We start from the raw sequence: 55263 nt of genomic DNA, 5'->3' as shown, positions 1-55263 counted from the left end.
CCTTCCCCAACTCTTCTTCCACACCTCTCCTTCCCATCCAGTCTCCTCACCACACGCCTCTCCCTTCACCTCCACCTCTATCTTTCTCACATTCCACTATTCTCCACCCCTCTTCACCCCTCCTCTCCTTCCCACCTCCCCTCTCCTCTTCATAGAAACATAGAAATTAGGTGCAGGAGTAGAGGCCATTCGGCCCTTCGAGCCTGCACCGCCATTCATAGAAACATAGAAACCTAGACAATAGGTGCAGGAGTAGAGGCCATTCGGCCTCTTATTCAATATGATCATGGCTGATCATCCAACTCAGTATCCCGTACCTGCCTTCTCTCCATACCCTCTGATCCCCTTAGCCCAAGGGCCAACATCTAACTCCCTCTTAAATATAGCCAATGAACTGTTTGCCCATCGACTACCCTCTGTGGCAGAGAGTTCCAGAGATTCACCACTCTCTGTGGTGAAAAAAGTTCTCCTCATCTCGGTTCGGTTTTAAGGATTTCCCCCTTATCCTTAAGCTTGTGTGAGCCCTTGTCCTGGACTTCCCCAACATCGGGAACAATCTTCCTGCATCTAGCCTGTCCAACCCCTTAAGAATTTTGTAAGTTTCTATAAGATCCCCTCCCAATCTTCTAAATTCTAGAGAGTATTAAACCAAGTCTATCCAGTCTTTCTTCATAAGACAGTCCTGACATCCCAGGAATCAGTCTGGTGAACCTTCTCTGTACCAAAGATCTTAGAGCTCCGCTATAAGATCTTTGCTCTGTACTCCCTCTATGGCAATAATTTCCTTCCTCAGATTTGGAGACCAAAACTGTACGCAAAACTGTTTCTATAAGATCCCCCTCAATCTTCTAAATTCTAGAGAGTATAAACCAAGTGGCTCACCCCCCCCCTCCTTCCCCACATCCCCCCTCCTCTTCACTCCACCCCTCACCCACTCTTCACCCCTCCCCTCTCTCCTCCCCACCCCCCCTCTCCCCTTCACCCCCCCCCCTCCTCCCCCACCATCCCACCAGACACATCGCCTGTGGTTTTAACCCGGCTGTTACCAGGAAGCCGAACCACCCTCTCACCAACTGGGTGAATCTGCGGGAACTCATTGCCACAGACGGCGGTAAGTCAACGGATATTTTTCAGGCGGAGAGATAGATAGAGATTCTTGATGGGTGCGGGCATCAGGGACACGGGTTCAAGGTGAAGGGGAGAAGATTCGATGGGAATTTGAGGGGTAACTTTTCCACACAGATAGGGTGGTGGGTGTATGGAACGAGCTGCCGGAACGGAGGAGGTAGTCGAGGCTGGGACTAGCCCAACGTTCAGATTCAGATTCAGATTCAGATTCAATTTTAATTGTCATTGTCAGTGTACAGTACACAGAGACAACGAAATGCATTGGAGACAACGAAATGCATTTAACGTTTAAGGAACAGTTAGACAGGTACATGGATAGGACAGGTTTGGAGGGATGTGGGCCAAACGCGGGCAGGTGGGACTAGTGTAGATGGGACATGTTGGCCGGTATGGGCAAGTTGGGCCTGTTTCCATGCTGTATCACTCTATGACTAATGTAGATGGGGCATGTTGGCTAGGATGGGCAAGTCGGGCTGAAGGGCCTGTTTCCATGATGTATCTACATGGGCCAAACGCAGGCAGGTGGGACTAGTGTAGATGGGGCATGTTGGCTAGTATGGGCAAGTCGGGCTGAAGGGCCTGTTTCCACACTGTATCATTCTATGACTAGTGTAGATGGGGACATGTTGGCCAGTATGGGCAAGTTGGGCTGAAGGGCCTGTTTCTACACTGTATCACTCTATGACTAGTGTAGATGGGGCATGTTGGTCGGGGTGGGCAAGTTGGGCTGAAGGGCCTGTTTCTACACTGTATCACTCTATGACTAGTGTAGATGGGGCATGTTGGCTAGGGTGGGCAAGTCGGGCTGAAGGGCCTGTTTCCATGCTGTATCACTCTATGACTAGTGTAGATGGGACATGTTGGCTAGGGTGGGCAAGTCGGGCCGAAGGGCCTGTTTCCACACTGTATCACTCTATGACTCAAGGGCAGGTGGCAATAGAGGAGACTAAGTAATTCACAGTGCAGGCCATCTCACTGATTAGCTGAGCTGAACGCAGGAACGTAGAGGCCAGCAGGGCTGCGAGAACAGATGGTGCGTGCTTCACCTCCAGGGATCTTTCCAATCTCTGCAAGAACTGGGCAAAATTAAATCCGGCCCCCGCTCTGGAGAAAGCGCTGATATTTACAGTGCAGTGCCTCTTGTCAGGTGTTAATCACCGCGCATCAATCACCTTTCCCCAGCGCCCGTTTCATTACGGACTGTCACCCTTAAATCACCGGGGCCGTTAAAAGTGGCAGAGAAGATTTACGAGGATGTTGCCGGGGACTGGAGCTGCAGGGAGAGGTTTCGGGCGGGCTGGGACTCTATTCCCTGGAGCGCAGGAGGATGAGGGGCGATCTTACGGAGGTGTATAAGTCCATGAGAGGAATAGATCCGACAATTCTTTCCCCTCCCAGAGAAGGAGAATTAAGAACCAGCTGACGTAGGTTTATGGTGAGAGAGAGAGAGAGAGAAAAGATTTATAGACAATAGACAATAGGTGCATTCGGCCCTTCAAGCCAGCACCGCCATTCAATGTGATCATGGCTGATCATCCCCAATCAGTACCCCGTTCCTGCCTTCTCCCCATATCCCCTGACTCTCTCTCGCTATCTTTAAGAGCCCTATCTAGCTCTCTCTTGAAATAATTCTCTCCAGAGAACCGGCCTCCACCGCCCTCTGAGGCAGAGAATTCCACAGACTCACAACTCTCTGTGAGAAAAAGTGTTTCCTCGTCACCGTTCTAAATGGCTTGCCCCTTATTCTTAAAGTGTGTGTGTGTGTGTGTGTGTGTGTGTGTGTGTGTGTGTGTGTGTGTGTGTGTGTGTGTGTGTGGCCCCTGGTTCTGGACACCCCCAACATCGGGAACATGTTTCCTGCCTCTAGCGTGTCCAAACCCTTAATAATCTTATATGCTTCAATAAGATCCCCCTCTCATCCTTCTAAACTCCAGAGTGTACAAGCCCAGCCGCTCCATTTAAATGGAATGTCTCACTCTCTGGGACTATCAGCCATGATCACATTGAATGGAGGTGCTGGCTCGAAGGGCCGAATGGCCTCCTCCTGCACCTACTGATGCGTGTGACAATAAATGGAACTTGAAGGGCAACATTTTCTGACCATGATAAGAGAAGCCATTATGTTTAGCTTAGAGATACAGCGCGGACACAGGCCCTTTGGCCCACCGAGTCCGTGCCGACCAGCGATCCCCGCACACTGACACTATCCCGCACACACACACACAGACACACACACAGACACACACACACACTAGGGGACAATTTACAATTTTATGGAAGCCATTTAACCTACAAAACCTGCACGTCTTTGGAGCGTGGGAGGAAACCGGAGCACCCCGGGAAAATCCACGCAGGTGATGGGGAGAGAACGTGCAAACTCCGTACAGACAGCACCCGTAGTCGGGATGGAGCCGGGGTCTCTGGCGCTGTGAGGCAGCGACTCTACCGCTGCGCCACCGAGCTGCATTTTTAGCATCGATCACTCACCCCCGGGAAGTTTGATTAAAAAAATCGAACCATGAGCAGTGGGGATTGTTTCATTTAAGTGTGTGTAGGATGCCTGCGGTCGCAGACAGGCAGACACGCTCAGCGCGGACTCGGGGGCCCGTTTCCGCGCTGTATCTCTAAACATAGAAATTAGGTGCAGGAGTAGAGGCCATTCGGCCCTTCGAGCCTGCACCGCCATTCGATATGATCACGGCTGATCATTCAACTCAGTATCCTGTACCTGCCTTCTCTCCATACCCCCTGATCCCTTTAGCCACAAGGACCAGATCTAACCCCCTCTTAAATATAGCCAATGAACTGGCTTCTGTGGCAGAGAATTCCACAGATTCACCACTCTCTGTGTAAAAAATGTTTTTCTCATCTCGGTCCTAAAAGACTTCCCCCTTATCCTTAAACTGTGTGGCCCCTTGTTCTGGACTTCCCCAACATCGGGGAAACGCCTTTCTCACCAGGGACTAACTCTACAGAACCTTTTTCCTTCTATTATTTATTATGTAAAAGAATATGTGTGTTATGATTGTGTTTATAATTTGTTTGGTTGTTTTGTTGTTTGTCTTTTGCACAAAAGTCCGCGAGCATTGCCACTTTCATTTCACTGCACATCTCGTATGTGTATGTGACAAATAAACTTGACTTGACTTGACATCGGGAACAATCTTCCTGCATCTGGCCTGTCCAACCCCTTAAGAATTTTGTACGTTTCTATAAGATCCCCCCTCAATCAAAAATAATAAAATCCTCCAAATTCTAGCGAGTACAAGCCGAGTCGATCCAGTCTTTCTTCATATGAAAGTCCTGACATCCCAGGAATCAGTCTGGGGAACCTTCTCTGTACTGCCCCTAAAGTTAACTAAGCTCCAAGGACGTATCGGTTTGTAGGTTAATTGGCTTCTGCAAAATGGTAAATGATCTCTAGGACAGTGCTAGTGTACGGGACGATCGCTGGTCGGCGCGGACTCGGTGGGCCGAAGGGCCTGTTTCTGTGCAGTATCTCTATAGTGTTATGGAAATCCAAATCTGAGGAAGGACATTATTGCCATAGAGGGAGTGCAGAGAAGGTTCACCAGACTGAGTCCTGGGATGTCAGGACTGTCTTATGAAGAAAGACTGGATAGACTTGGTTTATACTCTCTAGAATTTAGGAGATTGAGAGGGGATCTTATAGAAACTTACAAAATTCTTAAGGGGTTGGACAGTCTAGATGCAGGAAGATTGTTCCCGATGTTGGGGAAGTCCAGGACAAGGGGTCACAGCTTAAGGATAAGGGGGAAATCCTTTAAAACCGAGATGAGAAGAACTTTTTTCACACAGAGAGTGGTGAATCTCTGGAACTCTCTGCCACAGAGGGTAGTTGAGGCCACACAGTTCATTGTCTATATTTAAGAGGGAGTTAGATGTGGCCCTTGTGGCTAAGGGGATCAGGGGGTATGGAGAGAAGGCAGGTACGGGATACTGAGTTGGATGATCAGCCATGATCATATTGAATGGCGGTGCAGGCTCGAAGGGCCGAATGGCCTCTATTCCTGCACCTAATTTCTATGTTTCTATGTTTCTATGGAAGGAACTGCAGATGCTGGAAAATCGAAGGTACAGAAAATTGCTGGGGAAACTCAGCGGGAGCAGCAGCTGAGTTTCTCCAGCTTTTTTGTGTACCTGCAGTATCTCTATAATCTAATGTAGGATGGTGTATGGGGAGATTGCTGGTCGGAGCGGACTTGGTGGGGTGAAGGGCCTGTTTCCGCGCTGTATCTCTAAAGTGTGTAGGATAGTGCTTAGTGTACGGGGAGATCGCTTGGTGGGCGGGGACTTTGCCGGCCTGTTTCCACGCTGCATCTCGAAAGTGTGAGCTCTTGGGAGCACGGTGGAGGAGGCACGCCCTCTGCAGAAGGTGGTGATGATGTTATCTTGGCCTGCCTGCCTGTGTTATCATCCTCTCTCCCTTAACAGACATAGAAAGATAGAATTTGTTTAAGAGGGAACTGCAGATGCTGGAGAATCGAAGGTTACACAAAAAAAAAGCTGGAGAAACTCAGCGGGTGCAGCAGCATCTATGGAGCGAAGGAAATAGGCAACGTTTCGGGTCTGAAGAAGGGTTTCGGCCCGAAACGTTGCCTATTTCCTTCGCTCCATAGATGCTGCTGCACCCGCTGAGTTTCTCCAGCTTTTTTGTGTAACCATAGAAACATAGAAAACAGGTGCAGCAGGAGTAGAGGCCATTCGGCCCTTCGAGCCTGCACCGCCATTCGATACGATCATGGCTGATCATTCAACTCGGTATCCTGTAACTGCCTTCTCTCCATACCCCCTGATCCCTTTAGCCACATCTAACTCCCTCTTAAATATAGCCAATGAACTAGCTTCTGTGGCAGAGAATTCCACAGATTCACCACTCTCCGTGCAAAAAATGATTTTTTCATCTCGGTCCTAAAAGATTTCCCCCCTTATCCTTAAACTGTGACCCCTTGTTCTGGACTTCCCCAACATCGGGAACAATCTTCCTGCATCGAGCCTGTCCAACCCCTTTAAGAATTTTGTACGTTTCTATAAGATCCCCCCTCAATCTTCAAGGATCAAGTTCCTCCAGCACTTTGTGTCTTATCTTCGGTTTAAACCAGCATCTGCGGTTCCTTCCTGCGTAGCTCTATTCCAATCACGTCCCATCCAGGCGCTGAGGACCGTGATGTGTATATTACATCCTCTCACCCACACAGGAAATTATCCCCGGCCCGGCCTGGCCTTGGTGTGTGGTAGAAGCCAGCTTGTTGTCTCTGATTTATATCTTGTCTGACTTTTGTCTGTACTTGCCATAGAGGGAGTACAGAGAAGGTTCACCAGACTGATTCCTGGGATGTCAGGACTTTCATATGAAGAAAGACTGGATAGACTCGGCTTGTACTCGCTAGAATTCAGAAGTTTGAGGGGGGGGTCTTATAGAAACTTACAAAATACTTAAGGGCTTGGACAGGCTAGATGCAGGAAGATTGTTCCCGATGTTGGGGAAGTCCAGAACAAGGGGTCACAGTTTAAGGATAAGGGGGGAAATCTTTTAGGACCGAGATGAGAAAATCATTTTTTGCACGGAGAGTGGTGAATCTGTGGAATTCTCTGCCACAGAAGCTAGTTCATTGGCTATATTTAACAGGGAGTTAGATGTGGTCCTTGTGGCTAAAGGGATCAGCGGGTATGGAGAACAAGGGGCCACACACAGTTTAAGGATAAGGAGGAAGTCTTTTAGGACCGAGATGAGAAAAACATTTTTTTTTCCACACACAGAGAGTGGTGAATTCCTCCTCATCTCAATATACAATAGACAATAGGTGCAGGAGTAGAGGCCATTCCGCCCTTGGAGCCAGCACCGCCATTCAATGTGATCGTGGCTGATCATCCCCAATCAGTACCCCGTTCCTGCATTCTCCCCATACCTCCTATCTTAAAGAGCCCTATCTAGCTCTCTCTAGAAAGTATCCAGAGAACCGTCCTCCACTGCCCCCTGAGGGAGGGAATTCTAAAGGAATGTTGGGCGAGTCCATTTTCAGAATTTGGATTTATAAACACAAACTGTTCCCCCGCAACGTTACTGAAATGGCCGACGTTCCGCTACTTACACTGCGAGTCAGGTTGACGGTCGGGTTACTGAAATGGCCGACGTTCCGCTCCGTTGCGTACTACACGTCAGCCCATTGCATTTAGCAGGAGTGGTCTATCTTGCTCCGCTATAGGATCTTTGCTCTCCACATCCTCGGGGGAAGTGTAGACGGACAGGGAGGGTGGGAGGTGCGGGGGGGGGGGGGAGTGACTTACTCAGGATGTTGAGGACAGAGTCCTTGCGAAACATCACCAGGTTCCCCATCATGATGTGACACACAAGCTCCTGCAGCTGAAACACAAACGCAAAATGTTTTGGACTGCGGACGCTGGTTTACAAAAAAAGACACAGACACAGCCCTAACGCCAACCCACACAGTGTACGGCACGGAAACAGGCTCTTCGGCCCACCGCATCCGCGATGCCCCACACACACACACACACGGTACAGTTTCACATCCTACCCATAACCCCTGACTCCGCTATCTTTAAGAGCCCTATCTGGCTCTCTCTCGAATGCATTTCGTTGTCTCTGTACTGTACACTGACAATGAAAATTGAATCTGAATCTGAATCTGAAAGTATCCAGAGAACCGGCCTCTACAGACTCACAACTCTGTGACTCCATACCCCCTGACCCCTTTAGCCACAAGGGCCACATCTAACTCCCTCTTAAATATAGCCAATGAACTGTGTGGCCTCAACTACCTTCTGTGGCAGAGAATTCCACAGATTCACCACTCTCTGTGTGTGAAAAAAAAAATGTTTTCCTCATCTCGGTCCTAAAAGATTTCCCCCTTATCCTTAAACTGTGTGTGGCCCCTTGTTCTGGACTTCCCCAACATCAGGAACAATCTTCCTGCATCTAGCCTGTCCAACCCCTTAAGAATTTTGTAAGTTTCTATAAGATCCCCCCTCAATCTTCTAAATTCTAGCGAGTACAAGCCGAGTCTATCCAGTCTTTCTTCCTGTGAAAGTCCTGCCATCCCAGGAATCAGTCTGGTGAACCTTCTCTGTACTCCCTCTATGGCAAGAATGTCTTTCCTCGGGTTAGGAGACCAAAACTGTACGCAATACTCCAGGTGTGGTCTCACCAAGACCCTGTATAACTGCAGTAGAACCTCCCTGCTCCTATACTCAAATCCTTTTGCTGTGAATGCTAACATACCATTCGCTTTCTTCACTGCCTGCTGCACCTGCATGCCTACTTTCAATGACTGGTGTACCATGACACCCAGGTCTCGTTGCATCTCCCCTGTGGTCTCACCAAGACCCTGTACAACTGCAGTAGAACCTCCCTGCTCCTATACTCAAATCCTTTTGCTATGAAGAATGTCTTTCCTCAGATTAGGAGACCAAAACTGTACGCAATACTCCAGGTGGGGTCTCACCAAGACCCTGTATAACTGCAGTAGAACCTCCCTGCTCCTACACTCAAATCCTTTTGCTATGAAGAATGTCTTTCCTCAGATTAGGAGACCAAAACTGTACGCAATACTCCAGGTGTGGTCTCACCAAGACCCTGTATAACTGCAGTAGAACCTCCCTGCTCTTATACGCAAATCCTTTTGCTATGAACACATAGACACACTGCACTTTTATCTCCTGTTCTGTATTGTGGTTACATATTCTGTTGTGCTGCAGCAAAGCAAGAATTGAATTGTCCTATCTGGGACACATGACAATAAAACTCTCGACTCTCTTGAGCTGAATGGCTGTGATCTCAACGCCGCACCGAGCCCACCCTGTCGCTCCGAGACCCCTGACGGCCGGCCACTGACCTGGGCAGAGTCGATGACGGCCACGATCATGTTGAGCAACTCGCTGCTCCGCAGAGTCTCGTCGGGGAACTGAAACAGGAGGGGAAGATACACACAGTGAACATCGGCAGCCATCTTCCCCCACCCCCTCCCCCCACTCCCACCGACAGAATGGCCAGAAGCCATAGGAACAGAGTTAGGCCATTCGGCCCATCGAGTCTACTCTGCCGTTCAATCATGGCTGATCTATTAGACAATAGACAATAGGTGCAGGAGGAGGCCATTTGGCCCTTTGAGCCTGCACTGCCATTCAATGTAATCATCCCCAATCAGTACCCTGTTCCTGCCTTCTCACCTGACTCCACTATCTTTAAGAGCCCTATCTAGCTCTCTCTTGAAAGCATCCAGAGAACCGGCCTCCACCGCCCTCTGCGGCAGAGAATTCCACAGACTCACAACTCTCTGTGAGGAAAAGTGTTTCCTCGTCTCCGTTCTAAATGGCTTACCCCTAATTCTTAAACTGTGTGTGGCCCCTGGTTCTGGACTCCCCCAACATCAGGAACATGTTTCCTGCCTATTCTATCTATTGAGGGAGCGCAGCGTAGGTTTACAAGGTTAATTCCCGGGATGGCGGGACTGTCATATGCTGTGAGAATGGAGCGGCTGGGCTTGTACACTCTGGAGTTTAGAAGGATGAGAGGGCATCTTATTGAAACATATAAGGTTGTTAAGTGTTTGGACACGCTAGAGGCAGGAAACATGTTCCCGATGTTGGGGAAGTCCAGAACCAGGGGCCACACACACACAGTTTAAGAATAAGGGGTAGGGCCATTTAGAACGGAGACGAGGAAACACTTTTTCTCACAGAGAGTTGCGAGTCTGTGGAATTCTCTGCCTCAGAGGGCGGTGGAGGCCGGTTCTCTGGATGCTTTCAACAGAGAGCTAGATAGGGCTCTTAAAAATAGCGGAGTCAGGAACGGGGTACTGATTGGGGATGATCAGTCATGATCACATTGAATGGCGGTGCAGGGAAGGAGGGAAGGGGAGGAGGGGGTGGGCTGAGGAGGAGGGGGGGGGGGAGGGGGGAGGGTGAGGAGGGGGGGGGGTGAGGAGGAGGGGGGGGTGAGGAGGAGGGGGGGGGGGGGTGAGGAGGGCTTGTGGAGGGGGTGAGGAGGGAGGGGGAGGGGGAGGAGGAGGGGGTGGGGGTGAGGAGGGAGAAGGTGACAGGAGGGGGGAGAGGGAGAGGGAGGAGGGGTTGGGGGTGAGGAGGAGGGAGGGAGGGGTGAGGGTGTGAGGAGGGAGCGGGAGTGAGGAAGGGAGGGGGGAGGGTGAGGAGGAGGGAGGGGTGAGGAGGGGAGGGAGGGTGAGGATGGGGAGAGGGGATGAGGAGGAGGGGAGAGGTGAGGAGGGGAGGAGGGGGGTGGTGGGAGGGATGGGGTGGAGGGAGGAGGGAGGAGGAGGGAGGGGGAGGGAGGGAGGAGGAGGAGGGAGGGAGGTGGTTGAGGAGGGGAGAGGAGGGGGGGTGAGGAGGAGTGAGAGAGGGGTGAGGAGGGAGAGGAGGGAGGGAGAGGAGGGAGGGAGAGGAGAGATGGGAGGAGGGGTGAGGAGGGAGGGGAGAGGGGCAACTCCGCCAGTTACACCTGCTGCTTGCATCTCTCTCGGGCTTTATCCTTGGCTGATCCGGGCCAGTCCACAACACGGACCCGACACCATTTTCCGCCCAGAGTTTCTGAAATTGATTAAACGCAGGCAAACCTTGCAGCCAATTTGAGCAAAGGCCCAACGGACTGTGTGGTGACGTGAAGCTAGTGGATTGTAAACATGTGTGACGGTGTGTGTTTGTTGTGTGTGTGTGTGGTGTGTGTGTGTGTGTGTGTGTGTTGTGTGTGTGTGTGTGTGTGTGAGACGTAATACACAAGGGGTGAACTGATAGCCCTTTAAGAGACAGTTACTCATGTACTGTAATCAGTAGCCCACCCCCCCCCCCCAGGAGCACAGAGGGAACAGAGCTGAGAGGACCCCTCTCTGTGCTCACCCCCTCTCTCTCCTCACCTCCCCACCCCCCTTCCTCTCCACCCACTTCTCACCCTTTCCCCCCTCCCCTCACCCCTTTCACCCCCCCCCACCCACCCTAGACCCCCCATCCCCCTCTCCTCCCCCCTCCACTCCTCACCCCCTCCCCCTCCCCTCCCCTCTCCACCCCCCCACCTTCCACTCCTCACCCCCCTCCACTCCGCACCCCCCCCCCTTCCCCCACCTCCCTTCTCCAACTCCTCACCCCCCTTCCCTCCTCACCTCTCCCCCTCTCCATCTCCTCCCATCCCCCTCCCCTCCTCACCCCCTCCACTACCTCACCCCCCCTTCCACTCCTCACCCCCCCTTCCACTCCTCACCCCCCCTCCACTCCTCAACCCCCCCCCACTCCTCACCCCCCTCCCCCCCCCCTCACCCCCCCACCAACTCCCCCCCACCCCCTCCTCAACCCCCTCCATCCCACCCCCCCCACCACTCCCAACCCCCCACCCTCCTTTCCCCCCCCCCCTCCCCACCCCTCACACCCACCCCCCCCAACTCCTCCCCCCCCTCCACTCCTCCTCACCCCCCTGTCCACTCCTCACCCCCCCTCCCTCACACCCCCCCTCCCCTCCTCCCCCCTCCCCTCCTCACCCCCTCTCCACCTCCTCACCCCTCTCCACTCCTCACCCCTCCTCCACCCCCTCCCCCCTCCTCACCCCCCTCCCCTCCTCACCCCCCCTCCCCTCCTCACCCCCCCCCCTCCACTGCCTCACCCCAATCCCCACTACTCAACCCACTCCACTACTCACCCACCCTCCACCTCCTCACCCCCCCTCACTCCTCACCCCTACTCCACTCCTCACCCCTACTCCACTCCTCACCCCCCTCCCTCCCCACACTTCATCCTCCCTCCCTCCCCACACCTCCCTCTCTCCTCACCTCCCCCACTCCTCACCCCCTCCCCCACTCCTCACCCTTCCCCACCACCCCACCCCCACTATTCACCCCCCTCCCCGCCTCAACCCACCTCCCTCAGCGCAGCTCTCCCCCCCTCCTCCCTCCCGGTTGAATGGCGGTGCTGGCACAAAGGGCCGAATGGCCTACCCCCGCACCTACTATTGTCTCCTTCCTCAAGGTACATCCTTGAATTTCTGAGGCTGTGGCCCCTGGTCCTAGACTCTAGACTCTCCCACTAGTGGAAACATCCTCTCCACATCCACTCTATCCGGGACTTTCACTGTTCGGTGACGTTTCAATGAGGTTCCCCCGCTCCCCTCATCCTTCTAAACTCCAGCGAGTACAGGCCCAGTGGTGACAAACGCTCATCGTTTGTTAACCCACTCGTTCCTGAGATCACCCTCTCCAGAGCTGGGACAGTATGTGTGGGAAAGAACTGCAGATGCTGGTTTAAAGCGAAGGAGGGGGGATGGGTGAGGAGGGAGGGAGGGAGGGGGGAGGGAGGGGTGCAGGGAGGGAGGGAGGGAGGCACTAAATGCTGGAGTAACACAGCGGGACGGGCAGCATCTCTGGGGAGAAGGAACTGGGCGACATTTCTGGTCGAGACCCTTCTTCAGACTGAAGATGTTTGGAGGTCATGTTAGAAATATAGAAACATAGAAAATAGGTGCAGGAGTAGAGGCCATTCGGCACTTCGAGCCAGCACCGCCATTCAATATGATCATGGCTGATCATCCAACTCAGTATCCTGTACCTGCCTTCTCTCCATACCCCCTGATCCCTTTAGCCACAAGGACCACATCTAGTTCCGCGAGCATTGCCACTTTCATTTCACTGCACATCTCGTATGTGTATGTGACAAATAAACTTGACTTGACTTGACTTGACTAACTCCCTCTTAAATATAGTCAATGAACTGTGTGGCCTCAACTACCTTCTCATCTTTTTTTTCAAGTTTTTCTCATCTCGGTCCTAAAAGATTTCCCTCTTATCCTTAAACTGTGTGTGTGTGTGTGGCCCCTTGTTCTGGACTTCCCCAACATCGGGAACAATCTTCCTGCATCTAGCCTGTCCAACCCCTTAAGAATTTTGTAAGTTTCGTAAGAATGTTACAGTCCTTCTCGACCCGAAACGTTGCCCATTCCTTCTCCCCAGAGTTGCTGCCCGTCCCGCTGAGTTACTCCCTCCAGCATTGTGTGCATCTAGCAGAGCCAGTTGGTCAACAAAATAGAGAGAGTACAGAGGAGATTTACTAGAATGTTGCCTGGGTTTCAGCAACTAAGTTACAGAGATAGGTTGAATAAGTTAGGTCTTTATTCTCTGGAGCGCAGAGGTTAAGGGGGGACTTGATAGAGGTCTTTAAAATGATGAGAGGGATAGATAGAGTTGATGTGGACAAGCTTTTCCCTTTGAGAATAGGGAGGATTCAAACAAGAGGACATGACTTCAGAATTAAGGGACAGAAGTTTAACCATATAACAATTACAGCACGGAAACAGGCCATCTCGGCCCTACAAGTCCGTGCAGAACAACTTTTTTCCCCTTAGTCCCACCCGCCTGCACTCATACCATAACCCTCCATTCCCTTCTCATCCATATGCCTATCCAATTTATTTTTAAATGAAACCAATGAACCTGCCTCCACCACTTCCACTGAGAGCTCATTCCACACCGCTACCACTCTCTGCGTAAAGAAGTTCCCCCTCATATTACCCCTAAACTTCTGTCCCTTAATTCTGAAGTCACGTCCTCTTGTATGAATCTTCCCTATTCTCAAAGGGAAAAGCTTGTCCACATCAACTCTGTCTATCCCTCTCATCATTTTAAAGACCTCTATCAGTTCCCCCCTTAACCTTCTGCGTTCCAGAGAATAAAGACCTAACTTATTCAACCTATCTCTGTAACTTAGTTGTTGAAACCCAGGCAACATTCTAGTAAATCTCTTCTGTACTCTCTCTATTTTGTTGCCATCCTTCCTATAATTGGGCGACCAAAACTGTACACCATACTCCAGATTTGGTCTCACCAATGCCTTGTACAATTTTAACATTACATCCCAGCTTCTATACTCAATGCTCTGATTTATAAAGGCTAGCATACCAAGTTTAGGGGTAATATGAGGGGGAACTTCTTTACTCAGAGTGGTAGCTGTGTGTGGAATGAGCTTCCAGTGGAAGTGGTGGAGGCAGGTTCATTGGTATCATTTAAAAATGAATTGGATAGGCATATGGATTAGGAGGGAATGGAGGGTTATGGTATGAGTGCAGGCAGGTGGGACTAAGGGGAAAAAAATGTTGTTTGGCACGGACTTGTAGGGCCGAGATGGCCTGTTTCCGTGCTGTAATTGTTATATGGTTATCTTATAGAAACGTACAAAATTCTTAAAGGGTTGGACAGGCTAGATGCAGGAAGATTGTTCCCGATGTTGGGGAAGTCCAGAACAAGGGGCCACACACACACACACACACAGTTTAAGGATAAGGGGGAAGTCTTTTAGGACCGAGATGAGAAAAACATTTTTTTTCCCACACAGAGATATGCTAACCATATAAGTCTTTACTCAGAGAGTGGTAGTCTTTACTCAGAGAGTGGTGGCTGTGTGGAATGAGCTTCCAGTGGAAGTGGTGGAGGCAGGTTCGTTGGTATCATTTAAAAATGAATTGGATAGCCATATGGATGAGAAGGGAATGGAGGGTTATGGTATGAGTGCAGGCAGGTGGGACTAAGGGGAAAAGAAATGTTGTTGGGCACGGACTTGTAGGGCCGAGATGGCCTGTTTCCGTGCTGTAATTGTTATATGGTTATATGGTTAAGCAGCATGTGCATTTGCTAGACTCTGTGGGTGATTGGTGGTGGGGCGGGCCTACCGAGGTATAGATGGTTGGTGTCAGGTAGCAGAGCAGCCGGACGTCATCTTCCTGACAGGCTTTCATGTCCATCATCAGGCAGGTGTGGAGGTCCCCCAGCTGTGTGGCCTGAGCGAACGACTCGTACAAGCGCATCTTCCCCGCCGCTGCTTTACTGAAAGAAACAAGCGCAGCAGTGAGGGGCGGGACGGTGGGAGGATCGTATACCGCGACCAGATTCCCCCCTGCCCCACACACTGCGGACGGCAGCACGATGGGGAGAGCTCGCCAGGCCCAACGCAACCACCTACCACCCCCCCCCCGTCACAGACGGCGGCACGGAGAACTCACTGCGCCAGACTACTCCCCACACTCCAGCCGGCAGCACGGTGGGCACAGCTGCTGTGCACCTGCGTGTTTGTGTCTGAGTGCATGTGTGTGACTGTGCATGTCTGAGTCGTGTGTGTGCGCAGGTGTGTCCGAGTGGGTGCGCGCGCGCATGTCTCCGAGTGTGTGTGCGTGTGTCTGAGTGCGTGTGTGTGTGTCTGAGTGCGTGTGTGTGTGTGGTGAGGTTGCTGTGTGTATTGAGGTGTGTGTGTGTGAGTGTGTGTCTGGGTGCGTGTGTCTGAGGAGTGTGTGTGTGTCTGAGTGCGTGTGTGGTCTGAGTTGGTGTGGTGTGTGGAGTTGTGTTGTGTGTGGTGGTGTGTGTGATGAGTGTGTGTGTGTTGAGGTGGGGTGTGGGTGGTGTGTGTGGAGTGTGTGTGTGTGTCGGAGTGCTGATGTGATGCGTGTCTGAGTGCGTGTGTGTCTGATGTGAGTGTGTGTCTGAGTGCGTGTGTTTGTGTGTGGTCTGAGTGCGTGTGTGTGTGTCTGAGTGTGGGTGAGTGTGTGTGTTGTGGGTGTGTGTCTGAGTGTGGTGTGTCTGTGTGTGTGTGGTGTGTCTGTGCGTGTGTGTGACGGGGTGTGCGTTGGAGTGTGTGTGTGCTGGTGTGTGTATGTGTTTGTCTGAGTGCGTGTGTGTTGTTGTGTGTGTGTGAGAGTTGTGTGTCTGAGTGCGTTGTGTGTGTGTGTGTCGAGTGGTGTGTGAGTGCGTGTGTGTCTGAGTGCGTGTGTGGTGTCTGAGTGCGTGGTGTACGTGTGTGCGTGTGTGTCTGAGTGCTGTGTGTGTATGTGCGGTGTGTGTCTGAGCGTGCGTGTGTGTCGTGGGTGTCTGAGTGCGCGTGTGTCTGTCTGAGGGTGCGTGTGGGTGTGTGTGTCTGAGTGCGTGCGTGGTGTGCTGAGGTGCGTGTGTGTGTGTGTGTGTGTGTCTGAGTGCGTGTGTGTCTGAGTGTTGTCTGAGTGACGTGTGTGTCTGAGTGCAGTGTGTGGTGTGTGTCTGAGGTGGCGTGTGTGTCGAGTGTGCGTGTGAGTGCGTGTGTGTGTCTGAGTGCGTGTGTATGTGTGTGTGTATGCGTGTGTGTGTGTGTGTATGCGTGTGTGTGAGTGTGTGTGTGTGAGCGTATGTGTGTCTGAGTGTGTGTGTGTGTGTGTGTGTGTATGAGTGCGTGTGTGTGTGAGTGCGTGTGTAGGTGTGTGTCTGATTGTGCGGGTGCTGAGTGTGTGTGTGTGTCTGAGTGCGTGTGTGTCTGAGTGAGGTGTGTGTGTGTGGCTGTGTCTGAGTGCAGGTGTGAGTGCGGGTGTGTGTGCTGTGTGTGCCTGAGTGCGACTGGTGTGTCTGAGTGCGCGTGTGTGTGTGAGTGAGTGCGCGTGTCTGAGTGCGCGTGTGTGGGTGCGTGCAGATGTGTGGGTGTGCGGTGGGTGGTCTGAGGGAGAGTGCCAGGCCCAACGTGTTGTGTCTGACACCCCCCCCCGTGTATGAGTGGTGTGTGTGAACTGACTGTGAGGTGTGTGTGTCTCCTGAGTGCGTTGTGTGTGGTGGTGCGTGCTGGTGTGTGAGTGCGTGTGTCTGTGTGTCTGAGTGTGTGTGTGTGACTGGTGGTGTCTGAGTGCGTGTGTGTGCGAGTGTGTGTCCGAGTGGGTGTGTGTGTGCGCGTGTGTGTGAGTGTGTGTGTGTGTGTCGCGCGCGCTGAGTGCGTGTGTGTGTGTGTGTGAGTGCGCGTGTGTGTGTGTGTGTGTGAGTGTGTCTGTGTGAGTGTGTCTGAGTGCGTGTGTCTGAGTGCGTGTGTGTCTGAGTGTGTGTGTGTGTGTGAGTGCGTGTGTGTGTGTGTGTCTGAGAGTGTGTGTGTGTGTGTCTGAGTGCGTGTGAGTCTGAGTGCGTGTGTGTCTGAGTGCGTGTGTGTGTGTGTGTGTCTGAGTGGTGTGTGTGTCTGAGTGCGTGTGTGTGTGTGTGTGTGTGTATGCGTGTGTGTGAGTGTGTGTGTGTGAGTGCGTGTGTGTCTGAGTGTGTGTGTGTGTGCTGTGTGTCGTGAGTGTGCGTGTGTCTGAGTGCGTGTGTGTCTGAGTGCGTGTGTCTGAGTGTGTGTGTGTTGTGTGTGTGTGTGTGTCTGAGTGCGCGTGTGTCTGAGTGTGTGTGTGTGTGTCTGAGTGCGTGTGTCTGAGTGCGCGTGTGTCTGAGTGGTGTGTGTGTGAGTGTGTGTGTCTGTGTGCTGAGTGCGCGTGTGTCTGAGTGCGTGTGTGTCTGAGTGCGTGTCTGTGTCTGAGTGCGTGAGTGAGTGTGCGTGTGTGTCTGAGTGTGTGTGTGTGTCTGAGTGCGTGTGTGTGTGAGTGCGTGTGTGTGCGTGCGTGCGTGTGAGTGTGTGAGTGTGTGTGAGCGCATGTGTGTCTGAGTGCGTGTGTGTTTGAGTGCGTGTGTGTCTGAGTGCGTGTGTCTGAGTGCGTGTGTCTGAGTGTGTGTGTGTGTCTGAGTGCGTGTGTGTCTGAGTGCGTGTGTGTCTGAGTGCGTGTGTGTCTGAGTGTGCGTGTGTCTGAGTGTGTGTCTGAGTGCGTGTGTGTCTGAGTGCGTGTGTCTGAGTGCGTGTGTGTCTGAGTGCGTGTCTGAGTGAGTGTCTGAGTGAGTGTGTCTGTGCGTGAGTGCGTGAGTCTGTGTGTGTGTCTGAGTGTGAGTGTGTGTCTGAGTGTGCGTGAGTCTGGGTGGGTGTGGCTGTGTGTGAGTGTCTGCGTGCGTGTGTCTGAGTGCGTGTGTGTCTGAGTGCGTGTGTGTCTGAGAGTGAGTGTGTGTCTGAGTGAGTGTGTGTCTGAGTGTGTGTGTCTGAGTGAGTGTGTGTGTCTGAGTGTGTGTGTGTCTGAGTCCGTGTGTGTCTGAGAGTGCGTGTGTGTCTGAGAGTGCGTGTGTGTCTGAGTGCGTGTGTGTCTGAGTGTGCGTGTGTGTCTGAGTGCGTGTGTGTCTGAGTGCGTGTGTCTGTGAGTGCGTGTGTGTCTGAGTGTGCGTGTGTCTGAGTGAGGTGTGTGTCTGAGTGCGTGTGTGTCTGAGTGCGCGTGTGTGTCTGAGTGCGCGTGTGTCTGAGTGCATGTGTGTCTGAGTGCGTGTGTGTCTGAGTGCGTGTGTGTCTGAGTGCGTGTGTGTCTGAGTGCGTGTGTGTGTGAGTGCGTGTGTGTGTCTGAGTGCGTGTGTGTGCGTGTGTCTGAGTGCGTGTGTGTGTGTCTGAGTGCGCGTGTGTCTGAGTGCGTGTGTGTCTGAGTGCGTGTGTGTCTGAGTGCGCGTGTGTCTGAGTGCGCGTGTGTCTGAGTGTGTGTGTGTCTGAGTGCGTGTGTGTCTGAGTGCGTGTGTGTGTCTGAGTGTGTGTGTGTGTGTGTGTGGTGAGTGTGTGTGTGTCTGTCTAGTGTCCGTGTGCGTGTGTGTCTGAGTGTGTGTGTCTGAGTGCGTGTGTCTGAGTGCGTGTGTGTGTGAGTGCGTGTGTGTCTGAGTGCGCGTGTGTGTCTGAGTCTGAGTGTGTGTGTGTCTGAGTGCGTGTGTGTCTGACGGTGCGTGTGTGAGTGTGTGCGTGTGTGTCTGAGTGCATGTGTGTCTGAGTGCGTGTGTCTGAGTGCGTGTGTGTCTGAGTGAGTGTGTGTGTCTGAGTGCGTGTGTCTGTGTCTGAGTGCGTGTGTGTCTGAGTGCGTGTGCATGTCTGAGTGCGTGTGTCTGAGTGCGTGTGTCTGATGTGTCCGAGTGTGTGAGTGCGTGTGTCTCTGAGTGTGTGTGTGTCTGAGTGAGCAAGTGTGTCTGAGTGTGTGTGCTGAGTGCGCGTGTCTGAGTGCGTGTGTCTGAGTGCGTGTGTGTCTGAGTGTGTGTGTGTGAGTGGCCCCTGGTCTGAGGACTGTGTGTCTGAGTGCGTTGTGTCTGAGTGCGTGTGTCCAATGAGTGTCGATCTTGTGTGTCTGAGTGCGTGTCTGAGTGAGTGTGTGTCTGAGTGCGTGTGTCTGAGCCCCTGTGTCTGAGTGATCCCCAACATGGGAGTGCATTTCTCCTGCCTCTAGCGTGTCCAAACACAGTGCGTGCGTCTGAGTGCGTGTGTCTGAGTCAACGTGTGTCTGAGCAGTCACGGTGTCTGAGCGAGTAGAGCTGCTGAGTGCGTGTGTGCAGAGAGACCCGGGTTCGATCCCGTCTACGGGCGCGTGTGCGTGGAGTGTTTGAGTGTTCTGAGTGCGTGTGTGTCCGGGTGCTCCGTGTGTTCCACCCACGTGTGAGACGTGCGGAGAGGGTTAATGTGTGTCTTGGTGTAGCGTGTGTGCGTGTCCCTGAGTGTGTGTGTGCGTGTGTGTGTGTGTGTGTGTGCGCAGATGTGTCCCGAGTGTGTGCGCACGCATGTCTCTGAGTGTGTGCGCGCATTTTCCTCATCCTGTTTCAACTAATGCAATCAACTCGACAAACGTGCACAAACGGAAGATCAAATACAAGGTGTTTAAGAAGGAACTGCAGATGCTGGAAAATCGAAGGTAGGACAAAAATGCTGGAGAAACTCATCGGGTGCAGCAGCATCTATGTTTCAGGCCCAAAACCCTTAAGGAAATAGGTAACGTTTCGGGCCGAAACCCTTAAGGGTTTCGGCCCGAAACGTTGCATATTTCCTTCGCTCCATAGATGCTGCTGCACCCGCTGAGTTTCTCCAGCAATTTTGTGTACCATCAAAGTCGTCCCAGAACTTTAGGCTACACGAAAGAAGTCCCTAGTGTGTGTATGTGCGTGGGTATAGTGTTAGTGTGCGGGGATCGCTGGTCTGTGGAGAACATGGATAGGTGACGTTTCACAGAGTGCTGGAGTAACTCAGCGGGTCAGGCAGCATCTGTGGAGAACATGGATAGGTGACGTTTCACAGAGTGCTGGAGTAACTCAGCGGGTCAGGCAGCATCTGTGGAGAACATGGATAGGTGACGTTTCACAGAGTGCTGGAGTAACTCAGCGGGTCAGGCAGCATCTGTGGAGAACATGGATAGGTGACGTTTCACAGAGTGCTGGAGTAACTCAGCGGGTCAGGCAGCATCTGTGGAGAACATGGATAGTGGACATTTCCAGTCAGACTCTAAAAGGGCTCGGCATGCGATGAATTATTTCAATTGTTTAATTGTTTTGTAATTAGTGTGTAACTGTTGCCGCTGGTGGATAAAAATGCTGGAGAAACTCAGCGGGTGCAGCAGCATCTATGGAGCGAAGGAAATAGGCAACGTTTCTTCCCGAAACGTTGCCTATTTCCTTCGCTCCATAGATGCTGCTGCACCCGCTGAGTTTCTCCAGCATTTTTGTGATAGAACAAGTCGTCCCAGAACTTTAGATCAAAAGAAGAAGTCCCCAGTGTGTGTGTGCGTGGGATAGTGTTAGTGTGCGGGGATCGCTGGTCGGCGCGGACTCGGTGGGCGGGAGGGGCCTGTTTCCGCGCTGTATCTCTAAACTAAACGAAACCGGGCAGGGCCGTGGGGGCACGCGTTCCATGTCACATTCCTACCTTGCCCGTAGGTAGTACAGGAGGTGGTAGCCGACCTTTGGCTGCTTCTGGTACAGTTCAGACAGGAGCTCCAGGAGCAACGAGAAGCTGCTGTTGTCTTCCTGCATCTGGCACAGGTTCCTGGGGGCAAAAACGACACGGGGTTAGCGGGCGGGAAGGGAACGCAGGTGGCAGAGATGAAACTCAGCGGGTGCAGTGGCATCTGTGGAGCACAGGAAATAGGGCCAAAACCCTTCTTCACAACCTATTTCCTTCGCTCCATAGATGTTGCCTCACCCGCTGAGTTTCTCCAGCACTTCGATTTTCCAGCATCTGCAGTTCCTTCTTAAACGCAACTGCAGATGCCACTTCATAGAAACATAGACAATAGGTGCAGGAGTAGAGGCCATTCGGCCCTTCGAGCCTGCACCGCCATTCAATATGATTCATATCAAAGTCCTGACATCCCAGGAATCATTTCACTGCACATCTCGTATGTGTATGTGACAAATAAACTTGACTTGACTTGACTTGATCATGGCTGATCATCCAACTCAGTATCCTGTACCTGCCTTCTCTCCATACCCCCTGATCCCTTTAGCCACATCTAACCGCATCTCTGGGGAGAAGGAACGGGTGGGGTTTTTCGGGTCGAGACCCTGGGCTTACCTGAAGGTTACATAGAGAGGCTTTCCTACAGATTCCTCCAGAGTCCTGAAACACAGACAATGAAAATGGTCACACACCCAGACAGCAGCTGTTAAATACAGAGCCGTTAACACAACAAGGGCCGCCCACGGGAGCTCTGCGGCTCAAGTGCCTGTCCCACCTGGGCAACATTTTCGGAGACGCGTGTAGTCTTTCTCTCTCTCCGTCTCTCTTCGTCTCTGTCTCTCTCTCTCCCCCTCTCCGTCTCTCTCTCTCTCTCTCTCTCTGTCTCTCTCCCTCTCTGTCTCTCTCTCCCCCTCTCCGTCTCTCTCCGTCTCTGTCTCTCTCTCTCTCTGTCTCTCTCTGTCTCTCTCCGTCTCTGTCTCTCTCTCTCTCTCCCTCTCTCTCTCTCTCTCTCTCTCTCTCTCTCTCCCTCTCTCTCTCCCTCTCTCTCTCTCTCTCTCTGTCTCTCTCTCTCTCTGTCTCTCTCCTCTCTCTGTGTCTCTCTCCGTCTCTGTCTCTCTCCGTCTCTGTCTATCTGTCTCTCTCTCCCTCCCTGTCTCTCTCTCTCTCCGTCTGTCTCTGTCTCTCTCTCCCTGTCTCTCTTTCTCTCTTTGTCTCTCTCTCTCTCTCTCCCTGTCTCTCTCTCTCTCTGTCTCTCTCTCTCTGTCTCTCTCCGTCTCTGTCTCTCTCTCTCTCCCTGTCTCTCTCCGTCTCTGTCTCTCTCTCTCTCTCTTTCTCCCTGTCTCTCTCTCTCTCTCTCTCTCTCTCTCTCTCCCTGTCTCTCTCCGTCTCTGTCTCTCTCTCTCTCCCTCCCTGTCTCTCTTTGGGTCAACAACTAAGTTACAGAGATAGGTTGAATAAGTTAGGTCTTTATTCTCTGGAGCGCAGAAGGTTAAGGGGGGACTTGATAGAGGTCTTTAAAATGATGAGAGGGACAGACAGAGTTGATGTGGACAAGCTTTTCCCTTTGAGAACAGGGAAGATTCAAACAAGAGGACATGACTTCAGAATTAAGGGACAGAAGTTTAGGGGTAACATGAGGGGGAACTTCTTTACTCAGAGAGTGGCAGCGGTGTGGAATGAGCTTCCAGTGGAAGTGGTGGAGGCAGGTTCATTGGTATCATTTAAAAATAAATTGGATAGGCATATGGATGAGAAGGGAATGGAGGGTTATGGTATGAGTGCAGGCAGGTGGGACTAAGGGAAACAAAAAATTTGTTCGGCACGGACTTGTAGGGCTGAGATGGCCTGTTTCCGTGCTGTAATTGTTATATGGTCTCTGTCTCTCTCTCTCGCTCTCTCTCCGTCTCTCTCTCTCCCTCCCTGTCTCTCTCTCTCTCCGTCTGTCTCTGTCTCTCTCTCTCCGTCTGTCTCTGTCTTTCGTTTTCTCTCTCTCCCTCCCTGTCTCTCTCTGTCTCTCTCTCTCTCTCTGTCGGTACAACTAAGCTTTACTATAAAAGTGTGTAAGAAGGAACTGCAAATGCTGGTTTACACCGAAGAAAGACACAGAGTGCTGGAGTAACTCAGCGGGTCAGGCAGCATCTGTGGAGAACATGGATAGGTGACGTTTCACAGTGTGCTGGAGTAACTCAGCGGGTCAGGCAGCATATGTGGGGAACATGGATAGGTGACGTTTCACAGAGTGCCGGAGTAACTCAGCGGGTCAGGCAGCATCTGTGGAGAACATGGATAGGTGACGTTTCACAGAGTGCCGGAGTAACTCAGCGGGTCAGGCAGCATCTGTGGAGAACATGGATAGGTGACGTTTCACAGAGTGCCGGAGTAACTCAGCGGGTCAGGCAGCATCTGTGGAGAACATGGATAGGTGACGTTTCACAGAGTGCCGGAGTAACTCAGCGGGTCAGGCAGCATCTGTGGAGAACATGGATAGGTGACATTTCGGGTCAAGACCCTAAAATGGCTCGGCGTGCGATGAATTATTTCAATTGCTTAATTGTTTTGTAATTAGTGTGTAATTAGTAATTAGTGTTGCCGCTGGTGGACAAAAATGCTGGAGAAACTCAGCGGGTGCAGCAACATCTATGGAGCGAAGGAAATAGGCAACGTTTCGTCCCGAAACGTTGCCTATTTCCTTCGCTCCATAGATGCTGCTGCACCCGCTGAGTTTCGCCAGCATTTTTGTCTACCTTGGATTTTCCAGCATCTGCAGCTCCTTCTTAAACTGTTGCCGCTGAGTCTGGGGCTCAGGTGCTGTGAAGGTTCACAGCCAGCGTTTGGTTCACGAACATCAGTTAATTATTAAGTTATTAAGTGCGAATGCGTCATTAATTATCAGAAGCTGTTGCCCGGTAACGAAGGGCAACTGAAGCCTCATGTCTGAGTTCGGAGACACAGCGCGGAAACAGTCCACCGAGTCCGCGCCGACCAGCGACCCCCCCCCCCCCGCACACTAACACTATCCCACACACACACACACACATACTGGGGACAATTTACGATTCATCACCAACGGCTCTACGCAGCGGCGGTGGAAAGCATCTTGTCCGGGAACATTACCATCTGGTTTAGGAATTGCTCTGCCAAGGACAAGAAGGCTCTGCAGAGAGTAGTGCGTTCGGCCAAACAAACGCACCATGGGAACTTCACTCGCCCCCCCCCTGCAGGAACTATACACCAGGAGGTGCAACTCCAGAGCAAATAAAATCACGGGAGACCCCTTCCACCCCTGCAACGGACTGTTCCAGCTGCTACGGTCAGGCAAACGCCTCCGTTGCCATGCGGTGAGAACGGAGAGGTTGAGAAGGAGTTTCTTCCCAGAGGCAATTCGGACTGTAAACGCCTATCTCACCAGGGACTAACTCTACTGAACGTTTTTCCTTCCATTATTTATTGTGTAAAAGAATATGTGTGTTATGATTGTGTTTATAATTTGTTTGGTTGTTTTGTTGTTTGTCTTTTGCACAAAAGTCCGCGAGCATTGCCACTTTCATTTCACTGCACATCTCGTATGTGTATGTGACAAATAAACTTGACTTGACTTGACTTAATGTCTTTGGAGTGTGGGAGGAAACCGGAGCGCCCGGAGAAAACCCACGCAGGTGATGGGGGAGAAAGTGCAGACAAGCACCCGTAGTCGGGAAGGAACCCGGGTCTCTGGCGCTGTGAGGCAGCAGCTCTACCCGCTGCGCCAATGTGCCACCCAGGAGGTGTGGGCAATCCTGAAATGGCCGTGCCTCACTGAAAGATAGGGTTACACAGTATGAAAAGCAGTGGAGGTGCAGTGGGCAGGTGCTATAGACCTGTGGACTGGCACTGGGCAGGTGCTATAGACCTGTGGGCACTGGGCAGGTGCTATAGACATAGAAAATAGGTGCAGGAGTAGAGGCCATTTGGCCCTTCAATATGATCATGGCTGATCATCCAACTCAGTATCCCATCCCCGCCTTCACTCCATACCACAAGGGCCACATCTAACTCCCTCTTAAACATGTGGCCTTCTATGGCATTAAATGAATTCAAATTTTGTACAACAAATCCTTTTATTTTTATTAATATGTTTTTGTTCGTCTTTTATTATTTTTATTTTAATCTTAAAATGAACGTATTTAAAATGCCAAACAGTAGAAACATAGACAATAGGTGCAAGAGTAGAGGCCATTCGGCCCTTCGAGCCTGCACTGCCATTCAATATGATCATCCAACTCAGTATCCTGTACCTGCCTTCTCTCCATACCCCCTCATCCCTTTAGCCACAAGGGCCACATCTAACTCCCTCTTAAATATAGCCAATGAACTGTGTGGCCTCAACTACCTTCTGTGGCAGAGAATTCCACAGATTCACCACTCTCTGTGCGAAAAATGTTTTCCTCATCTCGGTCCTAAAAGATTTCCCCCTTATCCTTAAACTGTGTGTGACCCCTTGTTCTGGACTTCCCCAACATCGGGAACAATCTTCCTGCATCTAGCCTGTCCAACCCCTTAAGAATTTTGTAAGTTTCTACAAGACCTGTGGGGAGTGGGCAGGTGGTATAGTCCTGTGGGCAGGTGGTATAGTCCTGTGGGCACTGGGCAGGTGGTATAGTCCTGTGGGCACTGGGCAGGTGGTATAGTCCTGTGGGCACTGGGCAGGTGGTATAGTCCTGTGGGCACTGGGCAGGTGGTATAGTCCTGTGGGCACTGGGCAGGTGGTATAGACCTGTGGGCAGTGGGCAGGTGGTATAGTCCTGTGGGCAGTGGGCAGGTGGTATAGTCCTGTGGGCAGTGGGCAGGTGGTATAGTCCTGTGGGCAGTGGGCAGGTGGTATAGTCCTGTGGGCAGGTGGTATAGGCCTGTGGGCTGTGGGCAGGTGGTATAGTCCTGTGGGCACTGGGCAGGTGGTATAGACCTGTGGACAGTGGGCAGGTGGTATAGTCCTGTGGGCACTGGGCAGGTGCTATAGACCTGTGGGCAGTGGGCAGGTGGTATAGTCCTGTGGGCACTGGGCAGGTGGTATAGGCCTGTGGGCAGTGGGCAGGTGGTATAGTCCTGTGGGCAGTGGGCAGGTGGTATAGTCCTGTGGGCACTGGGCAGGTGGTATAGACCTGTGGACAGTGGGCAGGTGGTATAGTCCTGTGGGCACTGGGCAGGTGCTATAGACCTGTGGGCAGTGGGCAGGTGGTATAGTCCTGTGGACACTGGGCAGGTGGTATAGTCCTGTGGGCAGTGGGCAGGTGGTATAGTCCTGTGGGCAGTGGGCAGGTGGTATAGTCCTGTGGGCAGGCGCTGGGCAGGTGCTATAGACCTGTGGGCAGTGGGCAGGTGGTATAGTCCTGTGGGCACTGGGCAGGTGGTATAGTCCTGTGGGCACTGGGCAGGTGGTATAGTCCTGTGGGCACTGGGCAGGTGGTATAGTCCTGTGGGCACTGGGCAGGTGGTATAGTCCTGTGGGCACTGGGCAGGTGGTATAGTCCTGTGGGCACTGGGCAGGTGGTATAGTCCTGTGGGCACTGGGCAGGTGGTATAGTCCTGTGGGCACTGGGCAGGTGGTATAGACCTGTGGACAGTGGGCAGGTGGTATAGTCCTGTGGACAGTGGGCAGGTGGTATAGTCCTGTGGACAGTGGGCAGGTGGTATAGTCCTGTGGACAGTGGGCAGGTGGTATAGTCCTGTGGGCACTGGGCAGGTGGTATAGTCCTGTGGGCAGTGGGCAGGTGGTATAGTCCTGTGGGCACTGGGCAGGTGGTATAGTCCTGTGGGCACTGGGCAGGTGGTATAGTCCTGTGGGCAGTGGGCAGGTGGTATAGTCCTGTGGGCACTGGGCAGGTGGTATAGTCCTGTGGACAGTGGGCAGGTGTATAGACCTGCACGGGAAGGTAGACGCTCCCGCCCCCATGAGTCTCGGACAGATGGGGCTCGTCAGCCTGGGAAGGCCATCCATCTAGGAGAGGGAAAACTCTGATTCAAAGCCTCCACTGCCTTGAGGCTGTATCCAGTCATGGAAAAGGCTCCTGGAGTAAACCACACGAAAATCTGGAGTTGGAGCCCCCTAAGGCAGTTTGTCAACCTCGCTCTGGCAGCTCCTAGCAGCGACGGCGCTGGTGGGGAGGGGGGGGGGAGGTGCTGCATGGAGGTACAGCCTGTCCTCCATATGCCATCGATCGCCCATGCTTGCATCCGACCAGGATGATGCACCACCCATGACCGAGGGGGGCCTACTACTAGAGGTGCTGCCTCACAACGCTATCAATTCTGACTACGGGCGCTGTCTGTACGGAGTTTGCACCCCCCCCCCCCCCCCCCGTCACCTGCGTGGGTTCTCTCAGGGTCGAGGCCCTTCTTCAGATTGAAGGACTGAAACATGACCTCCCAACTTGACCTCCCAGTCTGAAGAAGGGTCTCGACCCGAATCGTCACCCATTCCCTCTCTCCACAGACACTGCCCGTCCCGCTGGGTTACTCCAGCATTTTGTGTCTTATCTTTGAGTTAAATCCGCGTCTGCAGTTCCTTCCTCCTAATCTGAGGAAGGACATTCTTGCCATAGAGGGAGTACAGAGAAGGTTCACCAGACTGATTCCTGGGATGTCAGGACTTTCATATGAAGAAAGACTGGATAGACTCGGCTTGTACTCGCTAGAATTTAGAATATTGAGGGGGGATCTTATAGAAACTTAAAAAATTCTTAAGGGGTTGGACAGGCTAGATGCAGGAAGATTGTTCCCGATGTTGGGGAAGTCCAGAACTAGGGGTCACAGCTTAAGGATAAGGGGGAAATCCTTTAGGACCGAGATGAGAAAAAACATTTTTCACACAAAGAGTGGTGAATCTCGGGAATTCTATGCCACAGAAGGTAGTTGAAGCCACAGTTCATTGGCTATATTTAAGAGGGAGTTAGATGTGGCCCTTGTGGCTAAAGGGATCAGGGGGTATGGAGAGAAGGCAGGTACAGGATACCGAGTTGGATGATCAGTTTAAGGATAAGGGGGAAATCCTTTAGGACCGAAATGAGAAACTAATTTTTTTTACAGAGAGTGGTGAATCTGTGGAATTCTCTGCCACTGAAGGTAGTTGAGGTCACAGTTCATTGGCTATATTTAAGAGGGAGTTAGATGTGGCCTTTGTGGGTAAGGGGATCAGGGGGTATGGAGAGAAGGCAGGTACAGGATACTGAGTTGGATGATGGAAAAAATGGAAAAAATCTAGGCGTTTGTGGGTCTGGTGTTGGCGTAGCAACGAATCAAAGGCTGGCACCCACAAGTCAGGCAGAAACACACACACACAGAGTTTTAATATTATATAGATTTTAGATAAGTTAATTTTAAAGTTGTATGTATTTATTCTGTTTTTATTAACTGCACTGACAGGAACCTATTGAGAAACAACTTTTTTGTTTCCTCTGTGCATGTAAAATGACATTAACGTAAATACTGAAATACTGAATACAAAGCAAAAATATTTTCGAGTTACAACTTACTCCTCGGTGATCTCCTCGGGTAAAACCTCGCCCCTGAAGTGTCCTTTGAATAATTCGACCAGGCACGAAGCTAACGTCACCATGAGCTCAGAATCAAAATCATCCTTAAAGACACAGAGAGGGAGAGAGTGACGTTAGAAGACATCTTGCCAGGCTTTGCCCCACCTTCACCTCTTTCCAGATTTCTCCCCCCCCCTCCGCCAACCATCAGTCTGAAGGGTCCCCTCCCGAAACGTCACCTATCCATGTTCTCCACAGATGCTGCCCGACCCGCTGAGTTACTCCAGCACTCTGTGAAACGTCACCTATCCATGTTCTCCACAGATGACCGGAAATAGGCAACGTTTCGGGCCGAAACCCGGAAGGGTTTCGACCCGAAACGTTACCGATTTCCTTAGCTCCATAGATGCTGCTGCACCCGCTGAGTTACTCCAGCCCTCTGTGAAACGTCACCTATCCATGTTCTCCACAGATGCTGCCTGACCCGCTGAGTTACTCCAGCACTCTGTGAAACGTCACCTATCCATGTTCTCCACAGATGCTGCCTGACCCGCTGAGTTACTCCAGCACTTTGTGAAACGTCACCTATCCATGTTCTCCACAGATGCTGCCTGACCCGCTGAGTTACTCCAGCACTCTGTGAAACGTCACCTATCCATGTTCTCCACAGATGCTGCCTGACCCGCTGAGTTACTCCAGCACTCTGTGAAACGTCACCTATCCCTGTTCTCCACAAATGCTGCCTGACCCACTGAGTTACTCCCGCACTCTGTGAAACGTCACCTATCCATGTTCTCCACAGATGCTGCCTGACCCGCTGAGTTACTCCAGCACTCTGTGAAACGTCACCTATCCATGATCTCCACAGATGCTGCCTGACCCGCTGAGTTACTCCAGCACTCTGTGAAACGTCACCTATCCATGTTCTCCAGTGATGCTGCCTGACTCACTGAGTTACTCCAGCACTTTGTGAAACGTCACCTATCCCTGTTCTCCACAGATGCTGCCTGACCCGCTGACTTACTCCAGCACTCTGTGGAACGTCACCTATCCCTGTTCTCCACAGATGCTGCCTGACATAGAAACATAGAAATTAGGTGCAGGAGTAGGCCATTCGGCCCTTCGAGCCTGCACCGCCATTCAATAGGATCATGGCTGATCATCCAACTCAGTATCCCGTACCTGCCTTCTCTCCATACCCTCTGATCCCCTTAGCCACAAGGGCCACATCTAACTCCCTCTTAAACATAGCCAATGAACTGTGGCCTCGACTACCCTCTGCGGCAGAGAGTTCCAGAGATTCACCACTCTCTGTGTGAAAAAAGTTCTTCTCATCTCGATTTTAAAGGATTTCCCCCTTATCCTTAAGCTGTGACCCCTTGTCCTGGACTTCCCCAACATCGGGAACAATCTTCCTGCATCTAGCCTGTCCAACCCCTTAAGAATTGTGTAAGTTTCAATAAGATCCCCTCTCAATCTCCTAAATTCTAGAGAGTATAAACCAAGTCTATCCAGTCTTTCTTCATAAGACAGTCCTGACATCCCAGGAATCAGTCTGGTGAACCGTCTCTGCACTCCCTCTATGGCAAGAATGTCCTTCCTCAGATTTGGAGACCAAAACTGTACGCAATACTCCAGGTGTGGTCTCACCAAGACCCTGTACAACTGCAGTAGAACCTCCCTGCTCCTATACTCAAATCCTCTATGGCAATAATGTCCTTCCTCAGATTTGGAGACCAAAACTGTACGCAATACTCCAGGTGTGGTCCCACCAAGACCCTGTACAACTGCAGTAGAACCTCCCTGCTCCTATACTCAAATCCTTTTGCTATGAAAGCTAACATACCATTCGCTGGGCTGGGCTGGGCTGCGTCCACAACTTTAGTTTAGAGATACAGCGCGGAAACAGGCCTACCGGGTCCGCGCCGACCAGCGATCCCCGCACACTAACACTATCCTACACACACACTGGGGACAATTTTACATTGACACCAAGCCAATTAGCCTACAAACCCGCACGTCTTTGGAGTGTGGGAGGAAACCGAAGATCTCGGAGAAAACCCACGCAGGTCACGGGGAGAAGGTGCACAAACGCCGTACAGACGGCACCCGTAGTCGGGATTGAACCCGGGTCTCTGTAAGGCAGCAACACCCAAGTCCCTGCGGTTTCTTGTGAAGGTGTGAATCATAGGCTTAGCCGGCTTCACTTTTGCCGAATGGACACGGAAAGGGATCGGAGGCCTCACCCGGCTGCGGTGGGTTCAGGATTGCGTCGGCTGCTTACCTCCAATATCATGTCCACAATCTCCTGCATGATTTCACACTGACTCTCCGTGTCACTGCAAGAGGAGCGAGAGAACCAAACACAAAAAAAATAAATAAAATCACACAGTGCAGAAGGAAATAGATGCCTCCTCCGAGGCAGAGAATTCCACACAGACCCACCCCGCACAAACCAACCTCCCCTCCACATACACCTCTCGCTGCCTCGGCAAGCCAATATAGCCCCCTCGGCCCGTCAAAGCCCATATGATCATGGCTGTTCACAGATCATAGAACACAGACAATAGGTGGAGGAGTAGAGGCCATTCGGCCCTTCGAGCCTGCACCGCCATTCAATATGATCATGGCTGATTATCCAACTCAGTATCCCATCCCTGCCTTCTCTCCATACCCCCTGATCCCTTTAGCCACATCTAACTCCCTCTTAAATATAGTCAATTAACTGTGGTCTCAATTACATAGAAATTAGGTGCAGGAGTAGGCCATTCGGCCCTTCGAGCCTGCACCGCCATTCAATATGATCATGGCTGATCATCCAACTCAGTATCCCGTACCTGCCTTCTCTCCATACCCTCTGATCCCCTTGGCCACAAGGGCCACATCTAACTCCCTCTTAAATATAGCCAATGAACTGGCCTCAACTACCCTCTGTGGCAGAGAGTTCCAGAGATTCACCACTCTCTGTGTGAAAAACGTTTTCCTCATCTCGGTCCTAAAGGATTTCCCCCTTATCCTTAAACTGATCATCCAACTCAGTATCGTGTACCTGCCTTCACTCCATACCCCCTGATCCCTTTAGCCACAAGGGCCACATCTAACTCCCTCTTAAATATAGCCAATGAACTGTGGCCTCAACTACCTTCTGTGGCAGAGAATTCCAGAGATTCACCACTCTCTGTGTGAAACATGTTTTTCTCATCTCGGTCCTAAAGGATTTCCCCCTTATCCTTAAACTGTGTGACCCCTTGTGCTGGACTTCCCCAACATCGGGAACAATCTTCCTACATCTAGTCTGTCCAACCAACCCCTTAAGAATTTTGTACGTTTCTATAAGATCCCCTTTTTTTAAAAAAATTAAATTTCAATTTTATTTTTAATACGCCTTATTATTTATTTATTTATTTGTTTGTTTTTTTTTATGATTTTTTTTTAATGATACTGCCTGTAAGGGAAATTCATTTCCTTGTCTCAAATTGAGACAATGACAATAAATTTGAATACAATACAATATTCTAAATTCTAGCGAGTACAAGCCGAGTCTATCCAGTGGCCCCTTGTTCTGGACTTCCCCAACATCGGGAACAATCTTCCTGCATCTAACCTGTCCAACCTCTTAAGAATTTTGTAAGTTTCTATAAGATCCCCCCTCAATCTTCTAATTTCTAGCGAGTACAAGCCGAGTCTATCCAGTCTTTCTTCAAAAGAAAGTCCTGCCATCCCAGGAATCAGTCTGGTGAACCTTCTCTGTACTCCCTCTACGGCAAGAATGTCTTTCCTCAGATTAGGAGACCAAAACTGTACGCAATACTCCAGGTGTGGTCTCACCAAGACCCTGTACAACTGCAGTAGAACCTCCCTGCTCCTAGACTCAAATCCTTTTGCTATGAATGCTAACATACCATTCGAGATACAGCGCGGAAACAGGCCCTTCGGCCCACCGAGTCCGTGCCGACCAGGAATCAGTCTGGTGAACCTTCTCTGTACTCCCTCTACGGCAAGAATGTCTTTCCTCCGATTAGGAGACCAAAATGGGAGATGCTGGAAAATCGAAGGTAGACAAAAGTGCTGGAGAAACTCAGCGGGTGCTGCAGCATCTATGGAGCGAAGGAAATAGGCAACGTTTCGGGACGAAACGTTGCCTATTTCCTTCGCTCCATAGATGCTGCAGCACCCGCTGAGTTTCTCCAGCACTTTTGTCTACCTTAGAAGCAAATATAGCCCTCAACGCCTGCCCTACTATCCCATATGATCATGGCCCCAGGCTTCAACTCCTCATGGAATCGAACAGGCCATTCGGCCCAGCTCGTGCATCCACTCTCATCCCTCGAGGGGCCTGCACCTATTGTCGAATGTATTCTGCGCTCTGTATCTTCCCCTATGTGACGGCATGTTTAGAATCTGTGGGAGAAATTCTACAGCTCGGGAGAAGAAGAACTTACGTGCGATAGTTATCGTTGGTGTCCTCTCTGTAGGGGTGAGGGAGGGGGGAAGAAAACAAAAACATATTCATCACCATTGATTCAAACATCAGGAGCGGACAATTATCTGCTACCGAATTCCTGCTAAACATAGACGCAGAGTGCCGGGGTAATGCCCCTGTCCCACTTAGGAAACCTGAACGGAAACGTCTGGAGACTTTGCGCCCCACCCAAGGTTTCCGTGCGGTTCCCGGAGGTTTTCGTCAGTCTCCCTACCTGCTTCCACTGCCTGCAACCTCTGGGAACCGCACGGAAACCTTGGGTGGGGCCGCAAAGTCTCCAGAGGTTTCCGTTCAGGTTTCCTAAGGGGGACAGGGGACATCACTCAGCTGGAAGGGTCAGGCAGCATCTGTGGAGAACATGGATAGTTGACGTTAGTTGACTGCTCCTTCAGTCTGAAGAAGGGCCCCAACCCGAAACTCCAGCACTCTGTGAAGCGTCACCTATCCATGTTCTCCACAGATGCTGCCTGACCCGCTGAGTTACTCCAGCACTCTGTGAAACGTCACCTATCCATGTTCTCCACAGATGCTGCCTGACCCGCTGAGTTACTCCAGCACTCTGTGAAGCGTCACCTATCCATGTTCTCCACAGATGCTGCCTGACCCACTGAGTTACTCCAGCACTCTGTGAAACGTCACCTGTCCATGTTCTATCCATTGCCGGACACAGAGGAGGAAGGCAACCTTCGTCCCCAGGGCTGTCCAGCTTTTTAATGCTGATCACTGACTCATGAACATATGCAATGAAATAACCTTCTATATGCACTTTTTAATTGAAGCACTTAGGAAGCACTTTAAAAACTATTGCTATGTGTTGAATGTTGACGTGCGGTGTGTGTTGTGTGATTGTGCAGTGTGTCTGTGAAATGCGTGTGCTGGTTGATTGTGCAGTATGCGTGCTGCTTATGTTTGTTGATTGTGTCCCTTTTTAAAAAGCTGCTGTAATGCGCCCTTTTAAATTGCCCCTCGGGGATGAATAAAGTGCTTTGAATTGAATTGAATTGAATTCGCCACAGATGCTGCCTGACCCGCTGAGTTACTCCGGCACTCTGTGAAACGTCACCTATCCATGTTCTCCACAGATGCTGCCTGACCCGCTGAGTTACTCTAGCACTCTGTGAAACGTCACCTATCCATGTTCTCCACAGATGCTGCCTGGCCCACTGAGTTATGGTGCAGCAGCATCTATGGAGCTAAGGAAATAGGCAACGTTTCGGGCCGAAATCCTTCTGGAAATAGGCAACGTTTCGGGCCGAAATCCTTCTGGAAATAGGCAACGTTTCGGGCCGAAACCCTTACGGGTTTCGGCCCAAAACGTTGCCTATTTCCTTAGCGCCACAGATGCTGCCTGACCCGCTGAGTTACTCCAGCACTCTGTGTCTATCTTCGGTGCAGATCCACCACCAATTATCTAGCAACTATTATCTACCTCATAGCAGACCTTTGGACTATCTTTGATCGGACTTTACGGGCTGTGTCTTGCACTAAACGTCATTTCTTTTATCGCGTATCTGTACACTGTGGATGGCTAAATTGTAATCGTGTATTGTCTTTCCACGGACTTGTTAGCTCTTCACTCTACGCCATCTTCACTTGGCGCACTTGAACCTCCGCCACTGCGCCACCGTGTTCCTGAACTAACCCGTACATAGAAACATAGACAATAGGTGCAGGAGTAGAGGCCATTCGGCCCCTCGAGTCTGCACCGCCATTCAATATGATCATCCAACTGAGTATCCTGTACCTGCCTTCTCTCCATACCTCTCCATCAGTCTGAAGAAGGTTTTCGGCCCGAAACGTCGCCTATTTCCTTCGCTCCATAGATGCTGCTGCACCCGCTGAGTTTCTCCAGCAATTTTGTGTTCCTTCGATTTTCCAGCATCTGCAGTTCCTTCTTGAATACTTCTCTCCATACCCCCTGATCCCTTTAGCCACAATGCCCACATCTAACTCCCTCTTAAATATAGCCAATGAACTGTGTGGCCTCAACTACCTTCTGTGGCAGAGAATTCCACAGATTCACCACTCTTGGTGTTCAGACAACAACCTCATCCTAAACACCACAAAAACAAAGGAAATGATCATAGACTTCCGTAAGAACAGTGCAGCCCCCAAACCCCTATACATCAATGGGGACTGTGTGGAAAGGGTCTCAGACTTCAGATTCCTGGGCACACAAATTACGGAGGATCTCTCCTGGACTACAAACACCACCACAGCAATCAAGAAGGCCCAGCAGCGACTCTAGAAACATAGAAACATAGAAATTAGGTGCAGGAGTAGGCCATTCGGCCCTTCGAGCCTGCCCCACCATTCAATATGATCATGGCTGATCATCCCGTACCTGCCTTCTCTCCATACCCCCTGATCCCCTTAGCCACAAGGGCCACATCTAACTCCCTCTTAAATATAGCCAATGAACTGTGGCCTCAACTAGCTTCTGTGGCAGAGAGTTCCAGAGATTCACCACTCTGTGTGTGAAAAAAGTTCTTCTCATCTCGGTTTTAAAGGATTTCCCCCTTATCCTTAAGCTGTGACCCCTTGTCCTGGACTTCCCTAACATCGGTAACAATCTCCCTGCATCTAGCCTGTCCAACCTCTTAAGAATTTTGTAAGTTTCTATAAGATCCCCTCTCAATCTCCTAAATTCTAGAGAGTATAAACCAAGTCTATCCAGTCTTTCTTCATAAGACAGTCCTGACATCCCAGGAATCAGTCTGGTGAACCGTCTCTGCACTCCCTCTATGGCAATAATGTCCTTCCTCAGATTTGGGAGACCAAAACTGTACGCAATACTCCAGGTGTGGTCTCACCAAGACCCTGTACAACTGCAGTAGAACCTCCCTGCTCCTATACTCAAATCCTTTTGCAATGAAAGCTAACATACCATTCGCTTTCTTTACTGCCTGCTGCACCTGCATGCCTAGTTTCAATGACTGGTGTACCATGACACCCAGGTCTCGCTGCATCTCCCCCTTTCCCAATCGGCCACCATTTAGATAATATAACTTTCTCTACTTTCTGAGGATCCTCAGGAAAAACAACGTGGAGGAGAAGCTGCTGGTGTCCTTCTACCGCTGCTCCATCGAGAGTGTGCTGGTGTACTGTATAACCACATGGTATGCCAGCTGCTCTGCAGCGGACAGGAGAGCCAGCCCTTCAAAGGGTCATCAACACCGCACAAAAAATCACTGGCTGCCCACTGCCCTCCCTGAAGGACATCTTCAGCTCTCGCTGCCTTGGCAGGGCAGCCAACATCCTGAAGTACCCTTCCCACCCTGGACACAACCTGTTCCACCTGCTGCCCTCTGGCAGACGCTACAGGTCTTTCAAAACTCGCACAAACAGACTCCGAGACAGTGAACTTAACAATGCAAAATAAGAAATAACACTCACATTCAACTGAATGGTTCTACCTCAGCTGCTGTTGTTATTTATCTGTAATTTTTTTTAATATGTATATATTTTTACCTTTTCTTATATATTTAAAATTGCTCTTGTGAATCCCACCGTGGGATTGACTTTTAAATTTCGTTGTACCATGTGCAATGATAATAAAGAGATTCATTCATTCATTCTATTGCACCTTATCGGTTTATTTATTGTATATATATATGGTCTATGGTATATAGAAACATAGAAAATAGGTGCAGGAGTAGAGGCCGTTCGGCCCTTCGAGCCTACACCATTCAATATAATCATGGCTGATCATCCAACTCAGCATCCCATCCCTTCCTTCTCTCCATACCCCCTGATCCCTTTAGCCACAAGGGCCACATCTAGCTCCCTCTTAAATATAGCCAATGAACTGTGTGGCCTCAACTACCTTCTGTGGCAGAGAATTCCACAGATTCACCACTCTCTGTGTGGGGAAAAAAATGTTTTTCTCATCTCGGTCCTAAAAGATTTCCCCCTTATCCTTAAACTGTGTGTGTGGCCCCTTGTTCTGGACTTCCCCAACATCGGGAACAATCTTCCTGCATCTAGCCTGTCCAACCCTTTAAGAATTTTGTACGTTTCTATAAGATAACCATATAACAATTACAGCACGGAAACAGGCCATCTCGGCCCTACAAGTCCGTGCCGAACAACTTTTTTTCCCCTTAGTCCCACCTGCCTGCACTCATACCATAACCCACCATTCCCTTCTCATCCATATGCCTATCCAATTTATTTTTAAATGATACCAATGAACCTGTCTCCACCACTTCCACTGGAAGCTCATTCCACACCGCTACCACTCTCTGAGTAAAGAAGTTCCCCCTCATATTACCCCTAAACTTCTGTCCCTTAATTCTGAAGTCATGTCCTCTTGTTTGAATCTTCCCTATTCTCAAAGGGAAAAGCTTGTCCACATCAACTCTGTCTATCCCTCTCATCATTTTAAAGACCTCTATCAAGTCCCCCCTTAACCTTCTGCGTTCCAGAGAATAAAGACCTAACTTGTTCAACCTTTCTCTGTAACTTAGTTGTTGAAACCCAGGCAACATTCTAGTAAATCTCCTCTGTACTCTGTCTATTTTGTTGACATCCTTCCTATAATTGGGTGACCAAAATTGTACACCATACTCCAGATTTGGTCTCACCAATGCCTTGTACAATTTTAACATTACATCCCAGCTTCCCCCCTCAAACTGTGGCCCCTTGTCCTGGACTTCCCCAACATCGGGAACAATCTTCCTGCATCTAGCCTGTCCAACCCCTTAAGAATTTTGTAAGTTTCTATAAGATCCCCCCCTCAATCTTCTAAACTCTAGTGAGTACAAGCCAAGTCTATCCAGTCTTTCTTCATATGACAGTCCTGCCATCCCAGGAATCCCACGACCATCACCGTGGATTAGACCACGTCAGGAACACGCGAATGTTATTTTGTTGTTCCCCTACCGTCCTTTCTGGATGAGCAAGACTTTTTCCCTCAGCGCTTCGTCCAGTTGGTCCAGGTAGGGGGTGATGTTGATGGGCTCCTCTACAATGGCCTCTTTGATGGGATGGAATCGGAATTCTCGTTTCTTCCCTTAAAGATGAAGAGAGGTCGGTGAGAGAAGTTGCCCGAAGCGACGCTGGACTTAACACCGGCGCCCGTCCCTTGCCCGGGATTGAACCTGTGGACTTTACCACCCGGAGCTCGTAGTCTCGAGCTGCAACGATCAGCCCAGACCCGGGGATCCGATCGCCCGGCGTGGGGGAGCTGACATAGAAACATAGAAATTAGGTGCAGGAGTAGAGGCCATTCGGCCCTTCGAGCCTGCACCGCCATTCAATATGATCATGGCTGATCATCCAACTCAGTATCCCGTACCTGCCTTCTCTCCATACCCCCTGATCCCCTTAGCCACAAGGGCCACATCTAACTCCCTCTTAAATATAGCCAATGAACTGTGTGGCCTCAACTACCCTCTGTGGCAGAGAGTTCCAGAGATTCACCACTCTCTGTGTGAAAAAAGTTCTTCTCATCTCGGTTTTAAAGGATTCCCCCCTTATCCTTAAGCTGTGACCCCTTGTCCTGGACTTCCCAACATCGGGAGCAATCTTCCTGCATCTAGCCTGTCCAACCCCTTAAGAATTTTGTAAGTTTCTATAAGATCCCCTCTCAATCTTCTAAATTCTAGAGAGTATAAACCAAGTCTATCCAGTCTTTCTTCATAAGACAGTCCTGACATCCCAGGAATCAGTCTGGTGAACCGTCTCTGCACTCCCTCTATGGCAATAATGTCCTTCCTCAGATTTGGAGACCAAAACTGTACGCAATACTCCAGGTGTGGTCTCACCAAGACCATGTACAACTGCAGTAGAACCTCCCTGCTCCTATACTCAAATCCTTTTGCAATGAAAGCTAACATACCATTCGCTTTCTTTACTGCCTGCTGCACCTGCATGCCTACCTTCAATGACTGGTGTACCATGACACCCAGGTCTCGCTGCATCTCCCCCTTTCCCAATCGGCCACCATTTAGATAATAGTCTGCTTTCCTGTTCATCACCCTCCCCCCCCCCCCCCCCATACGCAGGAGCTCGATCACCCCGACGCAAAGGGCCCGGCTACGGGAGCCAAGATCGTCCCGTCAACGGAGGGCTCGAGGCCCCCGACTGCGTGAGAACAAAGAAGGGAAGAGATTGAACTTGTTTTTCTGCCTTCTTCCATCACAGTGAGGAATGTGGAGGAGTCACTGTGGTGGATGTTTACGTTAAAATGTATTTTGTGTGCTTTTGTTGCTTTTTATTTGTATGACTGACTTGGCAAATGAAATTCCTCGTATGTTGCAATAGGCAATAGACCATAGGTGCAGGAGTAGAGGCCATTCGGCCCTTCGAGCCAGCACCGCCATTCACTGTGATCATGGCTGATCATCCCCAATCAGTACCCCGTTCCTGCCTTCTCCCCATATCCCCCCCGACTCTCTCTCGCTATCTTTAAGAGCCCTATCTAGCTCTCTCTTGAAAGAATTCTCTCCAGAGAACCGGACTCCACCGCCCTCTGTGAGGCAGAAAATTCCACAGACTCACAACTTTCTGTGAGAAAAAGTGTTTCCTCATCTCCGTTCTAAATGGCTGACCCCTTATTCTTAAACTGTGTGTGGCCCCTGGTCTGGCCTCCTCCAACATCGGGAACTTGTTTCCTGCCTCTAAGGTGTTCAAACGCTTAATAATCTTATATGTTGCAATGAGATTCCCTCTCATCCTTCTAAACTCCAGAGTGTACAAGCCCAGCCGCTCAACCCGAAACGTCACCCATTGCTTCTCTCCAGGTGCTGCCTGTCCCGTTGAGTTACTCCAGCATTTGGTGTCTATCTCTTAGTTAGATAAAAGTGCTGAAGAAACTCAGCGGGTGTGGCTGCATCTGTGGAGCGAAGGAAATAGGCAACGTTTCGGGTCGAAACCCTGAAGGAAATAGGCAACGTTTCGGGCCGAAACCCTTCTTCAGACTATCTCTTAGTTAGTCTTTTCTGTGCTTTGATCCAGGAAAGAAGCTATGGAAACAGGCCCTTCGGCCCACCAAGTCCGTGCCGACCAGCTATCCCCGCACACTAAAACTACCCTACATTGAAAAACGTCTCCTTTCCCCTCTATGGCCAAGAAGTCCCGATTTGTGACCAAAACTGGAGTCAAGACCCAGGTGTGGTCTCACCACAAAAGATCCCCTGCAGTAGAACCTCCCTGACCTATCTCAAAACTTTTTCAATGAAAGCTAACATTGACGCTTGTTTACTGGCAGGTTCGAAAATCAGCTGATAACACAACTACAAACACCTCCGTGCACCCTCGTCCGGATCGAACCTGGGTCACACGTTGGCATGAGAGCTGGCTGAGAGGCAGCAGCTTTACCCACTGCACCAGCCAGGTTAGTAGTGGTTTTTGATCGAAGTAAGAAAGTCTAGTCTGTTCAGGCCATTATCACGCGTGCATCGTTGGTCATAGCAATTCCCCTCGCACGATTCGTGAGTCACGTGATAACCATATCTAACGATTCCCTTTAACTGTGAGGAGAATCATTCAACTTCACTCCCATTGTCAAGCACCCAGTACAACTGCAGTTATTTCAGCCACAGTAGTTGACCTAAAGAAAAAATCTAGACCTAAGGAAGCTACTAATCGGAAATGAATGATTATGGGGACGGAGGCTGGAGAATCTATCGGCAGACTCCGCAAGCTCACCATGTGCTGATTCCAATCCTACGAGGACTGACTGAGGCTCCGTACCGCCTCCATGCACCTCACTTGGGGTAGTGAGGGGTCTCGTCCGCTAGACACGTTTGCGGTGGAGGGAACCAGGAGGATCGGAGCATTTGAAGTTTTCACCACCCGGGTGTTCCTTATAGAAACCGTGTGACAACCTTCTCGCTTGGTACAGAGGAAGTGGTCAGGATCTGCGGGGGATAGATTTCTGGAGCCTCCCTAAGGAAGTAAAGGGCGCTGGTGTGCCTTTTTGAACAGCCTTGAAGGTGTTGGAGGGACCCAGGACTCCTCGAGGCACTCCGGGAATTTCTAGCTGGCGACGCGCTCAAACTCAGTCCCGTTTATATGGTGCGGTGTGACTGCCTCCTAGTCTGCTGAACATGATAACCACATAAACCATATACAATTACCAGCACGAAAAGAGGCATCTCCGGCCTACAAGTCCAACCCTTAAAATTTTGTACGTTTCCCCTTAGTAAATCTGCTCTGCTAACAACCTCCATCCCTTCAATCCATATGCCTATCCAGGAGTTATGATACAAGAACCTGCCTCCACACTAATCCACTGGGAGCTCATTCCACACCGCCACCACTCTCCGAGTATGGAGTTCCCCTCATGACCCAACTTCCCGGAAGTCCAGTCCTCTTGTTTGAACCTTTCTCAAAGGGAAAAGCTTGTCCATCCTCAACTCTGTCTATCAATCTCATCTTTGACTCTCAGTTCCCCCCTCAGCGCTCCAGAGAGGAAGGAATTGACCCTTCTCCTGTTGGTGAATATTATTTTGAGTCACCTATGTTTACACCGAGAGTAGACAAGAATGTTGGGAGTCACTCGTGCGGCACACGCATCTCGGAGAGGCGGAACGGTGACCTTCGGGTCAACGGAAGCTGAGGAAGGGTCTCGTCGCGAAATTGTTACCATTCATTCTCCCTGGGAGAGCTGTCAGGGTCCAGTGCCGGCTGACCTCAGTTTTGTGTCCATCTTTAGTTTGGTTTGGTTAGAGAACGGGTCGGGGGGGAACCGAAGCTAAACCTATGTAACAACATTATAAGTCTTTACTCAGAGGGTAGCGGTGTGGAATGAGATTCCACGTGCCAGTGGTGAGGCAGTAACATGGTAAATTTAAACGAAATTGGATAGGCTTTTGATGAAGGGGAATGGGGGTTTGTAGAGTCCAGGTGAGACGCTAAGGGAAAAAAAATTTGTTCGGCACGACTTGTAGGCCGGATCTCGTGCTGTATTGTGCTAGGTTAGATAACAATTACAGCACGGGAACAGGCCATCTGACCTTCTAGCCGAACAACATAATCTCCCCTAGTCCATCTTCTGCTAAGACCATAACCCTCCATCCCTTCCGTCCATATAACTTCCGACGTTTTTTAGCAAACCTGCTCCACCACCTTCACTGGAAGCTCATTCCCCTGCTCCACTTTGTAAAGAACTTGCTTCATGACCCCTAAACTTCAGTCCTTAATTCAGAGTCATGTCCCTGTTTGAATCTTCCGTGACTCTCAGTGGGAAAACTTTTACCGTCCAAAACGCTGTGAACACTATCACCCATGCACACACACACGACAAGGATACACACATGGCTCGCACGCACGCACACACACACACAGGGACAATTTTACAATTTGGCACCAAGGCCATTAACCGAGGACGTCTTGTGTGTGGGGGGAACCGGAGAAAGCCCATGGGGCATTGAACGTAAAAACTCCGTACAGACAGCACCCGTAGTCGGATCGAACGTCTCTGGCGCAAGCCGCTTACCGCTGCGCCATTCCGCGCCTAGGTGTGCTAGATGGTCCCCAGGGCTTCATAAGACCCCAGGGGAGTACATGCGGCTTAGGCCCGCGGCCTTCTAGGGCATTAATGAATGCACACTTTGGTACAAACAAATCCTTTTATTTTATTATATGTGTGTTCGTCTTTTATTAGTTTTATGTTAATCAAGTATTTCAAAAATGCACACAGGGAGAACATATAGAAAATGCAAGAGTAGCGGCCATCGGCCCTTCAGCCTGCACAGCCATTCAACCTAGGATCATTCAGTATGTACCTGCCTTCTCTCCAGGAATAGCCACAAGGGAATCTAACTCCCTCATGCCAAGAAACCTGTGGCCTCAACATCTGTGGACAGAATTCCAAAGATTCACCACTCTCTGGTGACAATGTTCTCCTCACTCGGCCTTAAAAGTCCACGTGCCGAAACTGTGGGCCCCTTGTTCTGTTCACCAAAAGCGGGTCTCCTGGCACCTGTCCACCGCTTAAGAATTTTGTACCGTTTCTATAGATCACACCCATAAAGCCACCACACTCGCCCACACACACAACACACAAACGCGCGACCACACACACCCCAAGCCAACCCTTAAGAATTTCGATAAGATCCCCCAGATCCCAATGTGAACCTTGTCTCTTCCCCTTCCTAGGAACAAAGTTTGCATTCAGCCTGTTATTTGGCTTTGTCCGTTAAAAGTCCCCCACCCCCATCTTCTAAATGCTAGCAGTGTGTAGACGAGTCTTCCAGTCTTCCATATAAGTCCGGTCTGAAGCAGCATGAATACCCTCTTGGTACTCGTGGCAAGACGTTCGCAGTATTGGAAAAACGTAAAAACAAACGCGGCATTAAGGCGGTGGAGAGAAGGAAGGTAAGGGGGGGGGATCCTCTAACATGCTATGAATCGGTTGAAAACTATTTTCAGCGACTCTGTATTTGGCCCCCCCATCAGTAAATGACGCTCCATCCTTGAGAATAAAGGCAGCAGGAAACAGATTACTCGACCCTTATATCCGTTCGAAACCATAACTTAGTCCATACGCCAGACCCACCCTCGCATTCCCTTCATGCCATATAACTTCCACAATTTTATAATGATAAAAAAAACGAACCTGGCTTGACTTCATTCCCAATCAGTACCACCCGTTCCTGCCTCATGTTATCTTCCCCATATCCCCCTGATGAATCCAGCTATCAGGGGGGAAAAGATTTAAGAAGCCCTCTTTGAAAGCATCCCAAGAACCGAGTCCTCTGTAACCACCAAGGGCCCTCTGATAGGCAGAACGGGCCTCAGACTACCCTCTGTGGCAGAGGCTCACCTCTGGTGAAATCTGGGGCAGGTGAGAAAAAGCCTTTTCCTCGATGTTTTCCGTGTTCGAAAGGTTGTTAACTTTAGAATGAACCCTTCATTCAGTAAGAGAGATTCTTACAGAGCAATGAGATTTTGAAGATGGGCGTTTCTGGATGCGGCCTTTTAGATAAGAGATTACTGCGGCACTCCGATAGAGAGACCGGCGATTTGGGAGAGTGATGAGTGGATGGTGATTGTATGCTGGGGAATGGGTGTGTGTGTGTGTGAGCACAGTAAACAAATGTGGTCTAAAGGCTGAATGTGTGTGTGTGTACAGTGGGCGTCAAAGGGCCCTTGGATGGCCGGACTCCCCCGACATCGGGGGAACATAATTGAGTGCCTGAGGGGGGGGGGGCGTGTCAGAAATCTGTACTCTTGGAGGGAGGTTGGTGTCTTCCGGGTACCTAGATGAACGCATTGGAGTGGGCATCTTGGCCGTGCCGGAGAGCTTGTAACTGCGCGCAGGTTACCTTTGACAGGAGGAATTGGGCGAACTGCAGAATTCTTGGAGCTTTTCCCGGATTGGACTCATGGCATACGCAATTTCCTGGTGAGACCACAGCTTCTGGTACGTTTTGTCTCGAACAGGAGGAAGGCCATTACGGCACTGAGGGATGCAGAGGGGGAGAGACAGAAATAGAGAGAGATTCATACAGAGACTGGGATAGACTTTCTATATCTCTAGAATTAGGAATTGAGCTGAGATCTTATAGCTTACAAAATTCTCAACAGGAGTATGGAAAGGTAGATGCCAATGACGAGTGTTCCCATTAGGAAGTCCAGAGACAAGGGGTCTCACAGCTAAGGATAGGGGGAAGGAATCGAACCGGATAGGAAGACTTTTTCACACGACTGTGGTGATCTCTGGAAAATCTCTTGCCATGAGGTAGTTGAGGCCATTATTGGCTATATTTAAGGAAGATGTGAACTTGTGGCTAAGGTGGTCAGGGGGTAGGAGAGTAAGGGCAGGTCGGGTTCTGAGTTGGATGAGAAGCATGATATTTGAATGGCGGGGCAGGCCGAATAGAATGCATACCCTGAACATTAATACGCTATGTTTTATGATCCTGAGTTTAGAGGATGAGGGGGGCATCAATAGAAACATATTAAAGGGGTATCGACCCTAAACGGTCACCTATTCTCAACTCCAGGATGCTGCTGACCCGCTGAGTTTCTCCAGCATTTTTCTCTACTCCCAGATTCTGACAGGTTCTTCCCGGCTGTTATCGGGCAATGAATCACCGTACCACACCAGGAGAGACTCCGAACTACTGTTACTTTCTTGTGACCCTGTCTAAATGGACTTTGCTCTGAACGTTACTGTAAAGGATATGCCCAGCGCGCTTGTCTCAATTGTCTTTATGCTTGTCAGGACATCTTGTGTTGAGGCAGGCAGGTGGGCCACAGGTTAATCACGGGACTGGCGGGGGAGGGAATGTAACTGGAGGACGGCCGATGGGCCAACATCGGAGTTTTAGTTTGACGCTCTTGGCATCTCATTGAAAACCATATAGATTTTCAGGGTTTGGCACGCTGAGGCAGGTAACATCCCGAGTTGGAGTGAAATGGGCTACACAATATCACACACACAGTTTAAGAATAAGGAGTGCCATTTAGACGGAGACGAGGAACGGGAAAACACTTTTTAGATATTAGTGTTATGTTATTAAATCTTTCCCCATCGGCCTTATCTGGATGCTTCAAGAGTGGCTAGATCCTCTTAAAACTAGAGAGGAGAAGAGAGTGGCAGGAATGGGGTACGGCTTGGGGCCAATGCATGGTGCGTCTTGGTGTTATTAACCAATATATGCCATTGAAATAACTGCCGGTACAGCACGGAAAAAGCGACATCGATGTTGGCCCTACAAGTCCGTATAGGCCGAACAATCCTTTTTGTAGGCCCGGTTAGACCACACCCACCTGCGAATGCACTCATACCATAACCCTGTCCAGTTCCCGAAATTCATGAGCATCCATATGCCTATCAATTTATTTTTACGGGGGGGGGGGGGGAATGTACAGTCAAGGACGTGTGGAGAGAGTGACAGACGCTGGCCGACAGAAAGATTCCACGACATGCTGGTTCGCACTGGAACATGTCGCGCCTCATAGGAGGGTCCACAGTCTGGCGCTAGCGCCACGCATCTGCTGAGTCCAGGGAGGGGAAGAGACCGGTTTGGGCCCCTCATGTATGTTGATGGTTACCCCTAAACTTCTGTCCGTTTAATAGGAGTGGAATTTCTGAAGTACCAGGTCCTCTTGTGAATGGTTTAATGTTCTTCCCTGGGCAGCATGTCTCACCAAGGGAAAAGCTTGTTCACAATCACTCTGTGCCCTAGTTTGTCCTCTCATCATTTCTTTACACAAAGCCTCTATCCTGGCGAGAACGCAAACTATATACATCCCCGACAGTCACGTTGCTTGCGGACGTCAGCAGCGGGAAACTAATCCACAAAGTGAGGGTGGAAAATTACAGCACGGGATTGTTTGTGCCATCTTACACGCGCCAATGACAATAGAAACATGAAATAGGAGTAGGCATTCGGCCCTTCAATAGGATCATGGCTGATCATCCAATCAGTATCCAACTGTCTTTTTCGGACACACCATTTCCGTAAACCGGGGCGTAGGAGGCAACCGGCTTCCGTCGCCGCACCAAAGATGATCCCGATCACCACAGTATCCCGGAGCCAATCGATACTAGTGCAAGAGGACAGAATCGGTTAGGGAACATCCTCGTGGGAAAATAAAAAGTCCCCCTCATTTGGTAAAATCTAGTCAACGACTCTCTCATTTCAGAATTATTTAATTTGTACGGTTCTTACCCTCAAAATTCTAAATTTCTAGCCGCAACGTAGTGATCCAGTCTTTCTAATATGATGAAAGTCCTGCCATCCCAGGAATCAGTCTGGTGAACCTTCTCTGTACTCCCTCTAATGGCAAAATGGATTCCCCAGATTTAGGAGGAAGGACTGAACTTCTCTGTACTACATCCACAAAGCGCAACACCCGCAACGCACGGCATTACCACCGCAGGGACAATTGACGATTGCTACGCTAAGTCATTTGGGTACATACTGTAGTAGATGTCTGATTGGAGGAAACCAGAGGCCCGCGACCCCCCCGCAATACGGGGGAGAACCTGTAAATCGTACCAGAAGACGCCGCGGTCTGTGTTGGAAACCGGGCTGTTTTGCGACTTGAGGGCGGCACTCTCTGCACGCGCCCATTCAACTCACGCGTGATGCATGGCTGATTTTTCTCTACAGGATCCATCTGGTTTCCTGCCAGCTTCAGGGGGTAGAGCGGTGCCTCTGGGCTGGATTGTCCCCGGGTGCCCGTTCATGGGAGGCGCCACATCTAACTCAGGATGCTCTTAATTTTTGTCCCAATCGCCAACTGTGGCATCTCAACTTATCCCTCTCACATGTGTACGTTTCAGAGAGTTCCAGAGATCGACCATCCATCTCTGTGTCGTCAAAAGTTCTACCTCAATCTCCTGGTTGGAGAGAGGATTTCCGGGTGTGGCCGTATCTCTAAACCTTAATAGGTTGAACCAATTCTTCGCTCCTAGGCTAGCTTCCCACAACGATGAGTTGTCAGCTCGACCCGCGACGTCACCAATTCCTTCGATAAATAGCTGCTGCATCCACCCCGAGTTTCCCCAGCAATTCTATTACGTTTCCTCCACGTTGCAGGTTATATGGGCTTTGGTCAAGATCTAATGTCCTCAAATGTACGTAGTGCTGGCAGTACGGGGTGATCGCTGGTCGGCGCGGACCGGTGGAGGGGGGGGGGGGGAGAGCGATGGGTTTCTTTCGCTCTGGATATCTCCAAATGGACGTCAAATAGGACATCGGTGCAGGAGTAAGTAGGAGGCCATTCGGCCCTTTCGGCCAGACCGCCCATTCATGTGGATCATGGTGATCATCCCCAATCAGTACACGTTCCGGACCTTCTACCTTATACCCTGACTCAGTATCTTTAAGAGCCATTCTTGAAAGCATCCAGAGAAAAACCGGCCTCCACGCACTCTGAGGCAGAGAATTACACACGTATCCACTCTCTGTGGAGAAACAAAGTGTTTACTCGTCTCCGTGCGAAATGGCCGACCCCGTTTAGTAGAAGAGAGGAGAGACACGAGAGAGAGGGAATGGGGGGTACATGAGAGAGAGAGGAGAGAGGATGGAAGGAGAGAGAAGACGAAGAGAGAAGGAGAGAAAGGAGAATGTAGAGGAGAAAAAGCGTGTGATGAGAGTGAGAGTGAGTTGAGTGTGCCAAGAAGTGTGTGTGCGGGCAGGAAGGCCAGAGGTTTCCGAGAATCCACCGACATCGGAAAATGGAGGGGGGGGGAAAAGGGCCAAACCGGGAGAAGTTAGGGTCATTGGGTATCTAGGGGCCGGGGAGGGGGAAGAAAAAGAGATGAGCATCGAGACAGACAGAGGAAGAGAGCGGAGAGAATGACGAGAGATCTGAGGAACCTTTTCACAGAAATGGCTCGAATTTCCTTGAGCAGCTTTGAGTTGCGACAGAGGAGAGGACGAGAGACAATGGGGGAGAGAGGAAGAATAGAGGAGAAGAGAGGGGAGAGATCGGTGGAAAGAGAGGGAGGAGAGCAGGACGATGGGACTAGAGGGAACGAGAAAGAGAGAGGAGCGGGCCCGAGAGAAAGAGCGGACAGCGGATAAGGAGACTGGGAGAAAGAGAGGCAAAGAGGAGGATGGAGGGAGCGAGAGAGAGAGGGAATGGCGACAGACAGGGAGAAGAAGAAGGGAGAGCCCGCGAGTCCCACATAGGGGATCCGCGAGCAACGAGAATCCCCAGAACAGACATAACTGCAGGCCGGAGCGTATGAGCGAAACGAACTCAACTGAAGAGGCGGGGATAGTCGACAATTGAAGGAGCGAATCAAACCCTTGGCTTCGGCTTGCCTTTGGATCAGTCACAGAGAGTTGTGAGTCTGTGGAAGTCTCCAGCCGCGGGAGGCGGCGGGTGGGGGGTGGAGGCCGGTTCTCATGATTACTTTCAAGGCGAGAGCGAGATAGAGCTCTTCAGGGATAGACAGGAGGAAGTCAGGGGGATACTGGAGAGTCATAGCAGGTTACAGGAATACTGAGTTGGATGATGATCAGCCATGATCCTATTGAATGGCGGGGCAGGCTCGAAGGGTCCGAATGGCCTCAACTCCTGCACGATAATTATCTATGTTTCTATGGTTAGCGCCCAAGACGCCAAAATGCTAATAGCCGGGTTCTCTGGAGTTCCTTTCAAGCGAGAGCAGCGATAGGAGCTCTTCAAAGTAGTGGAGGTCGAGGGGATAAGGGAGGAGAATCTGCACATGGGGAGAATTTCATGCACATCTCGTATGTGTATGTGACAATAAACTTGGACTTGAGCTTGAGCCTTGAGAAGGGCGGGACGGAAGGGCTCGCACTGATGCAGGAGATGGATGATCATCAGTGAGCCCGGAGCAGTGCAATGGCGCGGTTTTCTGGTTCGCTGCGAAGGGCCCCCCGAATAGCCTACCCCACCCCCGGGAAGGGACAGAAGGCCCCGCCTAAGAGTGGCCCGCCCCCACCTCGCAAACTAGGCGCACGAGATCTCCCCCCTAGCGTTTTCTCTGGGAATAAGCCCACATGCCTCAGGGGACCAAGGAACGACAAAATGATAGGGTTTTGTAGGGAACGCGGCGAGGGTGAGTCGGGTATACGCAGGGAAAGAGGGAAGATGGGACGGGGTGACAGCATTGAACTCGAGGTGATCCAACGGTTCATGAGGAGGCGATCTGATGCCTCCCAATCGATGGACTGACACTCCCACAGGATGACGTACGCAAACAGTGGGCCAGAACGTCAACGCGTTAAATTCCTGGCTGCCCATTCTCTGAGACTTCCCCATAGAACAGGAAACGCAGAAAATGATATAGGGTGTCGCCAGCTTGCCGTGTGTTGCGGTCCGTAGAAGCCGCAGGTCTGCGCTTCGATACTGTTGGCCGCTAATAAAAACTCTCTGGTTTCCACGATGTGATTGCGCGACGTCTCCACATACCCCTGCCACACGTGCGATTCCAACGGCGCGTTAAAAGTCCCTGCGGATAATCTGCCAACAACGGAACACGAGCCTTTAAGTCATAACGACCCGAGAACTGGTGACTCGAAATGGCGAGCTTCTGAATCCTCAAGTCTAACTGGCTGACCAAACGACACTTTCACCAAAGTAAACACCATAGAGTCACCAGGTCACTCATCACTGTGGTGGAAGGATATACCATATGCAAGGAGTAGAGTCCATTCTATTATTGCGGCGCCTTCGAGGTCGCTGCACAGCCGTCATTTCTGTATTCACATAGGCTCCTGATGAAGGGTCGGGTCGAAGTAGGCCTGCCATTGCCATACTGGTGCCCCCCTGATTACCTATTGCCACAAGGGCCGACAATGTAATCTTAACCAGTTCCTGCCTCGGCGCACCCATAAATACGGACTCTCTCTAGCGACCAAGCAAGAAATCGCATCTCCGAAGAAAGAGTATTCTACCGTGGAAAATGGCCCCCCACCCCCCCTGGACACAAAAATTAGACACTCCACAAGAACATAACGCCAATGAACGCAAAAAAGGCACCCTCAGACTACCTGGTCTGAGCCGCAGCGAGATTTCTTACAGATGCCGTCACCACTCTCCGTGTGTGAAATTTTTTTCTACTAACATCTGCGCAGAGTCCTAAAAGATGTGTCCACTCTTGTGTTGTGTAAACTGTGTGCCATCTCAGGTCCTCCAAACCTCTTAAAACTGTGTGTGTGTTCTTGACTTCCCCAACATCTGGGAATAATCTTCCTCATGGATAGCCTGTCCAACCCCTTAAGGATTTTGTACGTTTCTATAAGATCCCCCCTCAATCTTCTAAATTCTAGCGAGTACAAGCCAAGTCTATCCAGTCTTTCTTCATATGAAAGTCCTGCCATCCCAGGAATCAGTCTGGTGAACCTTCTCTGTACTCCCTCTATGGCAAGAATGTCTTTCCTCAGGTTTGGAGACCAAAACTGAACGCAATACTCCAGGTGTGGTCTCACCAACACCCTGTACAACTGCTGTAGAACCTCCCGCCTCTACTACTCAAAGCCTTTTGCTATGAATGCTAGACACGATCCCATTCGCTTTCGTTATCACTGCCTGCGGCACCCTGCATCCCGTACTATTCAATGACCGGCGTACCATGGACACCCAGGTCTGAGTGGCATCTCCCTGCCAGGACAACTATGGATCCCGTCAAACACCCAGCGTTAGATCTAAACTATCCTTTGGTTGAAGTTACATGTTTAAGCATTAGTAAACCACTTAAGGCAAAAGGATGGTTGCAGGGACTCAAGGGCATGAGCTACACAGAGGGTTGTGCAGTGGTCAGGACTTTCTATACTGTAGCGGCATGAGGATAGAAGGAGGCATGCCTTATAGAGATAATATTCGTAGATAGATGATTCCAACCCCCGTTGTAGGATAACCAGACTAAGTCCTGTTAAACACATCGACAATCACAATAAGACCATATTACATATTTTTTTTGCAACTTGATAGGAGTTAACCAGAGTTAATTGCTCCCTGGAATGGAGGGACTGTCCATTGCTGAGAGAATGGAGCTGCTGGGCTTTGTACATATCTGGAGTTTAGAAAGGCATGAGAGGGTAATATCACTTGGAACATGATAAGCATTTACCGTAAGGGTTGAGACCCTCTCTGGAAACAAAGAGCGGGTGACAGGCAGCATCTCATGGAAGCGAAGGCAATAGGTGACGTTTAGGGTCATCGAGACCATCCTGGAAACTCAGCGGGTGAGGCCGGCATCTATGGAGCGAAGGATATAGGTCGACCCTTTTCAGGCGTGTCGAGACCATCTTCTGGAAACTCCCCCCCCCCCCCCAGGGGTTGAGGCACATCTATGGAGCGAAGGAATAGGCGACGTTTACGGGTTCGAGACCCTTCCGGGTCCTCGACCACGAAACGGTCACATATTGCCGGGTAGTCGCGCCAATAGGATGCATGCCTCACACCGCCTGAGATTTCTTCCAGAGTTTCCTGCGTCCCCTTCGATCTCTCCAGCCACGCTCAGTTCTTTCTTAAAAACAACACTGGACGCCAACTTACCGCATCATGCGGACGGTGAGGTATGAGAGTGCGTGCTTGGGCTCTTTTGTATCTGACCACCCACTCCTGGTAAAATCTCTCTCTATTTTCTGTCTCCCCCATTCGCAGGGGCGATGGGATCCTCTAGAAACTTCGACAACCCAAAGCTGCACACAAGGAATTTGCGAGCCCATGAGCCTGGACCAAGTTGTTCCACCCCGGAATCTCTGCAGTGTTACCCTCCGCCGCCGTGGGACGGTCAACGATTCACAGCTCGGACAAGTCGATATCCCACCGTAGCTCTAGATACACGATGACCCCTAAGCAGATAGATCGTTAACGGTTCGGACACGCACAGAGGCAGAGATGAAACTGTTCACCGCTGTCGGGGGAGTCTCCAGAACCACAGTGTGCCACATACGGGCGACACACACACACACACAAGCTTTCCAATACTATTTAAGAATAACGGGGTCAGTTCCATTTATGGATCGAGACGAGAAGAGGGGAGTTTGAAACACTTTTTCTCACTGATCTACAGAGTCTGTCACAACGCACGCCATATCCCGGTAGGAATGGTGGAGGAACCCGAGAGCGAACACTGGGACCCGCGCGAAGGGGCATGGTACTACGGACGTACGCACTTAGCGCCAGTGTCCGAGCTGTCCTGCCACACTCCGCCCTGCACACCCACCCTGCCACCCACCTCCACCACCCACCCTTGCACCCCCCCACACGCACGCACCACACCCACGCGCCCACCCGGCACCTGGGAATGGATGGACTGTCGATATGCTGAAGAGAAGGGATGCGGGCTGGGCTTGTACACTTTTTTGTTTACGAATGGAGTACTGTGTGCAGTTTTTGTCCCCTAAGGATTTTGAGGAAGGACATTCTTGCATTGAGGTAGGGGCAGCAGCTAGTGTTCGCACAGGGTAATTATCCAGGGATGGCGGGGGAGGTGGGAAACTGGTCATACGCTGAAGAGAATTGGGAGGCGGGTGGGCTTGTAAACCCTGTGTAGTTTAGAAGGATGCACATGGCATCTGATTGAAACATATAACATTGCATAAGGTGTTGACACGTTTGAGAGGCAGGAAACACGTTCCCCTATGTCGGTGGAGATCACAGAACAGGGGCAACACCACACGACAGCACACACACACAGTTGCTACAGGTTTGACACACGCTAGAGGCAGGAAAACATGGTCCCGAAGTGTCGGGTGGAGGTACCAGAAACCAGTGGGCCACACACACACACACACACACACACAGTTTAAGGATAAAAGGAGGTCGGCCATTTAGAACGAGACGACGCGGGAAACACTTTATTTGCATTAACAATATCTCGAGTGCTCGAAGTCTGTGGAATTCTCTGCCGCAGGAGGCCGGTTCTCTGGTATGCTATGTCAAGACACAGAGCAAGATAGGGATCTAAAAAGTAGAGGAGATATGGGAGAGAAGAGAGAGACAGGATGGGTGGAGTAACGGATTGGGGAGTGAATGCAGATTGCACTGGCGGTGCATGTCATCGAGAGAGTGATGAGTATGTGAGAATCGTCTGCCCCCACCGACATGCGGGGTGGTGTGGAACGGGCCGGGTGCTCTACGTGGTCTAGTCGGCTCCGCTACTATAGATCTTTGGTTGCGAAGGGTACGAGTAGGCAACTCACACCGCCAAGATGGAAGTCCCAGCAGGAGGTGGGCGTAGATGGCGGGGGTGGGGTTTCATGGAAGTGATGACATCAACCAGAATAGCGGCCTCTGGAAGACCAGATGTGTTAAAACACAATGCACGCCCATCACATCAATCCAACCTCCCCCGCCCCGCGTCAGCTACCCGGGAACCATTTCACAAAAGACAGCAAAGAATTCCCCACGCTATTAAATAGAAACGTAGAAACTAGGTAGGTACAGCTAAAGGGTTTGTCTGAAGAAAAGGGTTTCGGACCGAAACCTCACCCTTCCTTCGCTCCAGGGATCTTTGCCGTGCACCCGCGAGATTTCACTCCAGCTGTCTCCACATCCCGTGTCTTGTCAAGTCTCATTGGTCTGCAACTCGTTGTGTTCCACTAGTTAGACCTCACAGGCCATAGACAATAGGTCAACGGAGTAAGCCATTCGGACCCTTCGCGCCAGCGCCAAGCATTCACGGGTGATCATGGCTTGATCATCCACATCAGCCATGTCAGCAATAACCTATAATATAACCATAGACATTACAGCACTTAAACAAAAAGCCGAAACAGGCCATCTTTCGACCCTTCTAGTCCGTGCCGAACACATTAATCTCCCCTAGTCCCCATATACCCCCTTCGCTCAGACGCATAACCCTCCATTCCCTTCCCATCCTATAACTATCCAATTTATTTAAATTATAAAAACGTGTAACCTGCCTCCACCCCTTCACTGGAAGCTCATATCCCCACAAGCTACCACCCTCTTGATTAAAGAGTGTAGCTGAATTGCTGGTGCTGGCTCGAAGGCCAAATGGCCTCCTCCGGCCCTATTCTATGTTTCTATGAATCGGTACTGCACTGCCTTCTGTGGGCAGAGTTAACAATCCTTCCTGAAGAAGGGTTTCGGCCGAATACGTCGCCTATTTCCTTCGCTTCCATAGATGCTGCTGCACCCGCTGAGTTTCTCCAGTCCAATTTTGTGTACCATCCACAATCAGTACCCCCCTTCCTGCCTTCTCCCCATATCCCTCAGATGCCCATTAGCCCCAAGAGCTAAATCAACTCTCTCTTGACAGCAGCCAGTGAATCTGAAATATAAATCAGGAGGGGGCCCTTTAAGACTGAGGTAGAAAAAACTTTTCACCCAGGTTGTGAATTTGTGGAATTCCCTGCCACAGAGGGCAGTGGATTCCAATGTCCACTGGATTGATTTAAGAGAGAGTTAGATAAGCTTCTAGGGCTAATTGGAGTCAAGGATATGGGGAGACGGCAGGCACGGGTTATTGATTGGGGACGATCAGCCATGCATCAAATGAATGGCGGTGCGCGGGCTCGAGGCCACGATGGCCTCCTAAAACATAGAACTAGAAATTAGGCGAGACCAGGATTAGGTGCCTTCGGCCCTTTTCACCTGGCACCGCCCATTTTAATATTATCACTGTCGCTGTCATCCACTCCGTATCACCGTACCTGCCTTCTCTCCATCCCCTCTATCCCCTTGGCCACAAGGCCCCTCTAACTCCCTCTAAATCATAGCCAATGAACTGCCTCAACTACCCTCCCTGTGGCAGAGAGTTGCCAGAGATTCACCACTCTCTGTGTGGAAAAAGTTCTCCTCATCTCGGTTTTAAAGGATTTCCCCCTTATCCTTAAGCTGTGACCCCTTGTCCTGGACTTCCCCAACCTCGGGCACAATCTTCCTGCATCTAGCCTGTCCAACCCCTTAAGAATTTTGTAAGTTTCTATAAGATCCCCTCTCAATCTCCTAAATTCTAGAGAGTATAAACCAAGTCTATCCAGTCTTTCTTCATAAGACAGTCCTGACATTCCAGGAATCAGTCTGGTGAACCGTCTCTGCACTCCCTCTATGGCAATAATGTCCTTCCTCAGATTTGGAGACCAAAACTGTACGCAATACTCCAGGGGTGGTCTCACCAAGACCCTGTACCACTGCAGTAGAAAGAACCTCCCTGCTCTATCT

At 50.7% G+C, this 55263-nt stretch overlaps 1 protein-coding gene across 1 annotated transcript; it reads right to left on the bottom strand.

Annotated features, from left to right (window-relative positions):
- Positions 1-7437: 7437 nt before the first annotated feature.
- On the bottom strand, positions 7438-37718 carry LOC129715230 (integrator complex subunit 3-like; the record flags this gene model as incomplete). Its single annotated transcript, XM_055665088.1, has 9 exons — positions 37567-37718; positions 32642-32668; positions 30484-30538; positions 28200-28303; positions 21307-21351; positions 20659-20778; positions 14822-14975; positions 9003-9071; positions 7438-7513 (listed from the first exon to the last, which is right to left on the bottom strand). Coding segments are annotated over exons 3-9 (598 nt in total), but the record flags the coding sequence as incomplete, so codon positions are not given.
- Positions 37719-55263: the final 17545 nt, after the last annotated feature.

The sequence above is a fragment of the Leucoraja erinacea genome, unplaced genomic scaffold, assembly GCF_028641065.1.
Source record: "Leucoraja erinacea ecotype New England unplaced genomic scaffold, Leri_hhj_1 Leri_1066S, whole genome shotgun sequence".
NCBI classification, from domain to species: domain Eukaryota; kingdom Metazoa; phylum Chordata; class Chondrichthyes; order Rajiformes; family Rajidae; genus Leucoraja; species Leucoraja erinaceus.
The sequence above is the reverse complement of the archived record's forward strand: the minus strand, read 5'-3'. Positions and strand labels throughout refer to the sequence as shown.